The following is a 72,089-nucleotide window of genomic DNA, read 5'->3' on the forward strand; positions in this document are numbered from 1 at the left end:
TGTTGTTCCTATTTCCCTCCCTTTTATTCTGTCCCTAGGCTAATTGAGGTCATGATTCTCCATTCCTTCTGTGTGGTGTCACAGTAGCCTTGAAGTGTTCTTTTTCTCTTCTGATTTCGAAAGAAAGAAATTATGTATTCCCCCAGTTTAGATATTTTAATAATTCATTCTAAAACAAAGGTTAAATGTTCTTAATTTGACAAGAATTTTTGGGGCCAGCGGTGTGGCGTAGTGGGTAGAGCCACCACTTGCAGTGCTGGCATCTCATATGGATCCAGATCTCTGCTATAGCCTGGGAAAGCAGTAGAAGATGGCCCAAGTCCTGGGCCCCTGCACCCATGTGGGAGACCTGGAAGAAGCTCCTTGCTACTGGCTTTGGATCGGTGCAACTCTAGCCATTGCAGCCAACTGGGGAGTGAACCAGTGGATGGAAGACCCCTCTCTCTTCTCTGCCTCTCTCTGTGTAATTCTGACTTTAAAATAAATAAATAAATCTTTAAAAAAAGATTTTTTTCTAATTTTAGATTTGTTCTACTTCATTGCCACTTCATTGTATGTGTAAAGAGTGCATATCCAGTTTTTCTGTTTTGGATTTTTGGGATTTTGTATTAGCTCTGCTGTGTATTCATTTTTCTTGAGCATTGGTGATATCTTCTCCTTAGTTGTATTAAGAGAGAGAGCAATAGCCCTCATGTCTTTTTAGGTAAGTAAGGCATATTAAAAACAGAGCATTCAGTATACATTCATAGTAGTTTGACTTGTTCAATTGATTTTCCTGAACTCCCTTGGATATTCTTGGTTTTTGCTGTACAACTTTCTATACTCATTAATTCTTTGATATTCCCAAATCCAGAAAATAAATGACTCAACAGCTGTGTTCCTGTATTTGCTGGGACTCAGGGTAAGAAGCAAAGTGGAGGTGTTCAGAAATCTAAAGTTACATGCTACATAGCAAAGCACATCATTTCCTATACAAAGTGACTGGGAAATCCAGAATCTTTTGCACACATATTGGATCCTGAACTATTACTGGACTATTCAGTAAGATTTTAATGTATTTATTTTCTGTGTGTGTGTTTGTATTTCTAAATAAACTCTGCTGCGCTACTTAACATTAACATGTATTGCAGAATTCTTTCATCAGTTTTTACTTTTAAAAAGTTTCTCTTTCAGTTTTATGGGAGAGGGTAGAAGTTTTCTGCTATGTAACTGAAAATTCATTCATCATTAAAGTTAAAATATTTGTTGGAAATTGGTAGAATACTATTAATTCTCGTGTGATTTACATGAAACTAAATACATTCTCTATTTTGTTTTGCTTAAAATTTCTGCATGTGTGGACTTCTTTTTTCCTTCTTGCCCCAAATCCCTTTGTGTATTGGGATGGCAAATGGGTTTTACACTGGACAAAACATGTTATTTTGGCTAAGAAGTACTTAGCCTTCCTGCTTCAAGTATTCAAATATTGCATTAGAAATCAGTATATTTGTTTACTGTACAAATGTCCTTCATACAATTTTGTAATCTTCTGGGATGGGAGAGGGAGCAGGAAATAGGAGGGTTATGGGTGGGTGGGGGAAGTTATGATTGTCAGTATAAATTATTGCCCTACACTTTTTATAGACACTCTTCAAAGCATATCCTCAAACTAATTCAATTAATTTAAAGGATTTATTAAATGATAGACTACATGAAATTTATCGATGTATTTTATCAAGCAATCATCCAATGTAAATGATTACCATATGTTTGCACTTCAGGGAATCATTCTATTGTGAATATTTTGGCATCAATATAATTTTGTTTAAAATTTCTTTATGAAAAAATATCTGGACTAGAATTCAGTTGAATGCATTGCATGGTTTTGTTACCTAATGACAAATTGCCTTCACTGAGGTTTATAATTATTTATTCTTTCAACACTAATGTTATGTGTTTACCAAATACAGTAATGTTAATATACATTTGGGGTTGGCACTGTGGCATAGCGGGTAAAGCTGCAGCCTGGCAGTGCTAGCATCCCAAATGGATGCCAGTTTGAGTCCCAGCTGCTCCATTTCTGAGCCACCTCTCTGCTAAGGCCTGGGAAAGCACTGGAAGATGGTCCAAGTCCATGAGCCCCAGAACTCGCATGGGGGACCCAGAAGATGCTCCTGGCTCCTGGCTTTGGGTCGGTGCAGCTCTAGTCATTGCAGCCAATTGGGGAGTGAACCAGCAGATGGAAGACCTCCCTCTCTCCTTTCTGCCTCTTCTTCTCTCTCTGTGTAACTCTGGCTTTCAAATAAATAAGTAAATAGATAAATAATTTTTAAAAAGATACATTTGTTTGCAAACAATATGTGACATCAGTACAACTACTTAAATTTTCTCATACAAGTAGTTTAATTTGGAGGCCTGAATTATGGCTGATTGGTTCTGTAGTCTAATGATATCTTTGAACCCAACTATTTTCCCCTTCTTTATGAATTTCAGTGTTGTATATTACTAGAATTCTGAAAAAAATTCACAGAAACTTTAGGCATCATCTAAACATCATAATCTCCAAAGAGCAAAAATCATTGCAAACTATGATTTTCTAGAATTATTTCTTTGGATAATGCTACAATTTTATTGTAGCTTTAAATTGAGCACACACACACACACACACACACACCCATGTACCATACATACATTCACAAATGTACATACACAATCAGCAAGTCTCCAATGCACTTACCAAAGTGCATCAATGTGCTAGTTTAAGATTACTGCCAAAGAATAGTCCCTTTCTTTAAATACCAATTTACTCTATTGATTTATTTTTGACCAAAAAGGATGCAGTTTAGTTACTGTTTTGACAAAGAGGCAGGTATCATCACAAAGCACAAATGAGTGAATAAGTTACATTATCCAGGGAATTAGATAAGAAATGGCTCACTCATCAAATTAAAAGGAATTGAATCTAGTTTGAGTTACCATGTCAAGCAAAATATGAAGTTTTACAAAACTTGAATGTATATAATTTCAAATAAATTTTGAGTTGTATCTAAATGTGTACACTACAACATTAAGCATAAAGGCACAGATATTTAAATACCTTTATTTAGGAAAATGTGAATAGATAATAATAATAATTGCTAACATTTATTTTATACCAGGTGATGTTTCCTGAATTTTATGTTTCCAGAAAAATGGAGGTAGCTCCTGTTATTTTAACTTTAAAGAAAATGCAACTGAGGCATGAAGAGGTAAGTAACTGGTTTGCCCAAGGATATATAATCATGAAGTGGCAAAGCCTTAGACTTGGCATGATCTGAATGGCAGCCTTTTTTTTTTCACAAATTCAATGTTTGATCTATTTCATATATTCACTAAAAGGATTTACTATCAAATGATACTTTCTGATAAAACCTATGAAAACTGCAGATGAGTATTGCTCCAAAGCAAATACTTGAGGCTAGCATTACGTGTAGCAGGTAAAGCCATTGTCTTTAAATTTAGCAAAGATATGCCTTGTTAGATGAGTGTACTTTGTGTAATTCTTCTTGTCAGTGTATACACTTTAGAAATTGATTACAGGGGCCAGTGCTGTGGCACAGCATGTTAAAACCCCAACCTAGGGTGCCAGCATCCCATATGGGTGCTGGTTTGAGTTCCAGTTGCTCCACTTCTGATCTGGCTCCTTGCTAATGCACCTGGGAAAGCATCAGAGGATGGCTCAAGTCCTTGGGCCCCTGCACCTGTGTGGGAGACCTGAGAAAAGCTCCTGGCTCCGGGCTTCAGATCAGCTCAGCTCTGGCTTTTGCAGCCAATTGGGAAGTGAACCAGCAGATTGAAGACTTTTCTCTCTGTCTCTACCTCTCTATATAACTCTGTCTTTCAAATAAATAAAAATAAATCTAGAAAAAAAGAAATTGATTACATCAGGCAACACATATGAACTTTTTTATAGAAAGATTGACCTTTAGAAAAATTTTAGACCTACAGAAAAAAAAGTGGCACAAATGTGAACTTTTGAATAAAAATCTATTTTTCATGAATGTATGGTATTATAAAACACAGCAATACATCACGGAAAACCAAAAATAAATTGGACTATCTCATTCTGTGATTTGAAATCTAGGGACAAATGTCCTTTATTTTTCTTACAGAGAATGTAAATAGTGTTGTGATATCAAACTCATTCTAAGTTTAGGTACCCCATGGAAAGTTTGATCTAATGAAAACAAATCTGTTGGATCATTTACCTCATACATTCCACTACCATGAAAATAATATATCTGTCATAATACATCAAGAAGAAAACACATTTATGCCTAAAAATACAAATTCAACTATTACAAGCTGTTCAGCAAAATTTAAATAGTATGTTTTTAATATTCTAAAGTGGAACATTTTTCTTTGCTTCTCAATAAAAATGTGATACACTTTAACATCTTCAGAATAAGAACTGAGAGTGTACAAGGCAAAATTTATTTATTTATTTATTTATTTTTTGCCAGGCAGAGTTAGACAGTGAGAGAGACAGAGAGAAAGGTCTTCCTTCCATTGGTTCACCCACCAAATGGCCACCATGGCCTCCCGATCTCCCATGTGGGTGCAGGGCCCAAGCACTTGGGCCATCCTCCATTGCTCTCCTGGGCCACAGCAGAGAGATGGACTGGAAGAGGAGCAACCGGGACTAGAACCTGGGGTGCCAGCACTGCAGGCGGAGGATTAGCCTTGTGAGCCACGTACCCGGTGAAATATAGTTTAAGGAGAGAATTTATAACGTTCATTTTTAAAGTAACAAAAACATTTTTCACTTCTTGGTTTGCATTTTAAATTTGTACATATATATATGTATATATATATATTAGCCATCCTTACTGGTTATTGCAAATTACCACATCCCAAAATTAATTGCTTCTCAACATTTACAATTTGTTTCTTCACTTTAAAGAAAAATATTTGTGTGTCTTGAGTAAACAAGTAAATATAATGATTTGGCATCATTTTATAAAACTCAAATCTGTAAGAACTCAAAAACCACTGCAGAAATATTCTATAAGAATGTACTCATGCATATTGTTCTTACAATAGATTCACCCATGTCATAGGAGAGCAACTCCTTGCTCAACAATCAAAATGTTCACAGTCTTCTAAATATTCCTTTTAACATAGTGACCACAGTTGGACACAAGAGAGTCTTTAAAATTAAAAGAAACAATTTGGGTATGCTGACTTTCCTAGTCTTCTTGTTTTCCTGGGACAGAGTATTTTTTTTGAATGTAGGCTGACAAGGATACAACCCCCTCCACAAAGTAAAATGCCTAAACATTAGAGCACTGCTCCTGACCCCTGCTCACTTGTTCCTCTATGTGGGATTTATGAATGACTTGCATGAATGGAGAGATGAAAGAGGCAATGAGCTACCACCCCCCTGCTGCACAAGGGCCCAGTGTGCCTCCAGCACCCTCCTACCAAACCCTTCCCCCTGTCTGCCCATGCAGACCACATAGATGCTGCGTCAGCGAGCAAATTAGCACCACGCACTTGGTTTTCCTGCTGAGACTCAGCCTTCATTGCTTCCCCAACTGCAGCACATGCTGCAAGCCTCAGCCAGCAGGGCTGGTGGGAGAGGTGGACAGTTGCACTCACAAGGTCTCTCTCTTCTTCTCCTGCCCCTCCTGACTCTCGGGCCACCACCTGCATTCTAGCCACAAGGTACAAAATGGGACGGCCAAGAACCTAACACCACCCACATCACCCACACACACCGCAACTACTAGCTGCCCACCAATGACCACTGCCTTCATAGCCAGCCTATCATGGGGTGGGTCTTGCAGCTCTAGTCCTGCCCCAGGGCAGCAATGATTGGCCTGATGCCCCCTGCTGGGCTGAGCCTGAGCTGCCCAGCATCAGATTCTGGAAGCAAGAGAGCTGCTGATGGCTGTGGCCCTGGCTCAGAGCACACTCAGGGAGAACCCATGACCTGCAAGGGCGCTGGGGCTCTGGACTTTCCTAGGGTGGAGGCTGGCTCAGCCCTTCTTCCCCCAGCCCTGCCCGCAGGTGGAGCAGGGTTCCCACGGGGGCATCATCCCTCAAGGGAGAACGGGTGAACCCCAAATGCTGCAACTGCGAGTGCTGGGTGCTGGCCTACACCCGTCCGGGAGGGAGTAGAAGACAGTGACTTTGTGGGGAAGTGACACTTGATCTGGGCCTGTATTTTGGGTTAGCTCTGGACACACATTCCTGTCTGCGGGTCTGTTGCAGGCTTCCTGGAGGCTCTGGGAGCCGAATTCCTGGTGGGGAGGGCAGGAGGGTGGGAAGTCGAGGCGCTGAGCTCCCGCTGGGTGCACCAGGCACTTTGGAGCTGTTCAGAGTAAGGAGTTGAGGTCACCTCCTGAACCACTGCTGGTCCCAAACTCCTGGTTTGGGATTTGCCAGAACCCTGAAGTAGGGGTGTGGTGGGGGTGGTAGTGGTTGGCTGCAATGCACTGTATTTGTGAATTCTTCAAACACAGCTTCTCCCTACTCCTGCAGGCTTTCAGGTGATTGATGAGAACAGAGTCCCTCTGCTGCAAAGTGACTGAAGTTTGGAAACTACGTCCAGAACTTCACAGTGTGTATTCAGCTGGTCATCCTTCAGGTCTGCAGGTGGACAGCAAGAGCAACAGTAAGATATTAATTACTGTAGATACTCTCCTTTCTTTCCGGTAGACCCACCAAAAGAGAATGGGAGATGAGTACTTGAACATTGGAACCAGTCAGTTTGCTAGGGTGAGCTGCCAGTACTGGGAGCTCAGGAGTGGACATGGAGAGCAAAACATGCACTGTTACTAAAGAGGACAGTTAGGTATTTTACTGTGAAAAGGGAAATCATTTAGAAGTGAGCAAGACACCTTAAGAAAAGGTCTGTATAGTTATTTTTGTTTATTTGAAAGGCAGAGAGAGCCCTTCCATTTACTGCTCATTCCTCAAATGTCTGCACCAACCAGAGCTGGTTCAGGCTGAAGCGAGGAACTCAGTGTGGGTCTCCCACACAGGTGGCAGGGACTCAAGTACTTGAGCCATCAGCTGCTGCCTCCCAGGGTTCTGTTAGCAGGAAGCCAGAAGCAGAAGCAGGGCTAGGGCTTGAGCCCTGAGAATTCTGACTGGGATGTGGAAGGCTTTACCACTATGCCAAACACATGCTCCAGTAAGCTGTTTCAACACGTTTGCAAAATGTAAGAATGTGGTTTTAAATATATGCTCTTTATCTTAAAAATTTGCATAATCTTATATTCAGTTTCATGTGATTCAATACTTATTATTAAATACATGTAATGTTTAGACACATGCTTTACTCACCAATACAAACCTCAGTAATTTTTTCACTTAGAACCTTGAATATTAGCATTCATTCAGACTAAAGTTCACTCATAGGCTGGGAATTCTGACAGAGACAGTAGGGAAAAAAATCTAGATGTGTATCTGATACCTAATAAGATTCTGAACCTGACTGACAGAATCTGAGTAACTGTTCAGAGAGTGACTTCATACCTCTCCCCTCTGTAATGAGAAGACTGTGTCCTTTGGCCACTTTCACATGATGTTATGTAAATCTTACCTGAAAAGCCTTTTATAAATTCTGAAGTACCATACAGAAGCATATTATGCATTTCCATATGAGTGAAAAAAAGCACTGTCAAAGGCATAGCTTTTCCAGAGAGAAGTTAGGAGGATTAGCTCAGTTCGTAAGTGTGTAAGTACCATTAAATATCTACATATTTGAAATAGATTTATAGAGTGTGGAGTTCAAGATAGATATTTAATAAATGCACTCTGGATAATAAGCAAATATCAGAAATAATGCCACACCAATCAGTGTTTAAACTCTTCAGACAGCTCCATGCCAGGGAAGTGCAGTGATCCCTGTAAATTAACAAAAATCAATCTGTGTATACCCATGGAAGCCACTGGTTTATATGCAGCCTATACTAGATGTTTTTGTGTTTAGTAAAATAACTTGATTTTTTAATGAATGCTTTCAGACTGATACCTGATGCTGAATGGCAGACAATTTTTTCTGAAAAGTATGTGGTTGAGAAATATAAATATAAATCAGTTTATAATTTTTGTGTCTGAATATTTTTATGCATTGAGACAATACCTGCAATAATCAGAAGACTTTTCCTCAAAAAGTTGCTATATTGATGCATTTTCATTTATTTATGTAATGTATGCTTAGGTAAAAGGAAGAGAGAGAGAGAGAGGGAGAGAGAGAGATCTCTATCTTTCATCTGCTGGCTCACTTCCAGATGGCCACAATAGCTGGGGCTAGCCAGGCTGAAGCCAGGACCCTGGAACTCTGTCCCAGTCCCCCATGTGGGTGCAGGAACCCAAACTCTTGGGCAATCTTTGCTCCTTTTCCAAGCAAAGAGCTGGATGAGAAGTGAAGGAGGTGAGTCTCAAAGCAGTGCCATAAGGCATGCTGCTGTTGCAGTTGGCAACTTACTCCTTTGTGCCACAATGCTGGCCCTGGATTGATGACATATTGAAGTGCTGCCACTGGCTTTTGGCTAAATAGGATGACTTAACATGTGTTCCACTCTGTGGAAGAGGAACAAATAAGGCAGTTGGTTGTAAAAGTTGCCCATGGAAACCACAGCCTGAGAAAGATGAATCAACTCACCTTGCATTTTCCACCTTGCATCTACACCACACTTTGTGGATGAACATCTGATTGTACGCCATTGTGATGGAGGTTCTCAGGGTGCTGGAACTTTTTGTAATTTTTTAAAAATATAGATTAAGAAGAAGGCAAATAAACAAAAAATTACAAACTGCTGCCAATAGCAAGAAGAGATTATTGAGAGTAAAAGGTCACCTGTTGGAGCCAGCACTGTGGCACATCAGGTTAAAGCCCTGGCCTGAAATACAGGCATCCCATATGAGAGCTGGTAGAGTTCCAGCTGCTCCACTTCCAGTCCAGCCTCCTGCTAATGCACCTGGGAAAGCAGTAGAGGATGGCCCAAGTCCTTGGGCCCTTTTGCTCATGTGGGAGACCCAGAAAAAGCTCCTTGCTCCTGGCTTCAGATCAGCTCAGCTCTGTCCATTGTAGCCATTTGGGCAGTGAACCAGCAGACAGAAGATTCTCTCTCTCTTTCTCTCTCTCTCTCTCTCTACATCTCTATATAACATTTTCAAATAAATAAAATATTTTTTCTGATAAAAAGGTATCCTGCCATACTTCTTTCATCCCTGTTAATTCCTAGGAATTAAAAATTGTCGGGGCCAGCACTGTGGCAAAAATGGGTTATACCAACAGCTGCAGCACTAGCATCCTCTATGGGCACCAATTGCATGTTCTACTTCTGATCCAGCTCCCTGCTAACATACCTAGGAAAGCAGAAGAATATGGTACAAATCCTTGGGTCCTGCACCCAAGCGAGGGACCTGGATGAAATTTCCCTGACTCCTGGCTTTTTTTTTAAAGATTTGTTTATTTATTTGAAAGAGTTACACACACACACACACACACACACACACACAGAGAGAGAGAGGGAGGTCTTCCATCTGATGGTTTACTCCCCAACTGGTTGCAATGGCTGGAGCTGTGCTGATCTGAAGCCAGGAACCAGGAGCTTCTTCCAGGTCTCCCACTTAGGTGCAGGGGCCCAAGGACTTGGGCCATCTCCTACTGCTTTCCCAGACCATAAGCTGTAAGCTTGATCAGAAGTGGAGCAGCCCCGTCTTTCACCAGCACCCTTATGGGAGCCAGTGCTTCAAGCTAAGGTTGTAAATCTGCTGTGCCATAGCATTGGCCCCTACTCCTGGCTTTGCCCTGGCCCAGCCCCAGGTTTTCAGTAATTTGGGGAGTGAAGCCACAGATGGAAGACCTTTCTCAAGTAAATAAAACAATTCTTAAAAATATATAAATATATTTATGTAATAATCATGTTCATGGTTTAGAAATTTAGGGATCAAAATATATGCTTTTAAAAACCCACTCAGTATCATTCTGTATATTGCTCTTTGCTTTGCTTTTTTCACTCATGAAGATGGTTTAGGTCCTGAATTTATCAGTGCTGTAAACTTCTTTCTTGTATACCTTTGAAAGCTTAAATGGTTTTTGTTTTTATTTTTTAAAGGAAGATTGATGCATATATTTGAAAATGTAGCAGAGTGGAAGAGACAGATTATCTATCTGCTGGTTTACTCCTCAGGTGGCTGCAGTGGCCTGGGCTGGGCCAGACTGAAGACAGGAACTTCATCTGGGTGTCCCATGTGGGTGGCAGGGCCCCAGTTATCTTCTGTTGCTTTTCTGGGACCATTAGCAGGAAGCCGGATAGGAAGGGGAGCTGCTGAGACTCAGATAGCACCCATATGGGTTACCGGCATTGCAGGCAGTGTCTTACCTCATGCTACAGCACTGGCACCAAGTGGTCACATTTTACCTAGGGAAAAGAAAAATTAAAACCTAGGAAATTAAATGCCATGGGCAAAGGATGTGGTGAGTGGAAAAACTGAAAACTTTTAGTACCTAGTTGTTGGTCATATGAAAGAAGTGGGACACTTACCTATATTATTTCCTTTAGTCCAGTTTGAGTGTCTTTAATTTTTTTTTTACTTAATTAGGAGGCAGAGGGAGAGAGAATGAAAATGCACTCTGATTCTCTGCTTTACTCCCCCAAATGCCTGCAACAGCCAGAACTGGGTCAGGCTGAAGCCAGGAGTGTGAACTCAATTTTTTTGATTATTTGACAGGTAGAGATAAAGACAGTGAGAGAAACAGAAAGAAAGGTCTTCCATCTGCTGGTTCATTCCCCAAATGGCCACTACAGCTGGCACTATGCCAATTCAAAGCCCGTAGCCAGGTGCTTCTTCCTGGTTTTCCATGAAGGTGCAGGAGCCTAAGCACTTGGGCCATCCTCCACTGCCCTCCCATGCCACAGCAGAGAGCTGGACTGGAAGAAGAATAACCAGGACTAGAACACGGCACACAAATGGAATGCTGGTGCTGCAGGCAGAGGATTTACCAAGTGAGCCATGGCGCCAGCCCATGAACTCATTCTTAATCTCCCATGTGTGGGCAGAAACCTGAATACTTGAGCCATCAGTGCTGCCTTATAGGATCAGTATTTGCATGAAGCTGGAGTTAGGAACCAGAGCTAGGCACTGAAGCCCAGTACTCTGATGTAAGACTTGGACATCTTTTTTTTCCCAAAGATTGATTTATTTATTTGAAAGGCAGAGTTGCATAGAGAGAGAGAAGTCTTCCATCTGCTGGTTCACTTTCCAGTTGGCTGCAACGGCTGGAGCTGGGCTCATCTGAAGCCAAGAGCCAGGAGCTTCAAGGTCTCCCATGCATGTGCATGGGCCCAAGCACTTGGGCCATTTTCTACTGCTTTCCCAGGCCATAGCAAGGAGCTGGATCAGAAGTGGAGCAGCAAGGACTCCAACCAGTGCCCATATGGGATGCCCATAATGTTTTCTTTAATTGGAGAAATGTTCCTTTGATAGAATGAGCGTATGACCCCACAATATTCTCTACTTACTCATAATAGGGTCTGAGATGTAAAAGTCATGATTAATTTCTTAGAAGAAAATTTACATACCCAGAAGCAAAGAGAGAAAATTTTGTTGTTCTCATGAATGAAGCAGAGTTTAAAAACTAATACTTAACTTGTATTTTAGAGGAGTTAATGACTTAACCATCTCTTCTATTAGAAATACTACATTGTGGCCAGTGCTGTGGCACAGTGGGTTAAAGCACTGGCCTGAAGTGTCAGCATCCCATATGGGCTCCGGCTCTAGTCCCGGCTGCTCCTCTTCTGATCCAGCTCTCTGCTATGGCCTGGGAAAGCAATAGATGGCCCAAGTCTTTGGGCTGTTCTGAGGCTCTTAGCATAGTGAAGATATCTTAGATTCTCATTAGTGAAATCTTTAGAAATTTCATAAAGCATCAACTTTCTTTAATGATCTGAAACAGAGATGAGATCCATAAGGGCAGAACTGCTCAGCAGCCACACTGCAGGAATATGTATCTTTCTGACGATATCTTCATCTGCTTCTTGCAGTTGCAGCCAGTCTATGAGCTCTTGGTCTGTTTTCTGCCCTTGGGAGGACCTAGGGTGCTCTATATTATCTGTAAGGATTCAAAATTCGTTGTATATTAGTGTCTAATCATAAAATTTCCAAACTGACAAGCTGGATATAATAAACTATGCTAGACTGCCAAAAAAAAATACAAACATGGTGTACTGTCTATAAAGTACAGCGGTAAATCTGTATTATAGAGATACACATCTCTACACAATTCTCTCTTTCACTTTGAAAGTCTACATTCAGCTCTCGATGTTATGATTACTTAGGAAGAGATTTCTTATACTTACTTTCATAATCAGTGAACTCGGAATTATTAGTGTAGTATTGAGGATTGTACTGACTAAAACACTATGTTTATTCCATGTTAAATAACATCATCGTATCTTTGGATTCCATTTGTTCTGCTACTGATGTATTCACAGGAGGGGGAGGTGGGAGGAAAACCCAAGATCCATTGGGGTGGAGGAGGAATGTCAGAGGCTGTGGTTCTATTGTACTGCAGCTTGGGTTCTGGAAGAACACATTAATGGACCCAGATGGTTTGAAGCTAACCGAGGGCCTATGTTCTGTACACTTGTCTGTGGTACTGCATTTTCATTTATGTAAAATTTATTTTCTTCAAGCAATATATTAATTTGGATGAAAATGAAGATGTTAAGGAATTTTCAGAATGGGTCTGTTTAACCCTCATTGGCTTTGTTTTTAGGCACTTAACTCAGAAAAGAAAAGATAGAAAAATACATTTTGGGTTCTCTTCATCTGTACCACAGCACTCTTTGGTTAAGATTTGTCATTTTGTCATATTTGATTCTCTAGACTCCCTGAAAAATCCCCTACTTCATTAGATGGAGTCCGTGTCTCACCATGGTAGTGAAAAGTTTAAAATGTTCCAGCTTTGCATTTAGCTAGGCCGTGGACACATGCCATGGCACTTGCCAGCCAATTGTGTCAGGGGCATCATCTGAATCAGAATTACTTGCATGAAAACAAGGAGTTGCAGATTCTTCCAGTGAAAGTGGATAGGAGCAGGAGCTGCAGCACATTGCCAGGGGTGAGTGTGCCATGGGATGCCATGTGGTGGCTGGTGTCTGGGGTGCTGGTTCTGCAGAAGATAGGGCTTATGGGGGCTGGTGCTGTGGTGTAGCAGGTAAGGCTGCCTCCTGCAGTGCCAGCATCCCATATGGTCACTGGTTCAAGTCCCAGCTGCTCCACTTCCAATCCAGCTGTGCTATGGCCTGAGAAAGCAATATAAGATGGCCCACGTCTTTGCACCCCTGAACCCACATGGGAGACCTGGAAGAAACTCCTAGCTCCTGGCTTTGGATCAGCTCAGCTCTGGCCATTGCATCCAATTGGGGAGTAAACCAGCAGATGGAAGATTCTCTCTCTCTCTCTCTCTCTCTCTGTGCCTCTCCTCTCTCTGTGTAACTCTGACTTTCAAATAAATAAATCTTTTTTTAAAGAGCTTATGCTTATGGATAGTGGTCATGGAAAATGTATGGGACATTTGGCAGCAAGATTTTGGATGAATTTTCCAACCCCTGAACCTCCTAGAGATTAGAATAGACTTCTAATGCATAACTTCCTCTTATGCTTAATTAGGTTTTTGTTTTGAATTGTTTTTGATGAAACAGCAAGGAATTCTGAGTTATAGACTTCCTATTTCAGAGACAGGAGAACACTGATGCCTGCATTATAATTAAATAATGCCTATCACCGTTTCTTAAGCAACAAATGATCACAGATTCCCTCTTTGCTGCTAAGTAATGAGCATGGTGATTCTTCCCTCCGTAACCACCTCCCCACCTACACTCCCTCCCCTCTTCCTCCTTCCTCTCCTATTGACATGGAGTGCCATACATAGCTAGGGTGAACATTTATCCCGCTTGGCCCTAGGTGTTCATACACTTCAACTGTGTGTAATTATTCATATGCCCTTTTTATGACCAAGCTTATGTCAGAACGACAAATTATATATTCACCTAATACTGAGAATCATCAAATTGATTTCTATTTTCTTCTCTCTTAGGCAGTTCTTGAGGGGCAGAAATATTTATTTTGTATATCATGTATTTATTCAACTAAAAGACTGACTGTCAAGATGCTGAGTTTTAGTGTCAAAGCAAATATGTTTCTAGACCCCATGAAGTTTACAGTCTGGCAAGAAAGAGCCATCTACCCCAAGAATATTGTTTAACATAGTAAATGCTGGTGTGAAGTCAGTGGATAAAAATTGAAGCATTCTTAATCTAGCACCAACTCTAATCCCATGATCTCTAATTGAGAGAAGTAATCAGAAACACAGAACTCCATGTTAGCCAGTTATCTCTTTGAATTTCTGCTTAAAAATAAAACATATCAAACAACACACAAATACCTAGGAGTGCATAATATTTATATACTATCTTGATATTAAAAATAAGAAAAAATAACCATGAAATAATAGCAACTTTGAATCTCCTTTGTTTTCTAGACAAGTTATAATCCTATATGGTTCTTTACAGTAAATTACAGTACATCATTACAATATATAATTACAGTAAATAATTACAGTAAATTATTTTTGTCAGTATACTTCATCTCTCTCACATTTTTTCCCTTTGAGAAATCAGATTTTAAAAACTGAGACCCAAGACAAAAGAAAGATTTTTATGCTAGTGTTATATGTTGATTGGCTCTCTAAAAAAAGATTTATTTATTTATTTGAAAGTCAGAGTTACACAGAGTAGAAAGGGAGAGAGAGAGAGAGAGACATCTTCCATCTTTTGGTTCACCCACCAATTGGTTACAATGGCTGGAGCTGTACAGCTCCAATGCCAGCAGCCAGGGGGTTCTTCTGGGTCTCTCACACAGGTGCAGCTGCCCAAGGACTTGGGCCATCTTCCACTGCTTTCCCTGGCCATAGCAGAGAGTTGGATTGAAAGCAGACTAGCCGGGCTCAACCTCCACCCATATGGAATGTCCATGCTGGCAGTAGCTTTACCTGCTATTTCACAGTGCTGGCCCCTTGATAGGCTTTTTAATGATATTAAAAAACACCGTATTTTTCTAAGCTCTTTCCATTCAGTTTCTACTTTGTAAACTCCAGATAATACTGTCCCCAGAATTAATCTAAGGTATAAATAATATGATATGAGGCATTTAACCCCTTAACCTGTCTCCTTGAATACTCAGCTATGTTAGCTCTGTGTCCATTCTTCTGTCTCTGTACTAGATGAATAAAAAGACAGTGTAAAATGATTTGAAAAGAACTATAAGGGGTCGGCGCTGTGGTGCTGCTGCCAATTGGGGAGTGAACCAGCAGATGGAAAACACCTCTCTCTCTCTCTCTCTGTGTGCCTCTCCTTCTCTGTAACTCTGACTTCCAAATAAATCAACAAATCTTAAAAGAACTATAAACATCAATAAAATACAAATGAAAATTGTATTCTCAAAACTGGATATTAAACCATGCCTTCCTCACCTCTGTTAAAAGTTACATTCTATCATAGTCATTTATGATTTCTAGGGCCAAAGTAGTAAATAAGATTTTTCTGGAAGAGACAGAGGTTATGAGGGAGCCAGGATTTGGGGTCAGTTAGCAGCAGTGAGTGTCACTCTTTCAGATTTGATTCAGGAAAGGAAGAACAGCAACTGATCCCTGAGATTTTTGGAGGGGAAGGAAAGGAAGGAGGGACTGAACAAAAGGAAATGCCCTCTGGTTGTGGGCACCCACCCCCGACTGCAGCCTTTGGGGAGGGCCAGCTGGTGTCTCTATGAATGCTGCAGCCTGGACTCCATTTCCCAGAGTTCCCAGGAGCTCCGACCTATTCTGCCTTCCAAATGCCTGTGCCCATGTGCCTGCTAACAGCCAGTCCCTGGGGGTCTGAGTTGGACCAGAGGGAGTTCATTCCCTGATCAGGGTCAGCCCTAGGGGCTGTGCTGCTCCTTCTCTGGCATTTACTGCAACTCCTGCCCTGCACGTGCAATCCCAGGCAGTTTCCAAGTGCTCACCCTGAGCCTGCCTCCTACTGCTTCTTCCCTCTTCATCTTCTGCCTGTGGGTCCCATGTACCAGGGACTCTCTTCCCCACACTGCCCGCTTCGCTCCCCATGTTTCTGGAAGAAAGCGTACCTCCTCCAGGGACTTTCTGCTGCAGGTTTGACATGCAGTAAGGGGTGGGGACATGTGTGGGAGAAGGGTGGGTGCCAGGGCACCAGTGATCCTGGCAACTTCCCCTGAGGTCAGGGCTGGGACCTGGGCTGTTCTGTCTCTCACCTCTGCTTCTCAGGCTGGACTCTCTCCTGCAGAACCTCATCCAAACTGTCCCTAATGTGCTTTATTTAGTGGTTACAGGAGAGAGAGGGCAGCGTTCTTGGAACTTGCATATGCAGGGAAGAAAGGCAGAAAGACTCCCACTCTCTACAGTTAAATAAGCTGGGTTCCAACTGTGGGTGTTTTCAGAATGCAGTCTGGCCTGGTCTCTTGATGTTTCCTGGGCTGGTTCCTGCAGGGTGGGGCTGGATGGTCTTCAGCAGGGAGCCTGGGGCAGCAGAGGGGTGGGAAGAAGGATCTGACTAGGATCTGCCCCACTGCTCTCATCCTGCACCTCATCTTCCTGGTGGGGAGCAGTGTGAAGCGTGAATAGCTGCTTTATGCATTGATCCCTCTCAAGTATTAGTTATCAGATTTTTCCAATGTGGAATTTGAAGCTGTTCCAGAAACATGGGGTGGGAAAACTCCCTTCTTTCAAACAGGCACAGAGACAGGGGAGGATCCAAGGAGTTTCTATTAATGGCCCTAGGCACAGCTGGAATGATTTCCTGAGAACTCAGCATCAAATTCAAGTTTCTTAGCTGTTACAGCATTGGTGGGTTTAAATGGCAGCCTACATGACTTAGGACCACAATTTCCAATGGTCAGTGGGTCCAGTGTGTTTGTAAAAGAGATGCCAGGGACAGCTTTATTAGGACAGATTTATGACTGGAGTTTACAGAAGCAGAACTTAGGATATCTTCCCTCCCTAGACAAGATTTCAGTAGGCAGCTGTTTCACTCGTTAATTGTGAGCATCCACTTTTAAAGGTTTGTGTTGGATGGGGTCCACTTCTCTTTCTTTGATGATGTATTTGGCTGCTTTTCATTTTCTGTCTTCAGCTATCTCTTCTCCTGTTAGCAAGGCTCTCAACTGTTTTGACCTGCCACTGATCCCTTTGCAAAGTGAGAAGGGAACTAAAATTAATGCAAGTCTACTGTGTTGTCAATAACTGGAGCTACATTTTTAAAGATTTATTTATTCATTTGAAAGAGTTACACAGAGAGAGGAGAGAGACAGAGAGAGAGAGAGAGAGAGACGTCTTCCGTCCGATGGTTCACTCCCCAATTGGCAGCAACAGCTGGAGCTGTGCCAGTCTGAAGCCTGTAGCCAGGAACTTCTTCTGGGATGAAGCTGTTTTTTTAAATAATTATTTATTTAATTGAAAGGCAGAGTTACCGAGTGGCAGAAACAGAGATAGATGGCTGGAGCTGTTTGGATCCACAACCAGAAGCCAGGAGCTTTGTCCAGGTCTCATAGGTGGGTGCAGGAGATGAGGGATTTGGGCCATCTTCTACTGTTTTCCCAGGCCACAGCAGAGAGCTGGATGGGAAGTGCAGCAGCCAGGATCCCAACCAGCACCCATATAAGATGCTGACACTGAAGGCAGTAGCTTTACTCACTATGCAACAGTGCTGCACACTAACTGGAGCTCTTTTAATCTGAGTATGCATAAAGTGGAGAATTACAGCATCATAAATACAGATAAGTTACAGTTTTTCTCTGCGCAGTACTTTACAGTTACCCAGTGATCCACTGAGAATCTTACTTTCCACACTGTGTAATTAAGAAAGCCAGTTACTTGTTTTATTTTGGTTCTGTGTTTAAACCCATGACATTTTTGAGATGGGAGGATATTAGTTCTACAATTTCATAGAGACTGGTCTGTGGAAGCATCGATAGAAGTTATAACTGTGAGAGTGGTAAGAAAGAAGAGGGGAAGAAATAAGTGTCCCTTACGCCACACAGAGGTGTCCACAAATGGAGTAGAAGACGTGCCCTTGAAAACTATGGCTGACTTTCTGGGACAAACTGTGTTTGAGTGCTTCACATGTTCTTTTTTTTTTTTTTTTTTTTTTTTTTTTTTTTTTTTTTTGACAGGCAGAGTGGACAGTGAGAGAGACAGACAGAGAGAGAAAGGTCTTCCTTTTGCCGTTGGTTCACCCTCCAATGACCGCCGCTGCAGCCGGCGCACCGCGCTGATCCGATGGCAGGAGCCAGGATCCAGGTGCTTTTCCTGGTCTCCCATGGGGTGCAGGGCCCAAGCACCTGGGCCATCCTCCACTGCACTCCCTGGCCATAGCAGAGAGCTGGCCTGGAAGAGGGGCAACCGGGACAGAATCCGGTGCACCAACCGGGACTAGAACCCGGTGTGCCGGCGCCGCAAGGTGGAGGATTAGCCTATTGAGCCACGGCGCCGGCTCAACTTCACATGTTCTTATAGAAAGGTGTTGCCACCAGGTTATTAGTATATTTATTTAGTTAGTTTTTAAAGATTTATTTATTTATTTGAAAATCAGAGTTACACAGAGAGAGAAGGAGAGGCAGAGAGAGAGAGAGAGAGAGAGAGGTCTTCCATCAGGTTCATTTCCCCAATGGCTTCATCATTGTGAACTTTGCTCAGTTCCTGACCTATACCTTTCCTTTAACCTAGTACTTTGCCATGTAGTAGCCCATGAAAACTGCAGACTGCATAAATTAATGAATACTTGGAGGGTTGTGATTTCTTAGAGGAACATCATGAGATAGGAGGAATAAAACAAAACAAAAGTATCCTCCGTATATAGAAGGTACACTGTTTTTGCAAGCCACAGAGAAGAGGAAGAAGCAGGAAAGTAGTGAGACTGGAAAGTTTGCGGCAAAGGTAATAGGCACTGGTCAAGAATTTAACAAGCCCATTAGGAAAACATTAAGGTTTCCTTACTTCCATGTAGACTCTGCCCTCTTATGGTGAACAGGGTCCTCTAAACCCACTTGTTGCACAAATGAAAACCCAAGCATTGTCTTCTCCCACAGATGGAGTCTGCTATTGGTTTTGATTTACATTTCCCTAATGGCTAGTGATATTGGGCATGTTCATCTATGTCTTGACCATTGAGATTTCCTCTTCTGAGAAACATCTATTCTGATCATTGCCCATTTCTTAAGTGTACATTTTACTTCTTATTTGGAGATTTTCCAGTTCTATATATGTATGTTATGGCTATCAATCTTTTGTCATAGTCAGAGTTTTCAATGTTTCCTGCCATTCTGTCCATTGTATGTTCATTCTGTTGAATACTTTGTTGTGAAGATGTATCTTAATTTGATATGCTCAAATTTCTATATTTTATTTTTGTTACTTGTGCTTTTGGAATCTTACCCAAAACTGTTGTCTATGCTTATGTTTTATAGTTTCTCATATGTTTACTTAGTTTTTGGTTTTATATTTAAACTTTTAATTCACCATGAGTTGCTTTTACATAGTGTATGAGGTGTTGGGTATATTTTCAGGCTTCTACATATGGATAATCACTTTCCTTTAAACCATATGCTAAAGGGATTCTTCTTTTTCCTGTTTGTTTTCTTTCCTTTGTTAAATAGGAGTTGCCTGTAGAAAAGTCGGTAAATTTCAGCTGCCTATTCTTTTCCATTGAACTATTTGTCTGTTTTCCAATAGTGCTAACACTGCTTCTATTTTTTTTAAGATTTATTTATTTATTGGAAAGGCCAGATGCTTCTTCCAAGTCTCTCATGTGGGTGCCAGCACCGTAGAACATGGTCCATCTTCCACCAATTTCCCAGGTGCATTAGTAGGGAGCTGGATTGGAAGTGGAGCACCTGGTCTCCTAGCAGCAACATATGGGATGCATGCACAGCAGGTCAAGGCTTTAACCCACTACACCACAGCATCAAACCCTTCCTTATTTACTTCTGCTGTGATCTTTCATTATTCACTTTTTTCTACTGCCCTGCATCTTGACTCATTCCTTTTTTTTTTTTTTTTCTGGGTCCTGGAGGATGGTAGTAGGTTGCTTCTGGGATATCTTTTTTGTGTTAGTAGATAATTGGTAATCAAAAATCATAGTTATTAGTTTCTATATTTTCTATATTTCTCTGCTAATCACGAGGACCTTCTAGATGACAGCAGAAAATGCTGGCAGAAATGAGGATATATTAATTTGCTAAGAAAATACCACAGAGAATATGATTTACATCATAGAATTTTACTTCTCAGAGTTGTAGAGGTAGAAAATATCAGATCAAGGTGTTAATAGGCTCGAGTTTTCCAGAAGCCTTTCTCCGATGTGACAGACACATCTATCATTTGATCTGCTTAAAACAACTTTCCTCAGGTAAAGTCATGTTGGTGATTAGCACTTCAGTGTTTGAGTTTTAGGGAGGCACATTTCAGTTCACAACAGCAAAAGGGGCCCTGTGGTCTACTTCAATGACAGCCATCTCTGCGGAGGACAGAAAGTTTGAAATCAGCGTTAGGAATTCTCACAGTATTACTGTCAGTGCTATCTCCATCAAATGTGCATTCATGTACACACAAACAAAACTACCTGTACACATAAACACATTCAACAGTGGAAATGCCTGATGCTTGTGTACGGGTAACATCAATATAATAATCCATAGGATGGCCTATTAGCAGACATTAAAAAGAGAATTAGAAAGAATGACAAAAAAATCTGCAATTACCTATATTTATGTCTATATGTATGATATTCAGTATTTATAGTTGCTAAAAGATGAATACTGATGTGTGGGAATAAAAGCTAAACCTTACCTTGCAATATTGCAGCCTAGTCTACATGAAAGATGTCTTCCTAAAACCTTTCCCTGGGCCCACTTTGTGGAATAGTAGATTAAGCATCCACCTGCAGCACCAGCATCCCACATGGGCACCAGTTTGAGTCCCTGCTCCTGCACTTCCAATCCAGCTCTTTACTAATGGCCTAGGAAAGCTCTGGAATATGCCCTGAGTGCTTGGGCCCCTGCACCCATGTGAGAGACCTGGAGGAAGCTGCTGGCTCCTGGCTTCTGGCACCTGGCTTCAGATCGGCCCAGCTCCAGCCATTCTGGCCATTTAGGGGGGAACCAGTCGATAGAAGACCTCTCCTTCTCTTCCTCTCTATATCTGTAATTCTGCCTCACAATAAATAAATACATTTTTAAAAACCTTTCCCTTTTTAAATTTCTTAATTGTTTTAAAGATTTATTTATTTATTTACAAGTTGAGTTACAGACAGAGAGAAGAGCCAGAGAGAAAGAGAGAGGTCTTCCATCTGATGTTCACTCCCTAATTGATTGCAACTGCCAGAGCTGTGCTGATCCGAAGCCAGGAGCCAGGAGCTAGTTCCAGGTCTCCCAGATGGGTACAGGGGCCCAAGGACTTGGGCCACCTTCTACTACTTTCCCAGTCCAAAGCAGAGAGCAGGATCAGAAGTGGAGCAGCTGAGTATTGAACCGGCCCCCATATGGGATGCTGGTGCTTCAGGCCAGGGAGTTAACCTGCTCCAACACAGCACAAGTCCAGCATTTTAAATTTCTGATACTCTAAAGTAGCACAGGACTGCATTACATCTAGGAACGATGCATTTAAAAATTATAAATCTAGTGCATTTTAGCAGAAGTTTTAACAAATACTTCTGATTTTCTCAGCATTATGTATAAATAAATGACATAATGAGTCATTGTCAGATTTTTAGCTTTTGACAGCCACTTATAATATTTCACAGCTTTTTGAAATGTATTGCTAGTGTGTTTTTCTCAACACATGCACTGGATTTTACCAGTTTAGTGCACATGGAGTTGCCTCTTATAGGATTTGCATTTTGATGGGTTTTCATGGCACATGTAATCAACATCTGCAAAGCCTCTAAAACACATAAATAATGACATGATTCTGGCTTTTTTCTTAAAGATTTATTTATTTGAAAGAGTTGCACAAATAGGGGAGAGGTAGAGAGAGAGACAGACAGACAGAAACATAGAGGTCTTCCATCTGCTGGTTTACTCCCAGTTGGCCGCAATGGCTGGTCTGTGTCAATCCGAAGCCAGGAGCTACTTCCGGATCTCTCATGTGTGCAAGGCCCCAAGGACTTGGGCCACCTTCTACTGCTTTCCAAGGCCATAGCAGAGAGCTGGTTCAGAAGTGGAGCAGCCACGTCTTGAACTGGCACCCACATGGCTTGCCAGCATTGCAGGAAGCAACTTTATCTGGTATGCCACAGCGCCTGCCCCACATTACATCACTTTAAGATGATATGGATTTAAGTTCATGAGAAATTATTAGCATAGTGGGAACTGATAGATATGGATGAAGCAGGATGGACTTGTTAGGAATGGTGATGTTAATTTTCTTATAAAATAAATAAATAAGAAATTAAATATGGTCAGACATAAATGAAGACTAAATTTTTTTAATGGTGATCCAGAAAACACTGATCTCAGGTCTTTTTTTTCCAGTGTTAAGTTTATATTTTTAAATGCATATTAAGTGAATAAACTTCATGTAATTTATATATACAGATTGAAGAGCAAACTGATAACATCCTACCCTATCTTCCCTTGGTCTCATATTTCCAACTCCCTCCTTCTCGTTTTATTTTCTTTTAATTTTGACAGCTGCATGCTTTGATTTTATTTTAGAATCACAAGCTTTAACCCTCTACAAAATAAAGAATTCAGCAAGTAGTAGCAGAAATATCAATGAGTATATGTTGTTTACTCTATCAAAGAGTTCAGAAAAGTGCTATGAACAATACTCAAATCTCAAAATATCAATTTAACTCATATGCTACTTTTCGTTGTCTATATATTAATTACCACCAGTCAGAGAAAACATATGGTATTTGTCTTTTGGGGGCTGGCTTCTTTCATGAAGCATACTTTTTTCCAGTTCATCCATTTAGTTACAAAAGATAGGATTTCATTCACAATTATGGCTGAATAGTATTTTACACTGTATATATAGCTCATATTCTTTTTCCAGTCACCAGTTGATGGACTTCTGGGTTGATTCCATGTTAGCTATTATGAATTGAGCTGTAATAAACATGAGGGTACAGATAACTCATGCCTATGCATATTCTATTTCATTTCATGTGGATAAATTCCTAGGAGTCAGATGGCAGGATCATATGGTATGTTTGTTTTCAGATTTCTGAGGAACTTTGATACTGCCTTCCATAATGGCTTCATTCCCACCAACAGTGGGTTAGGGTACCTTTTTCTCTCCCTCTCCACCAGCCTTTATTGTTTGTTGACTTTTTCAAAAGAATTATTTATTTGAAAGGTGTAGTTAATTATAGGGAGAGGCAGAGGCAGAGAGACAGAAGTATTTTATCTGCTTGTTTATGCTCCATATGGCACAACAGGTGGTGCTGGTTCAATCGGAAGCCAGAGTTAGGAGCATCTCCCTGGTCACCCATGCGGGTGCAGGGACCCAGGCACTTGGGCCATCCTCCACTGCCCTCCCAGTCCAGAGCAGAAAGCTGGACTGGAAGAGGAGCAACCGGGACCAGAACTGGCACCCATAGGGGATGCTGTCTCCACGGGTGGAGGATCAACCCAGTGTGCTATGGCACTGGCCCCCATCAGGGATATTTTTCTATAGTACTCTCTCTCAACTGTATCTTTTTCTAGTTGAAGAATTAGGGTGATGCAGGATTAATAGAAGGAGTTTGAGAGGATTGTCTCTCTTTCAATTGTGTTGAATAATTTGAGAATGATTAGTTCTTTAAAAGTCCTGTAGAATTCAATAGTGAGGCTGTCTGATCCTGGACTTTTGCTTGTTGGGAGGGTCTTTATTACTCATCCAATCTCTGTCTTGGTTTTTGGTTTGTTTAGCTTTTCTATGTGTCTTCATGACTCAATTTTGGTATATTGTGTATGTCCAGGAATCTGTTGATTTTTCCTCTAGGATTTCCAATTTGTTAGCAGTCACAACAGATGCCCACATCCTATATTGCAGTGCTAATCTGAGTTTTGGGTACTCCACTTCCAAACCAATTTCATGTTAATACCCCTAGGAAGCAACGGATAATAGCTCAAATTGTTTCCTTCCTGTCATCTAATTTGGAGAACTGTAACCTCAATGGGGATTTGAAACCTGGTCTTGCACAGTTGTAGCCATATAGAAAGTGAACCAGAAGATGGGAGATCTCTCTGCTTCTCTTTCCTTCTTTTTTATCTATGTGTCTCTCTGCCTTTTTGTTAATCATATTAAAATATTTAATTACTTATTTGAAAGAGTTACAGAGAGAGGGAGAGACAGAAATCTTCCACCACCTAATTCATTTTTGAGATGACTTTAATAGCCAGAGTGTGGCCAGGTTGAAGCCAGGAGCTTTTCCTGCAATGTGCGTGGCAGCATCCCAGGCACTTGGGCCATCTTTCCCTGCTTTTTCAGTCCATTGGTAAGGAGCTGGATCAGAAATGGAATAGCTGGTACTTGAACTGGTGCACGGAGAGGATGGCAATGTAACAGATAGCAGCTTTGTCCACTGCACCACAACCACCAGCTCCTCTATCTGCCTTTCCAATAAATAAATCTTTTGAAAAAGAACTGAAGGTAGTAAAAGTCATCATGACTGAGCAATGGCAAATTTATTGAAGTGATCTATTTTCTTAAAGATCCTTTTATGAATTTGAAAGGCAGCACTAGAAAGAGAGAATGGGAGAGATTGATCTTCCTCCTGGTTTGTTCACTCCTCAAATGGCTGCAATGACTGTGGCTAGGCCAGACTGATATCAGGAGCCAGGGGCTTCTTCCAGGTCTCTCACAAGGGTGCAGGAGCCCCAATATTTGAGTCACCCTGTGCTGCTTTTCCAGACACATTAGCAGGGAACTGGATCCGTTTGGAGCATTAATGTCTATGATACTCTCCTTGCAGTTGAAGGATTTAGAATCCATTTCAATTATGGGTGGGCCAAGTACAACAGCTCCCAATTGTCCTAGGTTTGGATTAGATGGGTTCTGAGAAATTTTGTTAAAATAGTTATTAAAAAATATATATTATATATAATACTTATAATAAATTATATAATATTATCTATTTTTAATTAACACATATAAGATATTATATGCTAAATTATAATATATTTTATATATGAATATATTTATATACATAAATATATATAAATAAATGTAAATATATATATAAAGAATTTATTTATGTATTTGACAGGTTTACTTACAGACAGTGAGAGGAAGAGACAGAGAGAAAGGTCTTCCATATGCTCATTTACTCCGCCAATGACTGCAATGTCTGCAGCTGGGCCAATCTGAGCTAGCAGTTTCCAGGTCTCCCATATTTTGGCAGGGACCAAAGCACTTGGAACAGCTTCTACTGCTTTCCCAGGCTATTGCAGAGAGCTGGATGGGAAAAGGAGAAATGGGGACTAGAACTGGTGCTCATATGGGGTGCCAGCATTGCAAGTAAAGGATTACACCACTGCACCACAGTGCTGGCCCCAGTCTATCCTTTATTAAGGAGATCTCAGTAATCATGTTCAGGTATTGCTGTCCTATATTCATGGCCAAAGTCCTAGCAGACAACATGGTTTGGAGAATCGTAAGCACAAGGTGTGTAGGAGACTTCATTTCTCATACAGCACAGTTAATAACAAGGTTCCAAGAGGGGAAATTACTTGCATCGTAGTCTTTGAGAACTAATGGACATCACAGGTGATCTAAAGAATTTAGAAGGTTTGTGAGCCCCTAGAGTGAAAAAGTCACTGGGAGCACAAGGACAGTGCCTAGAGTTTATTTTGATGGATTTTAGCCCCTTGCATTAGAGTGAGGCCCAAAGAAGCTAGACTGATTTGTAAACCTCAAAAGTTTCTTTTCAAGGTGAAGGCAAACTGAGACTCAGGATTTTTGGAAAAACTTTGAACAAAACGCATTTGCCACACTTGGTTAAGACACATCATTTATCTATTGATTTTCATCAGATCTGTTAACATTAGGTATAAGGTTCAGTGGACATTGTGGATGGTATATAGCAATATGATTTTAGTAATATATCATGAGGTGCTTTTTTTTAAATTGGATTTAGCAGCTAAAATTGGGTTACCTAATGGGATATAGCTGGAATAATCACCTTTTTGTTAAACACATCTGAGGTAATAAATGTTAGTGTATGAAGACATTGAGTTTTCTTTTATTGGGCCTTCTTGGTTATTTTAATCTGGGATCTGAGAATTCTCATTTTCTCTAGGTAAGTTGTAACTGAAAAACTTAATTGTATTCCTCATCATGTTGGACCAACTCTGCTGCTTCTGGGATTTTTTTTGTAATTCTGACAATTGGAAATTTGGACAATAGTATAGTTAAAAAGAGATGTACCAAGAAAAGTATTTATTTTTATTCTGATACATATTTTGGAATTCTTCTAAAATTCCTATTGAAGCCGGCGCCGTGGCTCAATAGGCTAATCCTCCACCTTGCGGCGCCGGCACACCGGGTTCTAGTCCTGGTTGGGGCGCCGGATTCTGTCCCGGTTGCCCCTCTTCCAGGCCAGCTCTCTGCTATGGCCAGGGAGTGCAGTGGAGGATGGCCCAGGTGCTTGGGCCCTGCACCCCATGGGAGACCAGGAAAAAGCACCTGGCTCCTGGCTCCTGCCAGGATCAGCGCGGTGCGCCGGCTGCAGCGGCGGCCATTGGAGGGTGAACCAGCGGCAAAAGGAAGACCTTTCTCTCTGTCTCTCTCTCTCACTGTCCACTCTGCCTGTCAAAAAAAAAAAAAAAAATTCCTATTGAGTATCCTTGTTAAGTTTAGTTGCATCTCAGGTTAAGAGTTATTGGAGGCTGGTGCCATGGCTCAATAGGCTAATCCTCCACCTGCAGCACAGGCACACCGAGTTCTAGTCCTGCTGGGAGTGCCAGATTCTGTCCCAGTTGCTCCTCTTCAAGTCCAGCAAACTGGCTGCAGCAGCCACTGGGGGGTAATCCAACAGAAAAAAAGGAAGACCTTTCTCTCTGTCTCTCTCACTATCCATTCTGCCTGTCAAAATAAAAAATAATTTTTATAAAAAGACTTATTGGAGCCACTCTAGTGATTATACCCATGAAACTTTGTTAATTAATGCAAATAGAACCTGGGAAAATTGATGTATATCTTATGCTATAGAGACTTAAGATTGAATATCTTTTTTTATCTTTTTTAATTATATAATTTAACGACAAATTTTTGATTTTTTTTGACTTTACTAAGCCACAGCTCTGGCCCCATTAATATGTCTTAACAATGTTTTTTCCTCTCAGACTTATCTCTATTGGTTCAGTTAACTGGATGCCTTTTCTTTACATTCAGATTCTCTCAGCTGTCAAAGCTTATTCATCTTAATTCTGTTGTTCCTATTTCCCTCCCTTTTATTCTGTCCCTAGGCTAATTGAGGTCATGATTCTCCATTCCTTCTGTGTGGTGTCACAGTAGCCTTGAAGTGTTCTTTTTCTCTTCTGATTTCGAAAGAAAGAAATTATGTATTCCCCCAGTTTAGATATTTTAATAATTCATTCTAAAACAAAGGTTAAATGTTCTTAATTTGACAAGAATTTTTGGGGCCAGCGGTGTGGCGTAGTGGGTAGAGCCACCACTTGCAGTGCTGGCATCTCATATGGATCCAGATCTCTGCTATAGCCTGGGAAAGCAGTAGAAGATGGCCCAAGTCCTGGGCCCCTGCACCCATGTGGGAGACCTGGAAGAAGCTCCTTGCTCCTGGCTTTGGATCGGAGCAACTCTGGCCATTGCAGCCAACTGGGGAGAGAACCAGTGGATGGAAGACCCCTCTCTCTTCTCTGCCTCTCTGTGTAACTCTGACTTTCAAATAAATAAATAAATCTTTAAAAAAAGAAGTTTTTCTAATTTTAGATTTGTTCTACTTCATTGTCACTTCATTGTATGTGTAAAGAGTGCATATCCAGTTTTTCTATTTTAGATTTTTGGGATTTTGTATTAGCTCTGCTGTGTATTCATTTTTCTTGAGCATTGGTGATATCTTCTCCTTAGTTGTATTAAGAGAGAGAGAGCAATAGCCCTCATGTCTTTTTAGGTAAGTAAGACATATTAAAACAGAGCATTCAGTATACATTCATAGTAGTTTGACTTGTTCAATTCATTTTCCTGAACTCCCTTGGATATTTGGTCTCTGCTGTACAATTTTCTATACTGATTAATTCTTTGATATTCCCAAATCCAGAAAATGAATGATTCAACAGCTGTGTTCCTGTATTTGCTAGGACTCAGGGTAAGAAGCAAAGTGGAGGTGTTCAGGAATCTACAGGTACATGCTACATAGCAAAGCACATCATTTCCTATACAAAGTGACTGGGAAATCCAGAATCTTTTGCACACTATATTGGATCCTGAACTATTACTGACCTATTCAGTAAGATTTTAATGTATTTATTTTCTGTGTGTGTGTTTGTATTTCTAAATAAACTCTGCTGCGCTACTTAACATTAACATGTATTGCAGAATTCTTTCATCAGTTTTTACTTTTAAAAAGTTTCTTTTTCAGTTTTATGGGAGAGGGTAGAAGCTTTCTGCTATGTAACTGAAAATTCATTCATTCATTAAACTTAAAAATATTTATTGGAAATGAGTGGAATACTATTAATTCTCATGTGATTTTCATGAAACTAAATACATTCTCTATTTTGTTTTGCTTAAAATTTCTGCATGTGTGGACTTCTTTTTTTCCTTATTGCCCCAAATCCCTTTGTGTATTGGGATGGTAAATGGGTTTTACACTGGACAAAACATGTTATTTTGGCTAAGAAGTACTTAGCCTTGCTGCTTCAAGTATTCAAATATTACATTAGAAATCAGTATATTTGTTTACTGTACAAATGTCTTTTATACAATTTTGTAATATTCTGGGATATGAGAGGGAGCAGGAAATAGGAGGGTTATGGGTGGGAGGGAAGTTATGGGGTAGGGGAACCCACTGTAATCCAAAAGCTGTACTTTGGAAATTTATATTTATTAAATAAAAGTTAAACAATTTTATAATATTCATCTTCCTTTTTATTTCGTCCTTTTTAAAAAAAGATTCATTTATTTTACTTGAAATTCAGTGTTACACACACAGAGAAGGAGAGAGAGAGAGAGAGAGAGCAGTCTTCCAACCGCTAGTTCACTCCCCATTTGGCCACAATGGCTGGAGCTGTGCCGATCCATAGCCAGGAGCTAGCAGCATCTTTTGGGTCTCCTATGCAGGTGCAGGAGCCCAAGGGCCTGGGCCATCCTCTACTGCTGGATAGTAAGTCTTACTTGCCTAAAAAGATGGATAGTAATTTGAGTAGCCAGGACTTGAACTGGCACCCATGTGGGATGTCAGCACTGCAAGCCACAGCTTTACTTGCTACACCACAGCATCGGATCCTTTATTTTTATGACTATTGCTACGCTATTGGAATTTATAATTGATAATGCTGAACAATTGAAACTGTCTTATTTACAATTGTAGGACTGGATATGGCAATTTTACTTGAAGTAAATTATGTAGCCTGCTTATTGTATGATTTTTGGAAAAGCATGTATTTATATATAACAGCAGATCTGTTAATCATTTAAAAGTGAATTATCATGATTACCCAGATGTAAAGAATGCAATATGTGCTAATGAGTTAGCAGTCACAGACATTTAGAATTAGAGGGATTTTAGAACCTTTTCAATACTGCAGTTTTTATGAAAAACTAATAATTTTTTTTTATTTGACAGGTAGAGTTATAGACAGAAAGACAGAAAGGCCTTCCTTCCATTGGTTCAGTCCCCAAATGGCTGCCACAGTTGGAGCTGTGCCCATCCAAAGCCAGGAGTCAGGTGCTTACTCCTGGTCTCCCATCTGGGTGCAGGGCCCAAGCACTTGGGCCATCCTCCACTGCCTTCCTGGGCCATAGCAGAGAGCTGGACTGAAAGAGGAGCAACCACGACTAGAACCCTTTGCCCATATGGGATACCCGCACTACAGGCAGAGAATTAACCAAGTAAGCCATGGCGCTGGCCTCCGATAAATTTACTTTTAACAAAATATCAAAATATCTTATTCAGTATAAAGTTAGTAGTGAAAAAGAGACTACCTTGTTGAACACAGAAATTTGAGATTATATTTCTTGGTATTAATTTGCATCTTAAGGCTTATTGCCTAGTTTATTTCAACATTTCAATCTAATATTACTAATAATATCTTGTACTTAGTGGTTCACTGTGTGCCAGACAATATTCTTTTGATTTTTTAAAGGATTTATTTATTTATTTGGAAGTCAGAGTTACACAGATAGTGAACAAGAGGAAAAGAGAGAGAGAGGTCCTCCATCTGCTGGTTCACTCCCCAGATGGCCTAAAAGGTCAGAGATATGCCAATCTGAAACCAGGAGCCAGGACCTCTTCAGGGTCTCCCATGCAGATTCAGGGGCCCAAGGACTTGGGCCAACTTCCTACTGCTCTCCCAGGCTATAGCAGACAGCTGGATGGAAAGTGGAGCAGCTGGGACTTGAACCAGCCTCCATATGGGATGCCCCCACTGCATGCAGTGGCTTTACTGGCTACACCACAGCACTGGCCTCAAGACAATGCTCTAAAATGATGCATTAATTATTCCCAAATATTGAAAAGTGGCATGGTACACATTTGAATGTGTTGTTTTGTACTAGTTGTAGAAAGAGTTTAAAATATATTTAGATTTAAAAATGTAAGCTTTGATCTAAAGGTTTACTTTCCCCTAAGGTGCCTGTTCGAAACTGAGAGATCGTTGAAGTCTCAAGATAGAGTACAACTGATCTTATCCAAGCCTCCTTTATCACATGAGGATGCTAAATGCCAAGGCCCAGAGAAGTAAAGTGAATTGTTCAAGGTCACACAGGTAAGTTGTGGCAGGGATAATTCTGTATTAGCATTAGGTATCCTGATACATAGGCCACTGTTCTGTCAATTTCATACTCCTTCTGGAGTTAAAGATTCTAAGTTGTGGAAAATTAAGTTTGGAAATTTAGTGGTTGCTATGTTGTTATGGTGAGAAATTTCTGTGTATAGCTATGAGTTGCTTAAATTTTATTCAATATATTTTTCTAGTATGTTTGCTATTTATTTGAAATGTACAACAAGTAGCTTCATCTATTTGCCAAAAGAATTTTTTAAAGATTTATTTATATTATTTGAAAGTCAGAATTACACAGACAGAGAAGGAGAGGCAGAGAGAGTGGTCTTCCATTCACTGGTTCACTCCACAGTTGGCCTCCATGGCTGGAGCTGTGCCAACTGGAAGGCAGGAGCCAGGAGCCTCTTCCTGGTCTCCTATGCAGGTGCAGGGGCCCAAGGACTTGCACCATTTTATAATGCTTTCCCAGGCCATAGCAGAGAGCTGGATAGGAAGTGGAGCAGCCAGGTCTTGAACTGATGCCCCTATGGAATACCAGCACTGCAGGTGGCAGCCTCACCCACTATGCCACAGTGCCAGCCCTTGCCAAAAGAATTTATAGAAGCTATTCCATATATACACTTCACAATTATTTAGTTACTTGACATGAACTATCCCTGCATATTTGAAAATTTTGAATGGTATCACTTGGGTTTTAAGAATGTTATATTTTAGGTCTCTTAATATTTTTAGTGATGATGTTTTAAAGGCCCTTTCTGTTTTATGGAAAATGATAAGGATTTTGTTTTACAATGGCCATAGTATTACCACTTAAAGCAATAGATTAAATAACACTTTTAAACAAAGTCATTTAATACTGAATTCTAAAACACTGGTATATTTTAAGTGAGAAGCCGGATTTCTTTCAGATATTCTAAATAAGAATGATAATCAAAATTGAAGACATCTACAGTTTTTAATCACTTGTTATAAATATTGGTCATAATGGTCCAATTTAGAGTTTTAATTTTCATTAGCTTTTAAAAGATTCAGTACGGTTCATAGAAAAAATTCGGAGAACATAATTATATATTCAACCTCCCTCCCTTCTTTTTCCTTCTTTGTCATTTTTTTTTTAGCTTATGAAATGACATTTTCCATTTACATTACATTAAAAAGGGTTGTTGAATCAAGGGACAAGTTTAACAGGCAAAAAGCAGAAAGATCGTAATTTAGAGGGAATACAGACAATGGCTCTAAACAATATTTGAATATCACATCTAAACAATATTTGAAGAAATTGATAAAATAAATATTTTAATTTCTCCTACTAAAATGCTCAGAGAAAGTCTTTCATTATTTATCAAATATTAGTGCAAAATTATGAATTTAAATGATCCCAAAAAGTGATGAATTTTTGTGTAATAAAGTCCAATTTTTGTCAAGGCTTTTTGAAAGTCTCACAGAAAACTTATGTTTGTGAATGGGAAGAATAATATCAAAATGTCCATACTACCAAAAGCAATTTGCAAATTCAATGCAATCCCAATCAACATACCAACGATGTTCTCAGAGCTAGAAAAAATGATGCTAAAATTCATATAGAAACATGAGAGATGCTTAACATCTAAAGAAATATTATAAAACAAAAAAAAAGCTGGAGACATCACACCATATTTTAAGACATATTACAGGGGTCAGCACTATGACAAAGCAGGTAAAGTCACCATCTGCAGTGCCGGTATCTCATATGGGTGCCAGTATGTTTCCCAGCTGCTCCACTTCGTATACCCCTCTCTGGTATAGCCTGAGAAAAAAGTAGAAAATGGCCAAAGTCTTTGGGCCCCTGCACCTGCATAGAGACCTGGAAGAAGCTCCTGACACTTGGATTCAGATCAACAGAGCTCCGGCCATTGTGGCCATTTGGGGAGTAACCAGTGGATGGAAGACCTCTCTCTCTCTCTGCCTCTACCTCTCTGTGACTCTGCCTTTCAAATAAATAAATAAACTGCAAAAAAAAAAAACACAAAAAGAAGAAGTGTTAGCACTGATATAATAACAGACACATAGTTCAATGGAAAAAACTAGGTAGCATAGAAATAAACCCAAATTTCTACCAGCAACTCATATTTAACAAAGGAACTAAAATGAACTGGAGAAAGAAGAATCTCTTTCACAAGTGGTGCAGAGGAACTTGATGATCCAAATGTAGAAGCCTGAAAATAGACTCCAACATCACTTACACTATGTGAAAGTGAACTCACAGTGAATGAAAAATCTAATCATAAGACCCAAACCCAAGTAAACATAGGGAAACTCTAAATATTGTCAACACACAATAGCTTTTGGGTAAGATTCCAATAGCAATAGTCACAAAAATAAAAACAGAGACATTTGAGTATATCCAACTAAGATACTTCTTCACAACAAAGTAAACATCAGAGTGTAGATACAATGAACAGATGGCAGGAAAAATTAAAACTCTGAATGTTTACAGATTTCCAGAACATTTACATGAATTGGAAAAACTCCAAAAAATACAGGCAAGGATCTGAATAGACATTTCTCAGAAGAAATGTAAATGGTCAAAACATGTGAATATGCCCGATGTCACTAGCCATTATGTAAATATAAATCAGAACACCATATCAGTCTCCAACACCTGTGGGAGAATACAACACTCAGGTGTTTGTGTGTGCAGCAAGTGGGTTTAGAGGACCCTGTTCACCTCTGGAGAGCAGAGTCTACGGGGAGACAAAGAAACCTTACTGCTTTCCTAATGGGCTTATTAAGTTCTTGACCAGTGCCTGTTAGTCTTGCCACAAACTTTCTAGTCTCACTACTTTCCTTCTTCTTCCTCTTCTCTGTGGCTTGTAAAATAGTATACATTCTGTATACTGTGGATACTTTAGATTTATTTTATTCCTTCGGTCTCCTATGAAGTTCCTCCACAAAAACACAGCCCTCAAAATATTCATTCATTTATGCAGTCTGCAGATTTCATGAGCTACTAAATTCCAAATAGTATGTTAAAGGCAAGATCTAGGCCTAAGAGAAAAGTGGTCTGAATTCTGTGCCTAGAAGAGGATTTGGGACATAGTAGAATTTCGGTGAAGTGCTATGTGAATGACATGCACTCAGTAAATGAGTAATCTAAAGCATACACTGCATTCAAGCAACACAGCAGCCCTACTCACCTCAGGTAGAGCAATTGAGAGGAATAATGTGAACAAAAATAAGACATCAATAAGTTGAATAATAACAGAGAAAAAACAAAATGAGATAGATGCCAACATTACTGACCTATTTTTGAGGAATTAAATTGATAGAGGGGCTGGCATTGTGGCTAAGTGGGGTAAGCTGCAATCTGTGAGGCCAGCATATCATGTGAGTTCCACTTTGAGCTTAGGAATCTCCACTTCCAATTTAGCTCACTGCTAAACACCTGGGAAATCAGCAGAAGATGGACGAAGGACTTGGGTCCTTGCCACTGATGTGGGAGACTTGGATGAAGCTCCTGACTTCAGCATGCCCCAGGCTCAACTTTGAAACTCTCTGGGGTGTGAGCCAGCAGATGAAAGCTATCTCTGTCTTTCCTCCTCTCTCTAAATCCACTTTTCAAATAAACAAAGATTTAATAAACAAATTAACTGATTTCAAAATACACAAAAACATGAACAATACTATATCATCTTGATGCCAAACTGATAAAAAATAACAAATGCTAGAGAGCACATGGGAAAAGAAAACCATCATATATGGTGGATGAAAACACAAGTTAGTACAGATGTTATGCAGAACAGTATGGCCATTCCTTAAAAAGGATAAAAATTGGGCCGGTGCTGTTGTGCAGCGCCTGAGGGGCCAGCATCCCATTTGGGTGCCAGTTCTAGTTCCAGCTGCTCTTCTTCCAATCCAGCTCTCTGCTATCTCCTGGGATAGCAGTAGAAGATGGCCCAAGTCCTTGGGCCCATGCACCCATGTGGGAGACCCAGAGGAAGCTCCTGTCTCCAGGTTTCAGAATGGCATAACTCTGGCCTTTGTAGTCATCTGTAGAGCGAACCAGCTAATGGAGGACCTCTCTGTGTCCCTATCTCTATTGTAACTCTTTCAAATAAATAACAAAAATTTAAAATAAGATAAAAATTGACCTACCATGTGAGAGTTATCTTGCTCTTGGCTATATAGAATAAGGAACTTTTATTAGAAGGAAAGGAGAAGAGCATATCAAAGATACAGCAATTTTCCCATAACACAGCCACTATAACACAGTTCACTGCAGCCAGGATTTGAAACCAATCTAGCTATCCATCAATGAAAAAAATGGACAGGGGAACTTCATTTAGATTCAAAAAAAACCAAATATTATTAAATTAATTGAAATAAGCCAGAAGCAGGAACACAAATGTCACCTGGTCCTTGTCACATGTGGAAGTGAGAGAAAATAATGGATCTGAACACAGAACTGTGATTACTAGAGGCTGAGAAGGGAAGCAGCTAGGGATAGAGGGGGATTGGATAATAGGTAACAAAATACAAAGAGGCAGAAAGAACTTCTGGTGCCCCATAATATAATGAGATGACTACATTCAACCATATTAGGTTCTGTGTAAAGAACTGAAAGAGAGGAACTGGTAGTCTCAAATCATGGAGAAGAATTAGAAACTGTAGTTGCTTGGGGGCCAGCATTATGGCACAGTGGGCTAACACCCTGGCCTGAAGCACCAGCATCCCCTGTGGGTACCAGTTCTAGTCCTGGCTGCTCCTCTTCTGATCCAACTCTCTGCTATGGCCTGGGAAAGCAGTAGAAGATGGCCCAAGTCCTTGGGTCCCTGCACCCAAGTGGGAGATCTGGAAGAAGCTCCTGGTTCCTGGCATCAGATTGGCAGAGCTCCGGCCATTGGGCCACCTGGGGAGTGAACCGGCAGAGGAAGACCTCTCTCTCTCTCTGCTGCTACTTCTCTCTGTAACTCTGTCTTTCAAATAAATAACTCTTTAAAAACTTAATAAAACTGTAGTTGCTTAGCTTGATCACTTTTTACTGCATAAATGTGTGCAAATATTGCACTACACCCTGTAATAATGCATGACTAGGACACATTAATCACAAATTATTTCAATGAAATTTTAAAAATTAGAAGCATTTCTTTATATTAACAATGAACTATTTGAAAATGAAATTAGAGAAACATTTCCATGCATAGCAGCATAAGAACCAGGAACCAATGTCTTCAATGTTATCAGTGATGAATCAGATTCACAGCCCCCAGCACTCAGTTTTTGCCATAGACCTTACCATGGCAATTGTGGGCATATAGTAGTAAATCAATGGACAGGAATCCTTTGTCTCTAAATCTGCTAAATAAATAAACAAGGAATTCATCAAAGAAAAAGAGATATCAATTTGGATGCCAGGTCACAAAAACACATGCACTTGAGCTATCCTCCAGTTTGTGATGCCAACAAATCTTTCAGACATGTTACATTTTCAGAGAGTTTTCTGTAATCTTGCTAAGCTTTCTGGAACTCTGCCTTATAGCAAAGCGATTCCCAATTCCATTATACTCATGATTTTTCTTTTGTGTGATATATTAGTTTACCATCTAGAGATAATTTATGGTACAAAACTTTTGTATGCATGCATGTTTTCTCATTTGTGAGTCTATTCATGGGAATTGAAGACTGATTTATAGCAGAAATACTTTTTCCAAATTCATTGCATAGACTTTTGTTTCTTATGAATTCTCTGAAGTCTGTTGATGTCTAATTTCTGGCTAAAGGTTTTATCGTATTTACAGCATGCAAAGACTATCACCTTTTGTGAATTCTGTATCTATACAAGCCTGAAATAAAGAAAATGTTTTTGCACAATCGGTATACTCCTAAGAAACCACCTGTGTCAATTCTCTGATGTACCATTGACTTCTGACAAACAACCTTTTCACACTAATAATATTTATAAGCTTTCTCCTTTACATGAGTCTCTGTTGGATAGGATGTGATTTCCAGCAAAAGGTTTTGTCACAATACTTACATGAATTTTGGAGAAAAGCTCTTCCACATTCATTATATTGTTAAGGTCTCTCCCTTGTTCAAATTCCATGATGGATTATGAGGCATTACCTATGTGAAATGACTTTCTCACATTTATTTCATTCATTAGATATATATGTTGTGCATTCTGATATAAGGAGAGATTTGGGCAGAGCTTTCCAACACTCATTACACCTATAAGGTTTCTCTCCCACGTGAATTCCCTGTTGTCTTATGAGGTATGGCTTCTAATTAAAGGGATTTTACTTTCAAAGGAGTTTTTCCCTATATGAATTTGATGATGTACAATGAGGGCTGAATTATGGTAAAAGGCTCTGAGTCATTACATTCATAAAATTGCTCCCCATGAGAATTCTTTTATGTTTGATGAGGTCTGATTTGCACCACAAAGGCTTATTCACATGTATTACATTCATGCATTTCTCCCCTTGGTGAATTCTCTAATATTTCATGAGATATAACTTGCACAAAAAGGTCATGTAGAAAATTCCTTGTGTGGATTCTCTGATATCTTATGAGTTATGAAGTACAGCAAAGAGGCTTTCCACCATCCTTCCATCCATAAAACCTACCTAAATTGAGCAACAAAGATATAGAAAACGTAAACACACACATAACCGGATGGAAATGATATCAGTAATAAAGATCCTCGCCGCCAAGAAAACCCCAGGACTGGATGGCTTCACTGCTGAATTCTAACAGACATTTAAAGCACTAACTGCAATTCTTCTCAAGTTATTCAAAACAATTGAGAGAGAGGTGATTCTCCCAAATTCTTTCTATGAAGCCAGCATCACCTTCATTCCTAAACCTGAAAAAAGTGCAACAAAGAAAGTAATTATAGACCAACTTCCCTGATGAACATACATGCAAAGATCTGCAACAGAATTCTGGCCAATTGAATCCAACAATGCATCAGAAAGATCATCCACCCAGACCAAGTGGGATTTATCCTTGGTATGCAAGGATGGGACCAAAGGCTTTTCCACAGTCATTTCATTTATAAGCTTTCTCCATGGTGTGAAGGCTCTGATACTTTCTGAGGTTTGACTTCTCAGCAAAGGTTTTTCCACAGTCATTGCACTCATAAGGTTTCCCCCAGTACAAATTGTCTGATGCTTTGTGAGCTTTGACTTCTCAGCAAAGGCTTTTCCACAATTATTGCATTCATAAGGTTTCTCCCCTGTGTGACTTCTCTGATGCATTTTGAGTTGTGATTTCTGGCCAAAGCTTTTTCCGCAGGCATTGCATTCATAATGCTTGTCTTCTGTGTGAATTCTCTGATGCTTTCTGAGGTTTGAATTCTGGCCTAAGGTTTTTCCACAGTAATTGCATTCATAAGGTTTCTCCCCTGTGTGAATTCTCTGATGCTTTCTGAGGTTTGCCTTCTGGCCAAAGGCTTTTCTGCAGTCACTGCATTCATAAGGCGTATCCCCTTTGTGAATTCTCTGATGATTTATGAGGTGTGGCTTCTGGCCAAAGAGTTTTCCATAGTCATTGCACTCATAAACGCTTATCCCCTGTGTGACTTCTCTGATGATTTATGAGGTTTGACTTCTGGCCCAAGGTTTTTCCACAGTCATTGCATTCATAAGGTTTCTCCCCTGTGTGACTTCTCTGATGATTTGTGAGTGTTGATTTCTGGCCAAAAGCTTTTCCACAATGATTACATTCATAAGGTTTCTCCCCTGTGTGAATTCTCTGATGATTTAGGAGGTTTGCCTTCTGGCCAAAGGATTTTCCACAGTCATTACATTCATAAGGTTTCTCACCTGTGTGAATTCTCTGATGATTTATGAGGTGTTTCTTCTGGCCAAAGAACTTCCCACAGTCATTACATTTATAAGATTTCAACCCTGTGTGAATTCTCTGATGTCTAATGAGATCTGACTTCTGGTGAGTGGTTTCTCCACAATCATTACACACATGAGGGTTTTCCACTTATATGAGTGCTGTGATGGAGGGTATGGCAGAATTTAATACTGAATGACTTCCCACAAGGTTTACATGCATAGGATTTCTTCCCTATATTTGGTCTATGATTCAGTCTAACATGTGATTGGTAAATAACAGGTTCCACAGGCCCAATATACTTATAAACATTCTCTCTTTTGGGACTTTGTTGATGTATACTGAGGTTAGAATTCTTATGGAAATCTTGTACTATTTGAGTTGTCTTGCCAATAGTGGCAATTGACTTATTACAGGTTTCTACCATAAAAAGCTTCTCAGATTCACAGAATATATTCTTGCTTTTGAAGACTTTCCCTTGTCCAATTTGTTCAAGTGCCTGCTCCTTGATCTGAATATTGTGCTGTTGATTAAGAGGTTCACAGAACTGGAGAGTGTTCCCAGGTACCTTAGTAGCACAAAATTTCTCTCCAGCTTGTAGTTGATCAGGCCCACAATGGGGACACATATTGTGACATATACTGCATTCTTCAGGTTTTATTCCTGAATAGTTTCTCTTTTTGATACTCAGTTTTGGAATATGGCTTATACTTAAATTAAGTGTTTTTCTGAATTCAACTCCCTTGGGAGTTAATGTCTTATTATTTGTCATAACATCCTGATGCAGATTTTTCTCCAGACTTTTCTGGTTGGTCTTAATCAGTTCATCCAGTTTCATGGCAACTGAAGTGCGAAAAAAATGATGTCACTACATCAAATATAATTGTTTCTTCTAGCATACTCGTGTAAAAGGAATGAAGTTACTTGTATTTAAGAGGGATAAGATGTTAGGAAAAGTTCTGCATTTGTGCCTCCTCACACAGGGCACCAAAATGTTAGGAAAAGAGTTGTAGAATAGAGGAGAAAGTGTATGAATTTACAGCCAGACAGAATTTATTCAGAGAAAATTAATCCACAGAGGTGGGTGACCAACTGCCTGTACAAGATGGAGCATGAAGGCCCCAATTCCCAGGGGCCAGACCTTTTTGAGGAGGGCTAAGGCTGGGCATGAGGGTAGGGGGCAGCAGTGGAGGGGAATTCCAGGAACTGGGTGGGGGCCTTAGGAACCTGGAAAATAATGCAGGGTGGGGTATGAAGGCAATAGGCTGTGAGACCCAATTGAGTTTCAAGGGCAAGGAATACATTCCAAAGTTTATCTACTTTGGGCAATGAGGGAGAATGGCTCAGGCTTATATCCTCATTCCATCATAAGATTTTCAAAAAATGATTAGAAGATACATATTTATGAATATACAGGTTTTCTCCATTATACATTAATATATTAAATTGTATCCATAGATTTTCCAATGTTCATCCATGATCCTGTTTACTACCAGAATTTTTTCCAAGTATGATTGAATGGTTTTTGTGGTAAGATGTCTTAAATCACTGCTTGGGATGCCTGTATCTCAAAACAGTGCCAGTTTAAGCCGAGGCTACTCTGCTTCCAATACAGCTCTGAGATAATAGATACTGGAAAGCAGCAGATAATGGTTCATGTGCTTGGGACCCTGTGATAGAGATGAGTAGGTGAAATTCCAGGCTTCTGGCTTCAGATTAGTCATAACTGTTGATAGTATTTGGGGAGAGAGTTAATAGAAAATCTATTCCTCACTGTTTCTCTCTCACTTTCTACTTTCACAAAAATGAATAAGACTTCACAGAATGGACTAATATTTAATAAATATATTCACCTGTAATCTAGAAACCAATTTTTCCCTGTCCATTACTTCAGTTCATTTTTTAATGTATTTTTATTTCTTTATTTGTGAGAGTTAGACTGTGAGAGACAGAGACAAAGATCTTCCTTCCATTGGCTCACCCCTCAAATGGCAAATACATTTGGATCTATGCCAATCCAAATCCAGGAGCCAGGTGCTTCCTCCTTATCTCCATTGTAGGTGCAGGGGCCCAAGCATTTGGGCCATCCTCCACTGCCCTCCCGGGCCATAGCAGAGAGCTGGACTGGAAGAGGAGCAACCAGGACTAGAACCCGGGGCCCATATGGAATGCTGGTGCTGCAGGGGGAGGATTAACCATGTGAGCCACGGTGCCAGCCCCTTTTTCAATTCATTTTTAGAAAAATTGTGGGTTTTGTACTTCTGTGATATTTCAACCATAAATATGGGGAAGTTTTACTAGATCATTTCCTTGAAGGTAAAGAGTGAAATGTGTCTATACTCTAAGCAGGATCACATTCATGGGACAAGATTTGAATATGTGGTTGTCTTGTGTTCTGTCTTCCCAGGCAAACAGCAGCATTTGTGGGATTTTTCTAATGAAAATCTCTGTTTTATCTGCACTATTATAGTTTCCCCATATTTCTAAGGAAACCTGACATCCTAATCTTCTAATAACTACAACAGTTACAGAAAGTTCCAATATACCACCTTGGCTATACATTCCCACCAGTTGAAATAATTTATTCCTGCAACCCAGAGTCTGCTCAATTATTGAAAATTGATTTCTAACTCATTGTGAAGACATCAGCCCTGGTTGCCTCCTCTTGTTTCTTTCTATAAACACTCCTCTGTGATAATTTGAGTTTCTGGAGGTTTGTTGATTTTCACAGAAAACTTCATTTCCTTTGCCTTTACCAGAGATACTGATCTCCATAGATACTGTAGAATGTCTGTGTCTGAATCACAGGACCAGCTGTCTTCAGGAGTAAGACTTGGGAAAAACTCGTGGAAAGAACACCAGTCAATATCTGTTGCACTGCTTCTGCTTTGGCCTCCCTGCCCGTTATGTACACACTGATATGGAAGGCTCTGATGTAGGCATTCTTCCCCCATCCATGGCTCTGCTCCTTGCTCCAACTTGAAGATCAAGTCAGGTTTGGTCCTGCAGTGCCCTACTAATGGAAACAATATAGACTTTGTGAAATCACTATCTTGGGTTAATGAAAGGAGTACAGCTTGGTCCAGGAGCTATGCAACAAATGTTCCAATGTGAAATCCTTCCCAGGTGATAGATATTCAGATTCTTCATGGACTCAAATTCTATACCTGTCCCTCATTCAACTTTATGAATAGTGCTCACTTAGTTGTCAAATAGCAAGAAAATGTTACCATTGGGCATGTGATGAGTGTCACTCACCCAGGGAGAACAGGCTGCTGTAGGTCTCCAGCATCACATCCCTGTACAGGATTTTCTGAGCTTGGTTCATGTTCTGCCATTCCTCCCAGGTAAAGTACACAGCCAGGTCTTCAAATGCTATCATCCCCTGTGACAGAACACTCCTGGTCAACATGTCAACTCTGTCACCTAACAAACAATGGCAGTTGTATATCTTCTACATGGGTATGGATGAAGAAGCAAGAATGCCATTTCATTTCAGATTTATGAGCATTTGGGCAGCCACACAGAAGCATTCCACAGGGGATCAAACCTATGGTATAAAGGCTGTGAAAATTGCCCAAGCTGGAGGGAAACAGGAATTTCTGTTCACAAAGGCCAGACTATGTCAAGGGCAATTGCACAGTAGGCTGAAAGGGGGACAAGAGTCACTCTGGAATGAGCAGTGTTCAGAAGAATGTAGAAGTATTCAGGAAAAAAGACAAGAAACCATCAGGGAAGTTATGAAGGGATTGAACAATGAAGAATTTCCAGAAAAACACTATACACAGTCAATGCAATTATGGCAGAGAAAAAAATTTTTAAAAGAGACAGTAGGCATTTAACTTAGTGTTTATGATGCCAGCTCAGATACTCTCTCTCTGCATCAAATTTCCAAAGTTGGATTTCAGTGCCAGCTCCAGTTTCCAGCTCCCAGCTAATGCAGACCAGGGGAAGCAATGGTGATGCCAACCAAGAGGGAGGCCTAGATTCCATTCCTGACTCTTGGCTTCAGTTGTGCCCCACCTCTGCTTGATATTTTTATTTAGGCAGTGAAGAAGTGCATGGGAGCTTTCTAGCTTTCTCTCACTCCATCAATTTCTTTCTCTATCAGGCTCATAAATATTTTAAGTAAGGGAGGAGATTCAAGAAAGAATAGAAAGTAGCTTTTGCTTTTTCTATAATTATTCTACTCATAAACATTTAAAGAACTGAAATAACATGATAACAAATTAAAGTAAAAGCTATGGAGTTATTTACCCAAGAACAGAATCTGAGAAATTCTGTACTATAATCTGCATTTGTGACTGAGGGAAATACAGAGAGCTTTGAGAACCTGCAGTAGGCACCAGCATTGTGGTACAGCAGGTAGATCTCCACCTGCAATTCAGGCATCCCATGTGGACAGACAATTTGAGTCCTTGGTGCTCCACTTCCAATTGAGTTCCCTGCTAAAGTGGCTGAAAGAGCAGTGAAAGATGGCCTGAGTATTTGGGCCAATTCCACAAATATGGGAGACCCAGATAGAGTTCCAGACTCCTGGCTTTGGCCTGGCCAACCATTGTGGCCATTTGTTGAATGAACCAGCAGATGGAAGATATCTCTTTCTCACTACCCATCTCTCCCTATCTCTATTTCTCTGCCTTTCAAATAAGTTAATAAATAAACCTTGGGGCTGGCACTGTGGCACAGTGGGTTAATGCCCTGGCCTAAAGCACCAGCATCCCATATGGGCACCGTTTCAAGACCCAGCTGCTCTAATTTTGATCCAGCTCTCTGCTATGACCTGGGAAAGCAGTAGAAGAAGGCCCAAGGATTTGGGCCTTTGAAGCCGTGTGGGATACCCAGAAAATTCTCCTGGCTCCTGGCTTTAGATGGGTGCAGCCCGGCCAGTGCAGCCAATTGGAGAGTGAAATGTTGAATGAAAGATCTCTCCTCTGTCTCTTTCTCTCTGCCTCTCCTCTCTCTGTGTAACTCTTTTAAATAAATAAATAAATTGTTAAATACAATCTTAAAATGTGAAAGAACATGCAGTAGATTATTTTCCCCACAGTGTTCTTACTCTAGCTGGGAATCAAGTTCATCTCCTCAAACTATTAAGGACTGCATTACTCTAACAATTAAAAAAAATAAATGCAGCCAGCGCCGCGGCTCACTAGGCTAATCCTCCACCTTGTGGCGCTGGCACACTTCATTCTAGTCCCAGTCGGGGTGCCAGATTCTGTCCCAGTTGCCCCTCTTCCAGGCCAGCTCTCTGCTGTGACCAGGGAGTGCAGTGGAGGATGGCCCAAGTCCTTGGGCCCTGCATCCCATGGGAGACCAGGATAAGTACCTGGTTCCTGCCATCAGATCAGCACAGTGGGCCGGCTGCTGTGCACCGGCCATGGTGGCCATTGGAGGGTGAACCAACGGCAAAGGAAGACCTTTCTCTCTGTCTCTCTCTCTCTCACTGTCCACTCTGCCTGTCAAAAAAAATAATAAATGTCACTGATTTGTGGTTTAGCCCTAGGTAAGTAATTCTCTTGCAGAATGCTAAGTGTTTATTTCCAGGGTGGAACTAAAACACTGCCCACTACATCATCTGTATAACACTAAAGAATGTGTTGGACATTATGACCCCAAAATTTAGAATATTATCCTTGACTTCAATTGAAATCATATAACAAATATATATTTTGCTATGGCAACAGAAAATGAGAGATGACATTGCCTTTTCTTGGATAAATGCAATGATTGATAGTCATGACAAATTCATCATACATCTTGCTTCTATATATTCCCTGAGAATAAAATTTACCTTCCTACATCCATTTTCATTAAGAAATTATTATAAATCTAAAAACAAAACAGACAGAAAGCTGGGAATAATTAAGAAAACCACTTACAGGGGCCAGTGCTATCACACAGTGGGTTAAAGCCCCAGCCCGCAGAACCAGCACCAGATATTAATTCCCACCAAATCAGGTGTGAGTGCGATTTTCAGGTGAATTCAATCAGAATTCCACAGCCATTCAGCTGGGAGGGGTGGATGAATCCAGAAACAGCCAGTTTACATGGGACTAAATCAAGCCTAATATCACAAAGGACTCTTGCATTTCTTTGGCTTTTTTCACATTTGTCTTATTTATCATGATTTGTAATGAATTTTCTGATGTGAGCTTAGGTTTCAGACTGGAATATGGAGTCCAGGGCACGGGAGGAATGGTCTTTTTCAATCAGGGCACAGATGTTGGCTTGCTCCAATTCTGGCTTGCTGTCATTGTTTTGGGTGCCTCAGCCAATTTTTGGTTTTGAGCAGCAATTTTCTAAATGTTTTCTTGGTCTGAGTTTCTTTTGCCTTCTTCCATCCCAAATTTTGTATTCTGATGCAGTACAAACAAGAAGTTAGACAGAGGATCCATTATGAAATAAAAAACATAATAAATTGGCTTTTCAGGCTTAGAAATCTACAGGCAGGATAACTAAGATGAATTTTTGTGTTTTGGAAAATGAAATGGAACCAATTTGCTGTGGGGACAGATATTAATTTCCTCCAAATCGAGTTTGACTGTGATTTTCAGGTTAATTCAATCAGAATTCCACAGCAAGTCAGCTGGGAGGGGTGGATGTATCCAGAAACAGCCGGTTTCCTTGTGACTAAATCAAGCCCAATATCACTAAGGACTCTTGCATTTCTTTGGCTTTTTTCACAGTTTTCTTATTTATCATGGTTTGTAATGAATTTTCTGATGTTAGCTTTGGTTTGGAGGCTGGAATAAGGAGTTCAGGGTACAGCAGGAACCGTCTTTTTGAATCAGGGCATAGCTGTTGGCTTGCTCCAATTCTGGCTTTCTGTCACTGTTTTGTGTGCCTCTGCTAATTTTGGTACTTAAGCAGCAATTTTCTAAATGTTTTCTGGGTCTGAGTTGGTTTTGCCTTCTTCCTCCCAAGATTTTGTATTCTGATGCAATACAAACAATAGTTCAGACAGAGTAGCTATTATGAAATTAAAAAAAAAAAATTGGTGTTTCATGCTTAGAAATTTACAGGCAACGCAACCAACATGATTTTTTGTGGTTTGGAAAAAGAAATGGAACCCTTTTACTTAGGGGACAGATATTAATTCCCTCCAAATCGAGTGGGAGTGGGATTTTCAGGTGAATTCAATCAGAATTCCACAGCCAGTCAGCTGGGAGGGGTGGATGAATCCAGAAACAGCCGGTTTCCTTGTGACTAAATCAAGCTGCTGCTCCCTGTGGACTTGTCCTCCTCAGCCTCTGACTAGAGCACAGCCACCTCTCCAATGCTGACATCCTCTGACACATGTTTCACTCTTCTGTTCTCTCTAAACTGCAGACTCTTGGGCAACATATGTAACTCTAATGCATCAACTTGCATAGAAGCACACACCTGAGGGCTCCAGAGTCTTGGATTTCAGGTTGTAATTAACTTTCCTTTTCAGAGGACTGGTGAAAAAACAAGTCTGGAAGCCAGGGTGTAGCCTTGTGGTTCAAATGCCTATGTCTCATATTGGAGTTTCTTGGTTTGATTCCTGGTTCCAGTACCTACCTCCAAATTCCTGATAATGTAGACCCTGGGAGCTAGCAAGAAATGGCTCAGATGATTGGGTTCCCTACTCCTGGGACAGCCCTGGCCACTGGGGACATTTCAGCAGTGAACTAGAGGGTGAATACTACTTCTCTGTCTACTTGTTCATTTCTTTGCATCTCCAATTAAAAAACAAAAAAGTATGTTTGTATCATCCATTAAAATAACTTCCTCAATGGAAAAAAAGTTTCATTGTTAAATTGGGGAAAAATAATGCTTCTTGGTTGTGATATTAGAATAATGCATAACTGTACATCGGACTTCCATTGTGGACAAGGAAGAGAAAGATGGAAGCAATAATTTTTGCTTCTGGCTTTGGTACTTGTCATGTAACCTTGAAAAATTCATTTAAACTCATGGTGCCTGAGTGTCCTTAAAATTACAGGTTCATCTAGTTGAGGCAGGTGGTGTAAGGGGAGGTGGCAGGAAGCTGAGAGCTTTCCTTGTTTCTGTGCTGACAGAGCTAAGTGACATTAGCAAGTCATTTGACCCCTCTGGATCTTCCTCCCTTGTGAGATAAGATTGTCTTTATAGTTAAAGGATTTATTCTACACAGTCCTATCTTATGGTTAGGCTCACATGACTGTGAAGTGTTTTATAAACTGGCAGTGTAATAATCAAGTTCGCACTGAAGATGAAATGCTAAACAGCATAGAAATTCTAAAGCTTGTAGTTCTATGAGGAGCTACACAGAAACATTCAAGTTCATGGGCATTTTTAAATTTAAAAACAGAATCATTGAATCACTGTTCAGAATCAGTATAGTTGCTAAAATTCTTATTTATAATCACTGAGATTGGCAGTGTAATTACTGATAGCATACTCCTAGTGTTGTATATTTTAGTTTATACAATACTCAGACTATATAAAATATAGGTAGCATGGGAAGTGCGATACACAGCAGTCTTGTAGAATGGCAGATGTCCTAAACAGCACTCTGGCCTCAGAATCAGCCCTTAAGGCACTCAGATCTAGCTGAAGAGCCTATGAGAGTATTTTAGGTATGGAAAGAAACTCTGGCAAAAAAAGAAAAAAAGAAAAGAAAAGGACCTAAATAAAAGATCTCTGTGAGTGAGATCCCAGTAGAAAGAACGGGCCATCAAAGAAGGAGGTACCTTTCTCTGAAGGGAGGAGAGAACTTCCACTTTGACTATGACCCTGTCTAAATAAGATCGAAGTCAGTGAACTCAAGAGGCTTCCATAGCCTTGGCAACTCATGACTAGAGCCCAGGGAGATTTCGGATGCCATAAACAAGAGTGTCAGATTGTTAAGTCAACAACAGGAATCACTGTGTGCTTACTCCTTATGTGGGATCTCTGTCCTTAATGTGTTGTCCAATGTGAAGTAATGCTATAACTAGTACTCAAACAGTATTTTACACTTTATGTTCTGTGTGCTGCAAACTGATGAAAACTTAATATAAACTAAATCGATCTTCTTTGTATAAAGATGATTGAAAAAGAATCTTGATGTAAATGGAATGGGAGAGGGAGTGGGAGATGGGCGGGGTGCTGGTGGGAGGGGAGTTATGGGGGGAAGCCTTTGTAATCCATACACTGTACTTTGGAAAATTATATTCACTAAATAAAAGTTTAAAAAAATTAAAAAATAAAAATATAGGTAGCAATATTTAATGCTTCTCTTACTGTTCCTGGATTGGATTATAGCATACATTAATAAACCTTTTTTAAAGGTTTATTTATTTATTTATTTGAAAGACAGCATTATAAAGAGTGACACATAAATAGAGATGATCTGTCTGCTGTTTTAATCCCCATGTGGCTGCAAGCAGCTGGAGCTGGGCTAATCCAAAGCCTGGTGATTCTTCCAGCTCTCTCACATGGATTCAGGCACCCAAGTATTTGGGCCATCTCCTGCTGCTTTCCCAGGCACATTAGCAGGGAGCTAGATTAGAAGCAGAGCAGCTGGGACATGAACCAGTGCCCATAGGGAATGCCAGCACTGCAGGTGGTGGCTTTACCTTATATGCCACAGTACCAGCTACAGCCTATTCATTTTAAATTAATAACTAAAGATTATCTGCTTTTCAGCCTCCAGGCTTTGGCTTGGCCCAGCCTCTGCTGTTGTGGACATTTGGGGAGTGAACCAGAGGTTGAAAGATCTCTCTTCTTATGTCTCTCCCTCTCTAACCTTGCCTTTCAAATAAATAAATGAGTCTTTGAAATAAAAATACATGCATACATACACACACACACATACACACACACAAACACACGGTACCAACACAGTGGGTAAAGCCATGGCCTGCTGTGCCAGCATCCCATATGGGTGCTGATTCAAGTCCCAGCTGCTCCACTTCCAATCTAGCTCCCTGCTAATGTGCCTGGGAAAGCATCAGAAGGTGGCCCAAGTGCTTGAACTACTGCATTCATGTGGGAGGCCTGGCAGAAGCGCCTGACTTTAGATTGGCTCAGCTGAGGCCAATTTGGGAAGTGAACCAGCAGATGGAAGATCTGTCTCTACCCCTTCTCTATAACTCTGCCTTTCAAATAAATAATAGATTTTAAAAATGGGGGAAAAGGGCAGTTTTCTTGCCTTCCCTTTACCTAGAGTGACATAATCAAAATCTGTTAGGCAAATGAATAAGGGAAATTCTGAGATCATGTATTGACCACAGAAGAGAATGGATTCCTTGCGCATTTTCTGGAAGCCCATGCTAGTTGGAACCAAGGGAAGGATAACAAAAAAGGGGAGGCCTATATCCCTCTTATTTGTCTTCTTTGTTCATTGGAGCAGTGGAGAGTTGAGTAATGTAATATTGGTGTTTGTCTCCATACAGTTCATGTCTATTTAGCTGGTTCTTTTTATTTGCATTTCTTTTTTATTTATTTTAAGAGATTTATTTGAAAGGCATAGAGACAGGGGTCTTCGATCTGCTGGTTTGATTCCCCAATGTTTGGGTGAGGCTGAAGGCCCATGAGCCCCCTCCCATCTCCATGTGGTGTGGGGTCCAAGCACCTGTCCGTCACCACTGCACTCGTTGGCTGGAGTTGGAGAGGAAGTAGGGCGTCAGGGAATGGAACTGGTGCCCATGATGTGGGCCATGCAGGCTGTGGTTGCACCCCCATGCCATGAGTCCATCCTCGATGAACCTTTCTTTAAAGTGGAATTAAGGGTAAAAATGGTCTGAGGTGCATGCACATTTCTGTTGTGAGAGAGGCTGAGGCCCCGTGGGTGCCTGGGGGCCAACAGAAACACCTGAAGCCTTGGCCCCCAGGTCCCGGTGTCTCCCCTCTGCTTCTGCCCTGCCTGCAGGCCTGGCCCCGGGCTCCAGTGGTGCCTCAGGGATTTCGGCACCAAACTGGTCACTTTAGGTCACTTTGTGATGCCTGACTTCTGCCCAAAGAAGGAAGCAAGAAGGGGCCCAGCAGGCTTCCCCCGACCTCTGGAGCCCCGAGCCATGGTGCTGGCCCACGACCCAGGTAGCCCGTGATGATTCTGGACCAGCCATTGGGACCCACGACCCCTGACCCCAGGCTCCAACCCCTTCGAGGTCACCACCGCAGCCTCCTATTTAGCTGGTTCTTAATCCTCAAGAAGGGATTTAGGTCAATGTTCTATTCTCATCAAATACCTTAATGTTTAATTAAAGATTCTGTTAGTAATTTTAACCCTGGGTCGTTCTAAAGATGTGCTGTGACTTAGGTTTAGAAAAGAGCATCTTCCTTGCCACCCTCATCTCAGCTCTGGGGGCTGTCAGTTCTCCCTGCACAGATTCAGTAATGCATGCTTCTTCTCTACTACAAAGATCTTATGTTGGTCATATTTCCAGTTACAAAAATCAAATCAACTCACACCTGGACTCTGAGTATTCAATGACATTAGTTATCAAAATAAATGTATTCAAATATTCAAAGACCACTTCAAAGCTTAACTGCCTTCAAGAGTGTTTGGCACTTGGAACAGCCACTGTGGTTTTCTACACATGAGCACTCACTATTTTATATACCATTTAACAATTCAAACATCACTTCAGCTTCAGCAATACACAACAATAGAATGGATGATTCTACATAATAAACATGTTACATTAGTTTGGACTTAAAACCTAGAATTAAAACCATGTGGTAATATGGATGGATTTAAGGAAAGATGTAGAGCTAGGTAGCTAAGGCTACAGAATCCCAGACCTATTGATTTTAAGTGAGTCTGGAACAACAGCATTCCATTGCATTATCTTCCATCTGAGTCCTGCTTTTCCAGTGAGACCCACCCCACTCAGACCACGTATTTCCTGCCTGTGTCTTCACGGTGGTGGAAGCTGTTCTGATACAGGCATCTCCTGGACAGTCACCAGCTTCCTGATTTACTACCTGAACTGGAATCCCCAGTTGCGAGGTATATTTCCCAAACACCCAGGCTGAATTGAATGTTCGTCTCTGGCAGTCAAAAACTTCTGCCGTAGGAAACAGAACATGTCCTCTACTCTGGGACTCCTTTTTCTTCTCATGGGGTTCTGTGGTGATCTGTGGTTTTCAACACAAGTCCTGGGAGCATTCTGACTCAAAAGAACGACCAGGGATAAGAGTTCTTTCTGGGGGCTGGTGTTGTGGCATAGCAAGTTACACTGCTGCCTGCAGCACTAACAACCCACATGGATGCCGGTTTGACTCCCAGCTGCTCTACTTCTTCCACAACTCCTTGCTGGGTAAAGCAGCAGAGAATGGCCCAAGCGCTTGGTCCTCTGCCCCCACATGGGAGACCTGGAGGAAGCTGCTGGCTTCAGCCTGGCCCAGCCCTGGCCATTGTGGCCATTTAGGGAGTGAGCCAGCAGATGGACCGCTGTCTTTCCCTCTCTTTTTCTCTCTGTAACTCTGCCTTGCCAATAAATACAACTTCAGAAAGTTATTCTCCATCAAGCAATACACCCTTTTCGAGGCAGTTGTAAAGCTGGGAGTCATAGCTTCTCTTATATTTTGGATAATAAGAGTTTTGGTTTGAAAGCGTGTTCATCTGAAACAAAGATCACTCATTATCCTTTGTTAGAGAAGGGGGCTCTGCTCTTTGAAAGTGGAAATCAGAAGCTGTAATGTGTGATGAGCTCCACCTGCCAGGTCTGGGGAGACTTATTTGAAAGTCAGGGCATCAGGAGAGGAAGCTTTTCAGATTCCCTGGCCCTTGCTTTAGTCTTATGTCTTTACTTCTTTTGTTGCTTCTTGATGTCAAGAGTGTACACTTTATGCTGAAATGAGGAATTGTGTCTAACCTCTTTTGGGCCTTTTTCTAAGCAGAGTGTATATATTTTTCTTGCATATAAGGATAGCTTCTGGGGTGGGTGGATTTTTTTGGAAGTTTTCACAAGCTAGCCAGTAGCCTATATTTTCTTCACAGAATTCAGTTTTTAAAAAAGCTTCCAATACAGCCAGACCATCTGTAGGTAGGGAAGAGCAGGCAGAAAAATAAAAAGAAACATGAGGAATATAAGGAAGCTAATGATCAAACATTCCCTTGTGCTTTTCTAGTACTAGGATTAGCTATTCTCTTTTTTTTACTCAATCCTGTAATCCTGTGGATTTAGCTCTTTAAAGACAAAGATGCCAGTAGGCAATATACTTAAGTTGGTTCCATACTACTAAAACAGAAATACTTCAGTTTGTTTTAATGCCAAAAATGTATTTACAGGAGAGGCATAAATCCTCAGGGAACTAAGTCTCTTGCAAACACTGCATGCAATGAAAAGCATCCTCAGCCTCAACCAAGAGCACTGCCATTGCAGAGCTGAAGGGTGATTTATCTTCCCCACCTGGTGTGAATATGTTGAGAAATAAGCGGAGATAAACAGACCTTCTAGGTTAAGTCAAATTCTCCTTGGTGAGCTGCTGATTTGAGGACACAGCCTTTCTGCACTCTTGTGATACTTGCAGTGGATTCAATTCAAGCCTAATTCACAATTGCTGGCCAGCAGCTCCTGGAATGCTTCTGACCACAACAGTGCTTCCTTCGGGGAAGGTCTGCAAGAACAGTTCTCTAATGAGTTGTGCTCAGAGCAGTTCCCCTCCCAGCTCAGCAGTGAGCTCTTCAGATTGAAAACACAGGAATCTCAACTTACTTGGTGAAAGCTTGCTACCTGCTTTTCTTGCCAATTGTGGCCTTCCCAGGAATGGTGGAGTTTTGCCATAGGTAGCTCAACCCAGTCTTCAATACTCTTATTCTTACAAAAAAAAAAAAAAAAAAGACAATTCACTAAGTGGTCATCCTTGAATACACTACTGAGCCTGAATGCATTTTTACCAAATAAAGTCGCCCAATAGCTATAAACCAAAAGCCAACAACAGGCTTGCCCACCTAATATTACACTCAGCCCCGAAGTACTGAGCAGTTTCATCACTTCCTCAGAATGTAACTATGCTGTGAGGACTATAGATAGGGATGCCCAAATTTTAATTATCAATACACTGCACAGCTAATAAAGCAGATGCTGTCACTTGCCCACAAAAGGAGACAGTTTCTCTGCAAGGTTAACCGCAATCGGGAGACATTTTGCACCTAATGGAACCCGCAGCGGGACTGCTTTGAGCCAGCTCCTCTCCTTCCCTTTCCACCTTCGGTCCAGGATGGGACAGAGACCATGCACAGGAGGTGCCACCAGTCACCCGTTTCCCCCTGTCCACCTGCAATGCTCCTGGGAGGCAGATGCCACAGAACAGTGATTTGTTCCATGATTGTCACTGTGTGAGATCAGCCCATCATGAGAAAATGACCATGGATTCCAATGAGATATCAACCACAGAAGCACTTCCCCCAGCATCAGTGCAGGAGGGTGGATGATGGAAGGCACAGCATGGCCAGGATCTCTAGGGACCCCGCAGGACTCTGCTGCCCTGGATGCCTACAGCAGGCAGCAGCACAAAGGCCCAGTGCACCTCCAGCACCCTTCTACCAAACCCTTCCCCCTGTCTGCCCATGCAGACCACACAGATGCTGTGTCAGTGAGTAAATCAGCACCGCGCACTTGGTTTTCCTGCTGAGACTTGGCCTTCATTGCTTCCCCAAGTGCAGCACGTGCTGCAAGCCTCAGCCAGCAGGGCTGGCAGGAGAGGTGGGCAGTCACACTCACCAGGTCTGTCTCTTCTTCTCCTGCCCCTCCTGACTCAGGGGCCACCACCGGCATTTTAGCCCCAAGGCACGAAACGGGACAGCCAAGAACCTAACACCACCCATGTCATGCGCACACACTGCAACTACCAGCTGCCCACCAATGTCCACCGCCTCTATAGCCAGCCTAGCATGGGGCGGGTCTTGCAGCACTGGTCCTGCCTCAGGGCAGCAACGATTGTCCTGAGGCCCCCTGCTGGACTGAGCCTGAACTGCCCTGCAGCAGATTCTGGAAGCAAGAGAGCTGCTGATGGCTGAGGCCCTGGCTCAGAGTACACTTAGAGAGACCCTATGCCTGGCAAGGGCACTGGGGCCCTGAACTTTCCCAGGCTGCAGTCCTAGGGTGGAGGCTGGCTCGGCCCTTCCACCCCCAGCCCTGCCGCAGGTGGAGCGGGGTTCCCACGGGGGCATCTTCCTTTGAGGGAGAGCGGGTGAACCCCAAATGCCATGACACCCGGTGCCGGGTGCTGGCCTGCAGCCTTCCGGGAGGGAGTAGGTGACAGTGACTTTGTGGGGAGGTGACACTTAAGCTGGGCCTGTATTTTGGGTTAGTTCTGGACGCACATCCCAGTGCACCTGGACCTGCGGGTCTGCTGCAGGCCTCCTGGAGGCTCTGGGAGCCGGGCATCCTGGTGGCAAGGGCAGGAGGGTGGGAGTTCGAGGTGCTGAGCTCCCGCTGGGCACACCAGGCTCTTTGGAGCTGTTCAGAGTAAGGAGTTGAGGTCACCTCCTGAACCACTGCTGGTCCCAAATTCCTGGTTTGGGATTTGCCAGAACCCTGAAGTAGGGGTGTGGTGGGGGTGGTAGTGGTTGGCTTCAATGCACTGTATTTGTGAATTCTTCAAACACAGCTTCTCCCTACTCCTGCAGGCTTTCAAGTGATTGACGAGGACAGAGTCCCTCAGCTGCAAAGTGACTGAAGTTTGAAAACTACGTCCAGAACATCACAGTGTGTATTCAGGTGGTCATCCTTCAGGCCTGCAGGTGGACAGCAAGAGCCACAGTAAGATATTAATTACTGTAGATACTCTCCTTTCTTTCCGGTAGACCCACCAAAAGAGAATGGGAGATGAGTACTTGAACATTGGAACCAGTCAGCATGCTAGGGTGAGCTGCCAGTACTTGGAGCTCAGGAGTGGACATGGAGAGCAAAACATGCATTGTTACTAAAGAGGACAGTTAGGCATTTTACTGTGAAAAGGGAAATCATTTAGATGTGAACAAGACACCTTAAGAAAAGGTCTGTATAGTTATTTTTGTTTATTTGCAAGGCAGAGAGAGCCCTTCCATTTCCTGCTCATTCCTCAAATGTCTGCACCAACCAGAGCTGGTTCAGGCTGAAGCGAGGAACTCAGTGTGGGTCTCCCACACAGGTGGCAGGGACTCAAGTACTTGAGCCATCAGCTGCTGCCTCCCAGGGTTCTGTTAGCAGGAAGCCAGAAGCAGAAGCAGGGCTAGGGCTTGAGCCCTGAGCATTCTGACTGGGATGTGGAAGGCTTTACCACTATGCCAAACACATGCTCCAGTAAGCTGTTTCAACACGTTTGCAAAATGTAAGAATGTGGTTTTAAATATATGCTCTTCATCTTAAAAATTTGCATAATCTTATATTCAGTTTCATATGATTCAATACTTATTATTAAATACAAGTAACATTTAGACACATGCTTTCCTCACCAATACAAACCTCAGTAATTTTTTCACTTAGAACCTTGAATATTAGCATTCATTCAGATGAAGTTCACTCATAGGCTGGGAATTCTGACAAAGAGACAGTAGGGAAAAAAATCTAGATGTGTATCTGATACCTAATAAGATTCTGAACCTGACTGATAGAATCTGAGTAACTGTTCAGAGAGTGACTTCATACCTCTCCCCTCTGTAATGAGAAGACTGTGTCCTTTGGCCACTTTCACATGATGTTATGTAAATCTTACCTGAAAAGCCTTTTATAAATTCTGAAGTACCATACAGAAGCATATTATGCATTTCCATATGTGTGAAAAAAGGCAATGTCAAAGGCATAGCTATTCCAGAGAGAAGTTAGGAGGATTAGCTCAGTTTGTAAATGTGTAAGTACCATTAAATATCTACATATTTGAAATAGATTTATAGAGTGTGGAGTTCAAGATAGATATTTAATAAATGCACTCTGGATAATAAGCAAATATCAGAAATAATGCCACACCCATCAGTGTTTAAACTCTTCAGACAGCTCCATGCCAGGGAAGTGCAGTGATCCCCGTAAATTAACAAAAATCAATCTGTGTATACCCATGGAAGCCACTGGTTTATATGCAGTCTATACTAGAGGTTTTTGTGCTTAGTAAAATTACTTGATTTTTTAATGAATGCTTTCAGACTGATACCTGATGCTGAGTGGCAGACAATTTTTTCTGAAAAGTATGTGGTTGAGAAATATAAATATAAATCAGTTTATAATTTTTGTGTCTGAAGATTTTTCTGCATTGAAACAAAACCTGCAATAATCAGAAGACTTTTCCTCAACAAGTTGCTATATTGATGCATCTTCATTTATGTATGTAATGTATGCTTAGGTAAAAGTAATAGAGAGAGAGATCTCTATCTTCCATCTGCTGGCTCACTTCCAGATGGCCACAATAGCTGGGGCTGAGCCAGGCTGAAGCCAGGACCCTGGAACTCTGTCCCAGTCCCCCATGGGGGTGCAGGAACCCAAACTCTTGGGCAATCTTTGTTGCTTTCCCAAGCAAAGAGCTGAATGAGAAGTGAAGGTGGTGAGTCTCAAAGCAGTGCCATAAGGCATGCTGCTGTTGCAGTTGGCAACTTACCTCTTTGTACCACAATGCTGTCCCTGGATTGATGACATATTGAAGTGCTGCCACTGGCTTTTGGCTAAATACGATGACTTAACATGTGTTCCACTCTGTGGAAGAGGAACAAATAAGGCAGTTGGTTGTAAAAGTTGCCCATGGAAACCACAGCCTGAGAAAGATGAATCAACTCACCTTGCATTTTCCACCTTGCATCTACACCACCCTTTTCTGGACAAACATCTGATGGTATGCCCTTGTGATGGAGGTTCTCAGGGTGCTGGAACATTTTGTAATTTTTTAAAAATATAGATTAAGAAGAAGGCAAATAAACAAAAAATTACAAACTGCTGCCAATACCAAGAGGAGATTATTGAGAGTAAAAGGTCACCTGTTGGAGCCAGCACTGTGGCACATCAGGTTAAAGCCCTGGCCTGAAATACAGGCATCCCATATGAGTGCTGGTAGAGTTCCGGCTGCTCCACCTCCAGTCCAGCCTTCTGCTAATGCACCTGGGAAAGCAGTAGAGGATGGCCCAGGTCCTTGAGACCTTTTGCACATGTGGGAGACCCAGAAGAAACTCCTTGCTCCTGGCTTCAGTTCAGCTCAGCTCTGTCCATTGTAGCCATTTGGGCAGTGAACCAGCAGACAGAAGATTCTCTCTCTCTCTCTCTCTCTCTCTCTCTCTCTCTCTCTCCCTATCTATATAACTTTTTCAAATAAATAAAATAATTTTTCTAAAAAAAAGGTATCCTGCCATACTTCTTTCTTCCCTGTTAATTACTAGGAATTATAAATTGTTATGGGGCCAGCACTGTGGCAAAATGGGTTATACCAACAACTGCAGCACTAGCATCCTCTATGGGCACCAATTGCATGTTCTACTTCTGATCCAGCTCCCTGCTAACATACCTGGGAAAGCAGCAGAATATGGTAAATCCTTGGGTCCTGCACCCAAGCAAGGGACCTGGATGAAATTTCCCTGACTCCTGGCTTTTTTTTTTTAAAGATTTGTTTATTTATTTGAAAGAGTTACACACAGAGAGAGAGAGAGAGAGAGAGAGAAAGAGAGAGAGAGGGAGGGAAGTCTTCCATCTGATGGTTTACTCCCCAACTGGTTGTAATGGCTGGAGCTGTACTGATCTGAAGCCAGGAACGAGGAACTTCTTCCATGTCTCCCACTTAGGCTTGGGCCCAAGGACTTGGGCCTTCTCCTACTGCTTTCCCAGGCCATAAGCTAAAAGCTTGATCAGAAGTTGAGCAGCCCGGTCTTGAACCAGTGCCCTTATGGGATGACAGTGCTTCAGGCCAGGGTGTTAATCTGCTGGGCCATAGCTCTGGCCTCCCATGCATGTGCATGGGCCCAAGCACTTGGGCCATTTTCTACTGCTTTCCCAGGCCATAGCAAGTAGCTGGATCAGAAGTGGAGCAGCAAGGAGCAAGGACTCAAACCAGTTCCCATATGGGATTCCCATAATGTTTTCTTTAATTGGAGAAATGTTCTTTTGATAGAATGAGCGTATGACCCCACAATATTCTCTACTTACTCATAATAGGGTCTGAGATGTAAAAGTCATGATTAATTTCTTAGAAGAAAATTTACATACCCAGAAGCAAAGAGAGAAAATTAACCTTTTGTTTTTCTCATGATTGAATCAGAGTTTCAAAACTAATACTTAACTTGTATTTTAGAGGAGTTAATGACTTAACCATCTCTTCTATTAGAAATACTATGTTGTGGCCAGTGCTGTGGCACAGTAGGTTAAAGCACTGGCCTGAATGCCAGCATCCCATATGGGCTCCGGTTCTAGTCCCAGCTGCTACTCTTCTGATCCAGCTCTCTGCTATGGCCTGGGAAAGCAGTAGAAGATGGCCCAAGTCTTTGGGCTGTTCTGAGGCTCTTAGCGTAGTGAAGATATCTTAGATTCTCATTAGTGAAATCTTTAGAAATGTCAGAAAGCATGTAACTTTCTTTAACGATCTGAAACAGAGATGAGATCCATAAGGGCAGAACTGCTCAGCAGCCACACTGCAGGAATATGTATCTTTCTGACGATATCTTCATCTGCTTCTTGCAGTTGCAGCCAGTCTATGAGCTCTTGGTCTGTTTTCTGCCCTTGGGAGGGCCTAGGGTGCTCTATATTATCTGTAAGGATTCAAAATTTGTTGCATATTAGTGTCTAATCATAAAATTTCCAAAGTGACAAGCTGCATGTAATAAAATATGCAGGACTACAAAAAAAAATACAAACATGGTGTACTGTCTATAAATTACAGCGGTAAATCTCTATTATAGAGATACACATCTCTACACTATTCTCTCTTTCACTTTGAAAGTCTACATTCAGCTCTCGATGTTATGATTACTTAGGAAGAGATTTCTTATACTTACTTTCATAATCAGTGAACTCGGAATTATTAGTGTAGTATTGAGGATTATACTGACTAAAACACTGTGTTTATTCCATGTTAAATAACATCATCGTATCTTTGGATTCCATTTGTTCTGCTACTGATGTATTCACAGGAGAGGGGAGGTGGGAGGAAAACCCAAGATCCATTGGGGTGGAGGAGGAATGTCAGAGGCTGTGGTTCTATTGTACTGCAGCTTTGATTCTGGAAGAACACATTAATGGACCCAGATGGTTTGAAGCTAACTGAGGGCCTATGTTCTGTACACTTGTCTGTGGTACTGCATTTTCATTTATGTAAAATTTATTTTCTTCAAGCAATATATTAATTTGGATGAAAATGAAGATGTTAAGGAATTTTCAGAATGGGTCTGTTTAACCCTCATTGGCTTTGTTTTTAGGCACTTAACTCAGAAAAGAAAAGATAGAAAAATACATTTTGGGTTCTCTTCATCTGTACCACGGCACTCTTTGGTTAAGATTTGTCATTTTGTCATATTTGATTCTCTAGACTCCCTGAAAAATCCCCTACTTCATTAGATGGAGTCCGTGTCTCACCATGGCAGTGAAAAGTTTAAAATGTTCCAGCTTTGCATTTAGCTAGGCCATGGACACATGCCATGGCACTTGCCAGCCAATTGTGTCAGGGGCATCATCTGAATCAGAATTACTTGCATGAAAACAAGGAGTTGCAGATTCTTCCAGTGAAAGTGGAGAGGAGCAGGAGCTGCAGCACATTGCCAGGGGTGAGTGTGCCATGGGATGCCATGTGGTGGCTGGTGTCTGGGGTGCTGGTTCTGCAGAAGATAGGGCTTATGGGGGCTGGTGCTGTGGTGTAGCAGGTAAGTCTGCCGCCTGCAGTGCCAGCATCCCATATGGTCACTGGTTCAAGTCCCGCTGCTCCATTTCTGATCCAGCTCTACTATGGCCTGAGACAGCATTAGAATATTGCCCACATCCTTGGACTCCTGAACCCACATGGGAGACCTGGAAGAAGCTCCTAACTCCTGGGTTTGGATCAGCTCAGCTCTGGCCATTGCATCCAATTGGGGAGTAAACCAGCAGATGGAAGATTCTCTCTCTCTCTCTCTCTCTCTCTCTCTCTCTGCCTCTCTTCTCTCTGTGTAACTCTGACTTTCAAATAAATAAATCTTTCTTTTTTTTTAAAAGAGCTTATGCTGATGGGTAGTGGTCATGGAAAATGTATGGGACATTTGGCAGCAAGATTTTGGATGAATTTTCCAACCCCTGAACCTCCTAGAGATTAGAATAGACTTCTAATGCGTAACTTCCTCTTATGCTTAATTAGGTTTTTGTTTTGAATTGTTTTTGATGAAACAGCAAGGAATTCTGAGTTATAGACTTCCTATTTCAGAGACAGAAGAACACTGATGCCTGCATTATAATTAAATAATGCCTATCACCCTTTCTTAAGCAACAAATGATCACAGATTCTCTCTTTGCTGCTAAGTAATGAGCATGGTGATTCTTCCCTCCGTAACCACCTTCCCACCTACACCCCCTCCCCTCTTCCTCCTTCCTCTCCTGTTGACATGGAATGCCTTACATTGCTAGGGTGAACATTTAACCCGCTGGCCCTAGGTGTTCATACACTTCAACTGTGTGTAATTATTCATATTCCCTTTTTATGACCAAGCTTATGTCAGAACGACAAATTATATATTCACCTAATACTGAGAGTCATCAAATTGATTTCTATTTTCTTCTCTCTTAGGCAGTTCTTGAGGGGCAGAAATATTTATTTTGTATATCATGTATTTATTCAACTAAAAGACTGACTGTCAAGATGCTGAGTTTTAGTGTCAAAGCAAATATGTTTCTAGACCCCATGAAGTTTACAGTCTGGCAAGAAAGAGCAATCTACCCAAAGAATATTTTTTAACATAGTAAATGCTGGTGTGAAGCCAGTGGATAAAGATTGAAGCATTCTTAATCTAGCACCAACTCTAATCCCATGATCTCTAATTGAGAGAAGTAATCAGAAACACAGAACTCCATGTTAGCCAGTTATCTCTTTGAATTTCTGCTTAAAAATAAAACATATCAAACAACACAGAAATACCCAGGAGTGCATAATATTTATATACTATCTTGATATTAAAAATAAGAAAAAATAACCATTAAATAATAGCAACTTTGAATCTCCTTTGTTTTCTAGACAAGTTATAATCCTATGTGGTTCTTTACAGTAAATTATTACAGTAAATTACAGTACATCATTACAGTAAATTATTACAGTAAATAACTATAGTAAATTATTTTTGTAGGTACACTTCATCTCTCTCACATTTTTCCATTTGAGATATCAGATTATAAAAACTGAGACCCAAGACAAAAGAAAGATTTTTATGCTAGTGTTATATGTTGATTGGCTCTCTAAAAAAGATTTATTTATTTATTTGAAAGTCAGAGTTACACAGAGTAGAAGGCGAGAGAGAGAGAGAGAGACATCTTCCATCTTTTGGATCACTCAGCAGTTGGTCACAATGGCTGGAGCTGTACTGCTGCAATGCCAGCAGCCAGGAGCTTCTTCTGGGTCTCCCACACAGGTGCAGCTGCCCAAGGACTTCGGCCATCTTCCACCACTTTCCCTGGCCATAGCAGAGAGTTGGATTGAAAGCAGACTAGCCGGGCTCAACCTCCACCCATATGGAATGTCCATGCTGGCAGTAGCTTTACCTGCTATTTCACAGTGCTGGCCCCTTGATTAGCCTTTATCTTAGACTTTTTAATGATATTAAAAAACACCGTATTTTTCTAAGCTCTTTCCATTCAGTTTCTACTTTGTAAATTCCAGATAATACTGTCCCCAGAATTAATCTAAGGTATAAATGATATGATATGAGGCATTTAACCCCTTAACCTGTCTCCTTGAATACTCAGCTATGTTAGCTCTGTGTCCATTCTTCTGTCTCTGTACTAGATGAATAAAAAGACAGTGTAAAATGATTTGAAAAGAACTATAAGGGGTCGGCGCTGTGGTGCTGCTGCCAATTGGGGAGTGAACCAGCAGATGGAAAACACCTCTCTCTCTCTCTCTCTCTCTGCCTCTCCTTCTCTGTAACTCTGACTTCCAAATAAATCAACAAATCTTAAAAGAACTATAAACATCAATAAAACACAAATGAAAATTGTATTCTCAAAACTGGATATTAAACCATGCCTTCTACACCTCTGTTAAAAGCTACATTCTATCATAGTCATTTATGATTTCTAGGGCCAAAGTAGTAAATAAGATTTTTCTGGAAGAGACAGAGGTTATGAGGGAGCCAGGATTTGGGGTCAGTTAGCAGCAGTGAGTGTCACTCTTTCAGATTTGATTCAGGAAAGGAAGAACAGCAACTGATCCCTGAGATTTTGGGTTGGGAAGGAAAGGAAGGAGGGACTGAACAAAAGGAAATGCCCTCTGGTTGTGGGCACCCACCCCCGACTGCAGCCTTTGGGGAGGGCCAGCTGGTGTCTCTATGGATGCTGCGGACTGGACTCCATTTCCCAGAGTTCCCAGGAGCTCCAACATATTCTGCTTCCCGAATGCCTGTGCACATGTGTGTAAAACTGCCAGTCCCTGGGGGTCTGAGTTGGACCAGAGGGAGTTCATTCCCTGATCAGGGTTAGCCCTGGGGGCTGTGGTGCTCCTTCTCTCTCATTTACTGCATCACCTGCTCTGCACGTGCAATCCCAGGCAGTTTCCAAGTGCTCACCTGAGCCTGCCTCCTGCTGCTTCTTCCCTCTTCATTGTCCACCTGTGGGTCCCAGTTACCAGGGACTCTGTTCCCCACACTCCCTGCTTTGCTCCCCGTGTTTCTGGAAGAAAGCTTACCTGCTCGGGGACTTTCTGCTGCAGGTTTGGTGTGCAGGATGGGGTGGGGACATGTGTGGGAGAAGGGTGGGTGCCAGGGCACCAGAGATCCTGGCAGTTTCCCCCGAGGTCAGGGCTGGGACCTGGGCTGTTCTGTCTCCCACCTCTGCTTCTCAGGCTCCCAGTGCCTGGACTCTCTCCTGCAGAACCTCACCCAAACTGTCCCTAATGTGCTTAATTTAGTGGTTACAGGAGAGAGAGGGCAGCGTTCTGGAAACCTGCACACGCAGAGAAGGAAGGCGGAAAGACTCTGGCTCTCCACAGTTAAATAAGCTGGGTTCCCACTGTGGGTGGTCTTAGGATACAGTTGGGCTGGGCCTCTTGATGTTTCCTGGGCTGGTTTCTGCAGGGTGGGGCAGGATGGCCTTCAGCAGGGAGCCTGGGGCAGCAGAGGGGTGGGAAGAAGGATCTGACTAGGATCTGCCCCACTGCTCTCATCCTGCATCTCATCTTCCTGGTGGGGAGCAGTGTGAAGCGTGAATAGCTGCTTTGTGTGTTGATCCCTCTCATATTAGTTATCAGATTTTTCCAATGTGGAATTTGAAGCTGTTCCAGAAACCTGGGGTGGGAAAACTCTCTTCTTTCAAACAGGCACAGAGACAGTGGAGGATCCAAGGAGTTTCTATTAATGGCCCTAGGCTCAGCTGGAATGATTTCCTGAGAACTGAGCATCAAATTCAAGTTTCTTAGCTGTTACAGCATTGGTGGGTTTAAATGGCAGCCTACATGACTTAGGTCCACATTTCCAATGGTCAGTGGGTCCAGTATGATTGTAAAAGAGATGCTGGGGACAGATTTATTAGGACAGATTTATGACTGAAGTTTACAGAAGCAGAACTTAGGACATCTTCCCTCCCTAGATAAGATTTCAGTGGGCAGCTGTTTCACTCGTTAATTGTGAGCATCCACTTTTAAAGGTTTGTGTTGGATGAGGTCCACTTCTCTTTCTTTGATGATGTATTTGGCTGCTTTTCATTTTCTGTCTTCAGCTATTTCTTCTCCTGTTAGCAAGGCTCTCAACTGTTTTGACCTGCCACTGATCCCTTTGCAAAGTGAGAAGGGAATTAAAATTAATGCAAGTCTACTGTGTTGTCAATAACTGGAGCTACTTTTTTAAAGATTTATTTATTCATTTGAAAGAGTTACACAGAGAGAGGAGAGAGAGAGAGAGAGAAAGAGAGAGACATCTTCCATCCGATGGTTCCCTCCCCAATTGGTAGCAACAGCTGGAGCTGTGCCAGTCTGAAGCCAGTAGCCAGGAACTTCTTCTGGGATGAAGCTGTTTTTTTAAATAATTATTTATTTATTTGAAAGGCAGAGTTACAGAGTGGCAGAAACAGAGATCAATGGCTGGAGCTGTTTGGATCCACAACCAGAAGCCAGGAGCTTTGTCCAGGTCTCATAGGTGGGTGCAGGAGATGAGGGATTTGGGCCATCTTCTACTGTTTTCCCAGGCCACAGCAGAGAGCTGGATTGGAAGTGCAGCAGCCAGGATCATAACCGGCACCCATATAGGATGCTGACACTGCAGGCAGTAGCTTTACTCACTATGCAACAGTGCTGCCCACTAACGGGAGCTCATTTAATCTGAGTATGCATAAAGTGGAGAATTACAGCATCATAAATACAGATAAGTTACAGTTTTTCTCTGCGCAGTACTTTACAGTTACCCAGTGATCCACTGAGAATCTTACTTTCCACACTGTGTAAATAAGAAGGTCAGTTACTTGTCTTATTTTGGGTTCTGTGTTTAAACCCATGACATTTTTGACATGGGAGGATATTAGTTCTACAATTTCATAGAGACTGGTCTGTGGAAGCATCGATAGAAGTTATAACTGTGAGAGTGGTAAGAAAGAAGAAGGGAAGAAATAAGTGCCCTTACGCCACACAGAGGTGTCCACAAATGGAGTAGAAGACATGCCCTTGAAAACTATGGCTGACTTTCTGGGACAAACTGTGTTTGAGTGCTTCACATGTTCTGATAGAAAGGTGTTGCCACCAAGTTATTAGTATATTTAGTTAGTTTTTAAAGATTTATTTATTTATTTGAAAATCAAAGTTACACAGAGAGAGAAGGAGAGGCAGAGAGAGAGAGAGAGAGAGAGAGAGAGAGAGAGGTCTTCCATCAGGTTCATTTCCCCAATGGCTTCATCATTGTGAACTTTGCTCAGTTCCTGACCTATACCTTTCCTTTAACCTAGTACTTTGCCATGTAGTAGCCCATGAAAACTGCAGACTGCATAAATTAATGAATACTTGGAGGGTTGTGATTTCTTAGAGGAACATCATGAGACAGAAGGAATAAAACAAAACAAAAGTATCCTCCGTATATAGAAGGTATACTGTTTTTGCAAGCCACAGCGAAGAGGAAGAAGCAGGAAAGTAGTGAGACTGGAAAGTTTGTGGCAAAAGTAATAGGCATTGGTCAAGAAGTTAACAAGCCCATTAGGAAAACATTAAGGTTTCCTTACTTCCATGTAGACTCTGCCCTCTAATGGTGAACAGGGTCCTCTAAACCCACTTGTTGCACAAATGAAAACCCAAGCATTGTCTTCTCCCACAGATGGAGTCTGCTATTGGTTTTGATTTACATTTCCCTAATGGCTAGTGATATTGGGCATGTTCATCTATGTCTTGACCATTGAGATTTCTTCTTCTGAGAAACATCTATTCAGATCATTCTCCATTTCTGAACTGTACATTTTGCTTCTTGTTTGGAGTTTTTCCAGTTCTATATAAGTATGTTTTGGCTATCAATCTTTTGTCATAGTCAGAGTTTTCAATGTTTCCTACCATTCTGTCCATTGTATCTTCACTCTGTTGATTACTTTGTTGTGAAGATGTATCTTAATTTGATATGCTCAAATTTGTATATTTTATTTTGTTACTTGTGCTTTTGGAATCTGACCCAAAACTGTTGTCTATGCTAATGTTTTACAGCTTCTCATATGTTTACTTAGTTTTTGGTTTTATATTTAGACTTTTAATTCACCTTGAGTTGCTTTTACATAGTGTATAAGGTGTTGGGGTATCTTTTCAGGTTTCTACATATGGATAATCACTTTCCTTTAAACCATTTGCGAAAGGGATTCTTCTTTCTCCTGTTTGTTTTCTTTCCTTTGTTAAATAGGAGTTACCTGTAGAAAAGTCGGTAAATTTCAGCTGCCTATTCTTTTCCATTGAACTATTTGTCTGTTTTCCAATAGTGCTAACACTGCTTCTATTTTTTTTAAGATTTATTTATTTATTGGAAAAGCCAGATGCTTCTTCCAAGTCTCTCATGTGGGTGCCAGCACCCAAGAACACGGTCCATCTTCCACCAATTTCCCAGGTGCATTAGTAGGGAGCTGGATTGGAAGTGGAGCACCTGGTCTCCTAACAGCAACATATGGGATGCATGCACAGCAGGTCAAGGCTTTAACCCAGTACACCACAGCATCAAACCCTTCCTTATTTACTTCTGCTGTGATCTTTCATTATTCACTTTTTTCTACTGCCCTGCATCTTGACTCATTCCTTTTTTTTTTTTTTCTGGGTCCTGGAGGATGGTAGTAGGTTGCTTCTGGGATATCTTTTTTGTGTTAGTAGATACTTGGTAATCTAAAATCAGTTTTTAGTTTCTATATTTCTCTGCTACTCACAAGGACCTTCTAGATGACAGCAGAAAATGCTGGCAGAAATGAGGATATATAAATTTGTTAAGAAAATACCACAGAAAATATGATGTAAATCATGGAATTTTACTTCTCAGAGTTGTGGAGGTTGAAAATGTAGATCAAGGTGCTTAAATAGGCTCGATTTTTTCAGAAGTATTTCTCCGATGTGACAGACACATCTATCATTTTATCTACATTTCAGTTCACAACAGCAAAAGGGGCCCTGTGGTCTACTTCAATGACAGCCATCTCTGCGGAGGACAGAAAGTTTGGAATCAGCGTTAGGAATTCTCACAGTATTACTGTCTGCTATCTCCATCAAATGTGCATTCATGTACACACAAACAAAACTACCTGTACACATAAAGACATTCAACAGTGGAAATGCCTGATGGTTGTGTACAGGTAACATCAATATAATAATCCATAAGATGGCCTATTAGGAGACATTAAAAAAAGAATTAGAAAGAATGACAACAAAATCTGCAATTACCTATATTTATGGTTATATGTATGATATTCAGTATTTATAGTTGCTAAAAGATGAATACTGATGTGTGGAAATAAAAGCTAAACCTTACCTTGCAATATTGCAGCCTAGTCTACATGAAAGATGTCTTCCTAAAACCTTTCCCTGGGCCCACTCTGTGGCATAGTAGATTAAGCATCCACCTGCAGCACCAGCATCCCACATGGGCACCAGTTTGAGTCCCTGCTCCTGCACTTCCAATCCAGCTCTTTGCTAATGGCCTAGGAAAGCTCTGGAATATGCCCTGAGTGCTTGGGCCCCTGCACCCATGTGAGAGACCTGGAGGAAGCTGCTGGCTCCTGGCTTCTGGCACCTGGCTTCCAAACGGCCCAGCTCCAGCCATTCTGGCCATTTAGGGGTGAACCAGTCGATAGAAGACCTCTCTTTCTCTTCCTCTCTATATCTGTAACTCTGCCTCACAATAAAGAAATACATTTTTTAAAAACCTTTCACATGTTAAATTTCTTAATTGTTTTAAAGATTCATTTATTTATTTATTTACAAGTTGAGTTACAGACAGAGAGGAGAGCCAGAGAGAAAGAGAGAGGTCTTCCATCTGATGTTCACTCCCTAATTGATTGCAACTGCCAGAGCTGTGCTGATCTGAAGCCAGGAGCCAGGAGCTAGTTCCAGGTCTCCCAGATGGGTACAGGGGCCCAAGGACTTGGGCCATCTTCTACTACTTTGCCAGGACATAGCAGAGAGCAGGATCAGAAGTGGAGCAGCTGAGTATTGAACCGGCCCCCATATGGGATGCTGGCACTTCAGTCCAGGGTGTTAACCTGCTCCACCACAGCACCAGTCCAACATTTTAAATTTCTGATACTCTAAAGTAGTACAGGACTGCATTATATCTAGGAACGATGCATTTAAAAATTATAAATCTAGTGCATTTTAGCAGAAGTTTTAACAAATACTTCTGATTTTCTCAGCATTATGTACTAAATGACATAATGAGTCATTGTCAGATTTTTAGCTTTTGACAGCAACTTATAACATTTTACAGCTTTTTGAAATGTATTGCTAGTGTGTTTTTCTCAACACATCCACTGGATTTTACCTATAAGGGTTGCCTCTTACAGGATTTGCATTTTAATGTGTTTCCATGGCACATGTAATCAACATCTGGAAAGCCTCTATAACACATAAATAATAACATGAATCAGGTTTTTTTCTTAAAGATTTATTTATTTATTTGAAAGTGCTGCACAAATAGAGGAGAGGTAGAGAAAGAGACAGACAGACAGACAGAGAGAGACAGAGAGGTCTTCCATCTGCTGGTTTACTCCCAGTTAGCCGCAATGGCTGGTCTGTGTCAATCCGAAGCCAGGAGCTACTTCCGGATCTCTCATGTGTGCAAGGCCCCAAGGACTTGGGCCACCTTCTACTGCTTTCCCAGGCCATAGCAGAGAGCTGGTTCAGAAGTGGAGCAGCCACGACTTGAACTGGCACCCATATGGCTTGCCAGCACTGCAGGCAGCAACTTTATCTGCTATGCCACAGCACCAGCCCCACATTACATCACTTTAAGATGATATGGATTTAAGTTCATGAGAAATTATTAGCATAGTGGGAACTGATAGATATGGATGAAGCAGGATGGACTTGTTAGGAATGGTGATGTTAATTTTCTTATAAAATAAATAAATAAGAAATTAAATATGGTCAGACATAAATGAAGACTAAAATTTATTAGTGGTGATCCAGAAAACACAGATCCCAGGTTTTTTCTTCCAGTTTATATTTTTAAATGCATATTAAGTGAACAAATTTCATGTAATTTATATATACAGTTTGAAGAGCAAACTGATAACATCCTATCCTATCTTCCCTTGGTCTCATATTTCCAACTCCCTCCTTCTCGTTTTATTTTCTTTTAATTTTGACAGCTGCATGCTTTGATTTTATTTTAGAATCACAAGCTTTAACCCTCTACAAAGTAAAGAATTCAGCAAGTAGTAGCAGAAATATCAATGAGTATATGTTGTGTACTCTATCAAAGAGTACAGAAAAGTGCTATGGACAATACTCAAATCTCAAAATGTCATATTAACTCATATGCTACTTTTCGTTGTCTATATATTAATTACCACCAGTCAGAGAAAACATATGGTATTTGTCTTTTGGGGACTGGCTTCTTTCATGAAGCATACTTTTTTCCAGTTCATCCATTTAGTTACAAAAGATAGGATTTCATTCACAATTATGGCTGAATAGTATTTTACACTGTATTTATAGCTCATATTCTTTTTCCAGTCACCAGTTGATGGACTTCTGGGTTGATTCCATGTTAGCTATTGTGAATTGAATTGTAATAAACATGAGGTACAGATAACTCATGCCTATGCATATTCTATTTCATTTCATGTGGATAAATTCCTAGGAGTCAGATGGCAGGATCATATGGTATGTTTGTTTTCAGATTTCTGAGGAACTTTGATACTGCCTTCCATAATGGCTGTACTAGCTTCATTCCCACCAACAGTGGGTTAGGGTACCTTTTTCTCTCCCTCTCCACCATCCTTTATTGTTTGTTGACTTTTTCCAAAGAATTATTTATTTGAAAGGTAGAGTTACTTATAGGGAGAGGCAGAGGCAGAGGCAGAGAGACATAAGTATTTTATCTGCTTGTTTATTCTCCATATGGCACAACAGGTGGTGCTGGCCCAATCGGAAGCCAGAGTTAGGAGCATCTCCCTGGTCACCCAAGTGGGTGCAGGGACCCAGGCACTTGGGCCATCCTCCACTGCCCTCCCAGTCCAGAGCAGAAAGCTGGACTGGAAGAGGAGCAACCGGGACCAGAACTGGCACCCATAGGGGATGCTGGCTCCACGGGTGGAGGATCAACCCAGTGTGCCATGGCACTGGCCCCCATCAGGGATATTTTTCTAAAGTACTCTCTCTCCACTGTATCTTTTTCTAGTTGAAGAATTAAGGTGATGCAGGATTAATAGAAGGAGTTTGAGAGGATTGTCTCTCTTTCAATTGAGTTGAATAGTTTGAGAAGCATTAGCTCTTTAAAAGTCCTGTAGAATTCAATAGTGAGGCTGTCTGATACTGGACTTTTCCTTGTTGGGAGGGTCTTTATTACTCATCCAATCTCTGTCTTGGTTTTTGGTTTGTTTAGCTTTTCTATGTGTCTTCATGACTCAATTTTGGTATATTGTATATGTCCAGGAATCTGTTGATTTTTCCTCTAGGATTTCCAATTTGTTAGCAGTCACAACAGATGCCCACATCCTATATTGCAGTGCTAATCTGAGTTTTGGGTACTACACTTCCAAATCAGCTTCATGTTAATACCCCTAGGAAGCAACGGATAATAGCTCAAATACTTTCCTTCCTGTCATCTCATTTGGAGAACTGTAACCTCAATGGGGACTTGAGAACCTGGTCTTGCACAGTTGTAGCCATATAGAAAGTGAACCAGCAGGTGGGAGACCTCTCTGCTTCTCTTTCCTTCTCTCTTTTTCTCTGTGTCTCTCTGCCTTTTTTATCATGTTAAAATATTTAATTACTTATTTGAAAGAGTTACAGAGAGAGGGAGAGACAGAAATCTTCCACCACCTAATTCATTTTTGAGATGACTTTAATAGCCAGAGTGTGGCCAGGTTGAAGCCAGGAGCTTTTCCTCTGATGTGTGTGGCAGCATCCCAGGCACTTGGGCCATCTTTCCCTGCTTTTTCAGTCCATTGGTAAGGAGCTGGATCAGAAATGGAATAGCTGGTACTTGAACTGGTGCACATACAGGATGACAATGTAACAGATAGCAACTTTGTCCACTGCACCACAACCACCAGCTCCTCTTTCTGTCTTTCCAATAAATAAATCTTTTGAAAAAGAACTGAAGGTAGTAAAAGTCATCATGACTGAGCAATGGCAAATTTATTGAAGTGATCTATTTTCTTAAAGATCTATTTATGAATTTGAAAGGCAGCACTAGAAAGAGAGAGTGGGAGAGATGGATCTTCCTCCTGGTTTGTTCACTCCTCAAATGGCTGCAATGACTGTGGCTAGGCCAGACTGATATCAGGAGCTGGGGGCTTCTTCCAGGTCTCTCACATGGATGCAGGAGCCCCAATATTTGAGTCACCCTGTGCTGCTTTTCCAGACACATTAGCAGGGAACTGGATCCATTTGGAGCATTAATGTCTATGATACTCTCCTTGCAGTTGAAGGATTTAGAATCCGTTTCAATTATGGGTGGGCCAAGTACAACAGCTTCCAATTGTCCAAGGTTTGGATTAGATGGGATCTGAGAAATTTTGTTAAAATAGTTATTAATCATAACTCTGAGCTTAAGCTTTTCTTACCCAATTTTCTTGTTTGCTGATGTTTATATCTATGGGAAAATTGGGTCTCTGGATTGCAACCAATGAAAGCATCCAGACTAACAGTAATAAGGTCAACAGTCAGCAGAATGATGTCCAGCTGAACTGAAATAGCTTTTCTTATTTGGTAGAGGGGTTACCTCCTGCATTATGCTGACATACTGACATAGACAGTAGATGTTGGAGCCTGTCCCTTCTGCCAAATGGAGAATACTACATTTTGGTCCATCATATATATATTTATATATTATAATATATATTATATTATATATTTCTATACATAATATAGAATTGCATATAATTATTATAAATATATAATTATATATGAATTTATTATTTATATATAAATATATAATTATTTCTGATCCAGCTCCTTACCAATGGATTGAAAAAGCCGTGAAAGATGGTTCAAGTGCCTGGGTTGCTGCGACACAGAGCGGAGGAGAAGCTCCTGGTTTCAAACTGGACACACGCTGGTTTTTGAAGTCATCTCAATAATATATATGTATATTATATATAATATTAATAATAAATTATATAAAATCTGTTTATAATTATTATATATTATATAATATATTGTATGTTAAACTATAATATATTTTATATTGAATATATTTATATACATAAATATATAAATAAATGTATATATATAAATTATTTATTTATGTATTTGACAGGTGTACTTACAGACTGTGAGAGGAAGAGACAGAGAAAGGTCTTCCATATGCTCATTTACTCCCCTAATGACTGCTGGGAGCACAAGGACAGTGCCTAGAGTTTATTTTGATGGATTTTAGCCCCTTTCATTGGAGGGAGGCCCAATGAAGCTGGACTGATTTGTAAACCTCAGAAGTGTCTTTTCAAGGTGAAGGCAAACTGAGACTGAGGGGTTTTTGGAAAAACTTGGAGCAAAATGCATTTCCCACACTTGGTTAAGACACATCATTTATTTATTGATTTCAT

At 41.1% G+C, this 72,089-nt stretch overlaps 1 long non-coding RNA gene across 2 annotated transcripts; it reads left to right on the top strand.

The window, feature by feature from the left end:
- The first annotated feature begins 3,135 nt into the window (after positions 1-3,135).
- LOC138848310 (uncharacterized) lies at positions 3,136-54,526 on the top strand. 2 transcript variants are annotated; one of them, XR_011386102.1, is made up of 4 exons: positions 3,136-3,227; positions 6,505-6,637; positions 30,849-30,984; positions 54,395-54,526. It is a non-coding gene; the product is annotated as an uncharacterized lncRNA (long non-coding RNA). The 2 variants fall into 2 exon arrangements; XR_011386101.1 differs by lacking the exons at positions 3,136-3,227; positions 6,505-6,637 and adding an exon at positions 29,865-30,109.
- The last annotated feature ends 17,563 nt before the right edge of the window (positions 54,527-72,089 follow it).

This window comes from Oryctolagus cuniculus, unplaced genomic scaffold, assembly GCF_964237555.1.
Source record: "Oryctolagus cuniculus unplaced genomic scaffold, mOryCun1.1 SCAFFOLD_73, whole genome shotgun sequence".
NCBI lineage: Eukaryota > Metazoa > Chordata > Mammalia > Lagomorpha > Leporidae > Oryctolagus > Oryctolagus cuniculus.